Source organism: Dipodomys spectabilis, unplaced genomic scaffold, assembly GCF_019054845.1.
Source record: "Dipodomys spectabilis isolate Male_0828 unplaced genomic scaffold, ASM1905484v1 ptg000006l, whole genome shotgun sequence".
Lineage (NCBI taxonomy): Eukaryota > Metazoa > Chordata > Mammalia > Rodentia > Heteromyidae > Dipodomys > Dipodomys spectabilis.
Window position 1 is genome coordinate 2,934,441 of NW_024870683.1, and position 72,089 is coordinate 3,006,529.

The window sequence follows — 72,089 nt, forward strand, 5'->3', positions numbered from 1 at the left end:
TTGATTATTTTCAAGGTATTCACCAAAATAATTAAGTTTTTTAAATAAAGTACTTATAAGCCTTTTGTTCTAGGGTAGACTGGGATGTATAGAATGGCATCCTTTTTCAAACAGAAATGCTGAATAAAAAAAAAAAACTAAAAAAAAATTATAGCTGGGCGCCATTGGCTCATGCCTGTAATCCTAGCTACTCAGGAGGCTGAGATCTGAGGATCATGGTTCAAAGCCAGCCCAGGCAGGAAAGGCCATGAGACTCTTATCTCTAATAAACCACTAAAAACTGGAAGTGGTGCTGTGGCTCAAGCGGTAGAGCGCTCGCTTTCAGCTGAAGAGCGCACGGACAGTGTCAGGCTCAGAGTTCAAGCCCCATGACCAACAAAAAATAAAAATAAAAAAATAAAATAATTATAAATTGTTGCAGGTGAGTTCAATAAATTAAAACTAAGGATATTACCCAGAATTTAGCTCCAGGACAGATGCAGAGACAACAGTAGCTAATATATCAAAAATATGAGAAGTAATAATATATGGATCCCAGCTGACCTATCTATCAGAAGAGAATGGACAAGGAAAAGGAAAGGCAGCATTCACAGTTGAAGTGAATGAGTCATTCGGAATGAATGAAAGACAGGAGACTTGAAGTCTGAATGTCAAAAATGTTAAATAAAAATGTATATTTACACAATTTAAGAAAATAAGTCCAAATATTCTGATCATGAAAGACAAAAATCCCTAATGATCTCACAAAAAATAATGATTGCTGTATTAACTGTATTCTTAGAATCAAGCAACATGTAGAAAAGAAAAACTTGAAAAAATACTGTCTATGTATTGTGAGACCATATCTGTAAATCTAGGATAATGTTACCTGTTGGGCTTTCTATCAAGAGGTAAGTTAAAATTTTCAGTTAAAGGCATCACCACTAGATCACTATAATATTTCACTGAAATATGCTAATAGAAGTATTTGATGAGAGCAGAATACAATTCAGGAGAAATTAGTGGAGGATAAAATTTTAAAAATACTGCCAAGTAAGAGTGCAGGATAAAATAGATTAATAGATAATTAACTATAAGGAGTACTAATAGTAATGCCTTTTTGAGAACTGGGAATAGTATATATATGTGTATATATGTATATGTGTGTATGTATATATGTATATGTGTATGTATATATATGTATATATGTATATGTGTGTATGTATATATGTATATGTGTATGTATATATATATATATATGGTTGGGAGTTTAAAAAATTCTAAAGTCTTCCTACTTGAGGGAAGACTGTAAAGCTCTTCACCCATGTTGGATATGATTAAGAAAAATATATGTTAGTTGGGCACAAATTACATGCCTGTAATCCTAGCTACTCAGGAGAATGAGAATCAAAAGCTGAAGATTTTTAAAAAATGTTACCAATATCTTTCTTTTATATATATATTTTTTTATTGTAAAGATACTGTACAGAGGGGTTACGGTTACATGAGCAAGGTAATGAGTCCATTTCTTATCCAGTATTGTTACCCCCTCCTCTGTTTTGCCCCTACTATCCCTTCCCTCTCCACCTCCCCAACTCCTCCCCCCCAAACTTATAAAGTTCGCTTTCAACATAGAGTCTTGTACATCTCATTGTTACAATGGATCATCCTTTATCCTTATTTGAGCATTTTGTTATTTCCCTTCCCCTCCTCAAATTAGAAAATTGTATATACAAGATGCAGGACACCGGAATAAAATACAGTGACAACACAGCATTATTCACCATAGCTAAGATACGGAACCAACACAGATGCCCCTCAGTAGATGAATGGATCCAGAGAATGTGGTATATGTACACAATGGAATTCTATGCCTCCATCAGAAAGAATAACATTGCCCCATTTGTTAGGAAACGCAAAGACTTGGAAAAAAAATATATTAAGTGAAGTAAGCCAGATTCAAAGCAACACAGGTCCCATGGTTTCCCTTATTTGCAATAACTAGTATATATGTCTAGTACAAGCAGAAGAGGTCAAAAGCTCTGTACATATGACCATATAACCTGATGCTAAAGGCTGAAGATTTAAAGCCAGCAGGGGCAGAAAATCTGAAGAGACAAAATTTCCAAAATGATAGTAAAAATCAGAGCTCCACGTGATAGAGCAACCACTGAACAAACAGATATCAGGCTCTGAGTTCAAACTTTAGTAATGGCACAAAGGAAAAGAAGGAAAGAGGGAAAAATGACAGGGAGAGGAGAGAGGGAGAGGGAGAAAGAAAAAGAAAGAAGAGAGAGGAAGGAAGGAGGAAGGAAGGAAGGAAAGAACTATGTCAAAAACAAGTAATAGCAAACCAGTACAATTATTAAGACAATCATGAAAAGAAAATAGTGTAAACAATTTAAAATTAATAGAAGGAAGAAGGGACTATAAATAAAATTTGATTAACATCTTAATCCATTTGTGTTCTATAAGAGAATATAATAGTCTGAAGGATTACAAGGGATAGAGATTTAGTTCCCTTATGTCTGGAAGCTGGGAAATATGGATCAGGTGCCAGCATCTGGAGAGGGTTTTCTTGCTTTATCTTCATCTAGCAGAATGGTGACATAGAGAGAACTCACGTCTCTAAGCTTTATTTATTTTTTTAATAGCAGCAATCCATCTGACCGTGAGGGCAGTCCCTTTCTTAGCTATCTGCTCCTAGGCTCCATATTCCATTGGTACTGATTGGACATTAGGTTTCTATCTATATATGTTAGGTACACAAAGGTGAATTTTTGTACTAGTATATCCTATTTTCCTGGAACACTCCCTGGCATGTATTAGAAATGTTTCTTGAGCAAATGCCAAATTAATACCAAGAAAAACCATTACCAGCAAGTTAATATAATTCTGAATGTATCTGTAGTTAACAAATTTTCTTCAGTATGTAACAGTACGCATTCTATTAATATGGCAAGGCATATGCACGCATACAATTGAAATAAGTGAATTATTTACAAAAAGTTGGTGAAACTTGCAATGCAATCCTCACTGCCATCTGCCAGCCTGAGCCAACTGTGTGAGCTAGACACCGTGACTGCTAAATTACAGGTACTGTGACTCATACCAATGACACTGTTGTATAATATTATGCTTGTAGTCCCCTCTTTGCTTATTTAATAATGGCATGGGGTGCATAGATAAATCGGTCATCATGTTTAGCTGAGTTCCCAATGCTAAAAGGACAAGGTGATCTTCAAATTCTGTTTTCAGTGTGATTATGTTGTCATTTCCTCCACATTCTTCAACAGCATCTGGCGAGCACGCAGTGTGAATCATTAATTCAACTCTAGCTGTAGAATTAGTCCAGGTTCAGCAGAGAGTAGAGGAACAGCTGGTAAACAACAAGAGATCCTACAGGCTCTGTTACCTGAATATACTTCAACAGGATGTCTGGCTTATTATTGCTCTTTCTTTTCTCTTTTCTGGTGATGCTGCAAAATTTGGCAAGGATTTCTAGAAGGAAAGCTAATGCAGATAGTGGTGGGGGCCTCTAAATTGAAAATAAAAGCCCATTTCTGTAAAAATAGTTTGTTAGGACTGGAAATAGGTGAGTTTTGCTTTCTTTTGGAGTAGTGATCTTGTGAAGCCACACCTGTCATGTATTCTGCCTTTATACCAGTTTTGGGCCTCTTTTTGCTTATTTTCTCCTGTAAAGTCTTTCAGAAATAATACCATTGCCATTATGACACTCAGTAACAGTCTTGCATATGTTTGTTAAATGAAGAAATGATGTAGGGTACCAGGATATGGGTGATATGAATATACAACTAGCATTATTAAAACAGTAACTGCAAGGTTCAGCAACTGGAATCAATTCACATGTGGATCAGTTTAGGTATGTTCTGCTTTACATCTGTCTTGCCATTGCAATGTTACAGTGTAGAGTCTTTCACATAGGTGGTCACCTACATATTCCATTGGACTAAGGTTTGAATGCTCAGTAAAGTTTGTTTCTTTCATGATTCTATAGACTTTATTTTCCTGCTCAAGGGCGAAGTCCATAGCAATGCACTTGTTATAATAAATTATTCAAACACACTTCTGATAGCATTCAAAAAGGTTAAATAGAAATGACCAATAGACAACGCCAAAGTGAAAATGAATGAGTAAAATAAATGTGCTTTCAGATACTCGTGCAATGAGGTGTGCAGATAAAAAATAACTCAAACATTGAAAAGTTCTCAACAAAAAAGACATCCCATGCAATTTTTAAAGATAATGCCTGGAACAATGCAGAAGAGTTTGATGGTTAATTAACTGGGAATGGTGAAAGAGACTCTGATCTTTCAAGACCGAGAACACTATGGTCTTGGCACTGCGTTTCAAAACAAGGATTTCTCTTGAAGGAGAGAGACACATTTTCTGCCACAGATAGAATGACTTAATCAGAAAATCCACTCTCAGTACAAGCTTCACTGGCAACAGAGCCAATTCTTATGTAAATATCATGAATGGAAAAACAATGGCATTTTTAGAATTGACTGCTTTCCAAAGGAAATAAATTCCATATATGTGCAATCTAGTTTTAGAACGATTAAGAGGTTTGGGCAAGCAGTCTATAATAAATTGAGGCTGATATAGGAGGAGTCTTTTGCAAGAGCAGATTGTTAAGACAGAGTTTGGAAAACAAAATGAATACCTGGGAAAAGAAAGATAAGAAACAGAATTAGGAAGGGGATGAAGAAAGTTACATGTAAATCAATAAAGCTCTGGGCAGAGAAATCTGTAGTGTACATTTCATTTGTCAATGTTGTCTTGAAAGGATTAGAAGTGGTTAGACATTGTCACCCAATCTATACAAGCTACCTAAAGATGAAAAAGCTATCTAAAGATGAAGGACTTGGTAGCTGAGAATTGTCTGCTGATATTTCTCACTGCTAGACAGCAAGACCTTCCTTGACTAATGTAGTCAGCAAATCTTATGTCTACTAGAAAGGTCAAACAGAAAGTGCCCTCTGAAAATGTTGTGTTAAGCAAGAGATAGAAGTATGTGGCATAATGGTTATTGTAGTGCATTGCAGATTTACTACATTAACTAAAGGCATACCCCTTCATTTAAGAGACGTTGAACTCAACTACAACTAGAGACAATACATAGCACATTTTTCATGGATTACCAGAAAATATAAACACAATAAGGCCTATGAATATAATTTTGAGTTTATTTATCATAGTTTATATGGTTGATCCCTTCTTGCAGCATCATAGATTAGCCCACAGGAGTTTTTCTCTCTGGCATGATGAAAAATTATTGATGTAGCTACTGGCTCTTTGTACAGTTTTTTACTTGAAGAGTGTATATTCAATATATTTACCTATCTATTGACTGGGTTATTTGCTCTCTGGATGTTTAATTTTTTTGTTCTTCATGTATTCTAGGTATTAATCACTTCTAAAGCATAGTTAATATAACATATTACATATTTAATTCCTTGGAAAAATGACCATCACATAAGAACAGAAGAGAAATACAAGTTCAAAGTTACCCAATTGCTGTTAGCAGATTTAACAAGCCTCTGAATTTCCCTTATGACCTGATCAGTCCAATAAATGTCTATTTAAACTTATGTTTTATTTAGTTTATAACTCAATTCTTATAAATCTCTTTTATATGTAAATGTAGAGTAGTTTAGCTCTGGAACCAAGACAGAGTTGAAGTGCTACTTCATACTCCTCTTTCAATGTCTTTACAAGATTGTATTCATTATGAGAATGACAGTTCTGGATTATCAAGCGCTAGATCTCTTCATTTATACTCTGTGAATAAATTTGACACATTTATGTGAAGCACTAAATAATTTAGAGAACTAAGGCCACTTGAGACCGAGAAATGCTTATTTTAAGAATGCCTCAGAATCCATATAGATTTTCAGTTTAAACTCAGAAATTCAGTTTAAAGTCAGTGACCAAAAATCTTAACAAAAATGTATATATATGAATGATAAAAATCTTGCTTCTTCCGTATATACCTTGACTGTGTATTTTTTTTTTTTTTTGTCAGTCCTGGGGCTTGAACTCTGGGCCTGGGCACTGTCCCTCAGCTCTTCAGCTCAAGGAGAGCACTCTACCACTTGAGCCACAGCGCCACTTCTGGTTTTCTGAGTGGTTTATTGGAGATAAGAGTCTCATGAAGTTTTTTGCCCCAGCTGGCTTTGAACACTAATTCTCAGATCTCAGCCACCTGTAATCTCAGGATTACAGGCGTGAGCCAACAGCGCCCAGCTTGACTATGTATTTTTATAAAGCAATCTGAAAAAAAATATTAAAATGCTTGAAAGAATCCAGAGCACTCATTTTAAATGAAACGCAATTTTTTGCCTTTAAACAATGAGGTATTAGACTGTGAAAAGGGACATTAGGAGGCACCCAGTGACCCAGTGATGTGCTTATTTGATGTAATCTTGACTCTTCTGCTTATAAACAAACAAGTATGATCCCAACCAAAAAGATTTCAATAATTGGTCACAATGGCAGAAGTTTTTATGGATAAATAGAAGGGTTGCAAAATACATGGGTAAGATGGCAGTAAAAATGTTGGAAATTATATCAGTGTGCATTGAATATAAAAAGTTGGAAATATACAGGAATATAGGGCTATTTAGGCAGAAAATGTCTAAAATATAAAATGGGGAATTCTGTGGATCTCCTATGACCAGAGAGGGTTATTGTCTTAGCCTTGAGTTTAAATTAGAAAACAAATTGCTATCTATAAATTATTTTGAGGGACTGGGAAGATGGCTTAGTGGTAGAATATTTGCCTAGCATGCATGGAGCCCTGAGTTTGATTCCTTAGTACCACATACACAGAAAAAGTGAGAAGTAGCGCTGTGGGTCAAGTGGTAGAGTGCTGGCCTTGAGCAAAAGCAGCTCAAGGACAATGCTCCAGGCCCTGAGTTCAAGCCCCAGGAATGACATATATATATATATATATATATATATATATATATGTATATATATATATATATACATATATATGTATATATATGTCTCATATATATATGTCTCATATATATATATATATGTCTCACATATATATATATATTTTTATATATATAAATATATATATATATTTTTATATATATATATACAGTGGCTTGTGTTAAACTTTATATGTTTTTTTCATAAAAAGAACCCTGAAAGTACTGGTACTTGAATATGAGAAATTTCTTTATTTTTGTATTTTATAGGTAAACCAGGGACTCTTACTAAAATTCACATAACTATTAACTGCATAGATTAGAATCACCATCTTATCCTCAATCTCACTTTTTTGTCTAATGCCTGATTATATAAGAGGGTCTAATAAAGATTTAAATTGAATTGGGGGGAGGAATACATGGTAGTGATTCATTGATATTAGATTTAATTAAGAGAAAGAATTCCAATGACAGACCTAATGGTTTCCAGGGCCAGAGATCTAAATACATGAGGGAGTGGTGATGCTTTCAATGCATTGTGGATTTCTTACCTTACCTGAAGGCACCATTATTGAGTTAAAAGAAATGGACTGGATGAATCAAAATATTTGCCAGAGGGTTACCAATTGCACTTTCTGAAAGGAGGCAAAGGAAATGGATCTGTAAAAATAAGTCCCAAAAGACTAGACTCTGGATGAAGGTGGTATAATATGTGGAAAGGAATGGGAAAAAGAGAAATCATCTGAGTAAAACTCAAGGGACCAGTTTTACTTAATCATATCAAAGAAACATTCATTTACTAAATGTAGCAAACATATAGGAGGAAATGAAAGTGAAGGGCAAGCTAAGATGTAGAAAATATTGGTGGTCCTCATATCCCAGCCTGAGTGTTTCTACGTTGTTGGATTTAGGAATGAGACACAAAGAGATGTGACAAAGATTCACCTTACACCAGTATATTGTTTTCTCCAAGATGTTACAGTTTGGCTAAATTTACTGAGGATAAATAAATATTTGAATTCCATCAGGTAAAAACTGGGAGGCCAAACTTCAGACTATGTGTGTTTTCAGAAAGAAGCCCCAATAACTATGTACATATGACCGTATAAAATGATGGTAATCAAAATGAGCTCCAAGATATGTAAGCGAGAGGTTTTTCATATTTTTCTTTTAGTGAACTCTTTATAGTGATTTTTTTCTTCCATGTTTCTTCCTTTGGTTTTATCCCCTGTTGTCACTGATTTGGATTTCTGTATTCTTTGTCTTGTATATAAGTTTATCTGATTTGGGGAAGGGAAGGGGAAATGCAGAAATGGTGGGACAAAGGACAAAAGGTGACACCAGACACTGTTAGAGATGAGCCTTACAACTTTTGGGGGAGGAGTGTTGGGAGAGGGAAAGCAGGAGAAAACAAGGGAAGGGGTAACACTGTTAGACAAGAATTGTACTCATTTCCTTATTAAGTAACTGTATTCTTCTGTACATCATCTTTAATGTATATATTTGCCAGTCCTGGGGCTTGAACTCAGGGCCTTGAGTTTCTTTGTGCAAAGCTAGCACCCTACTACTTGAGCCACAGTGCCACTTCTGGCTTTTTCTGTTTATCTGGTACTGAGGAATCAAACCCAGTGATTCATGCATGTTAGGCAAGTACTCTACCACTAAGCTACATTCCCAGGCCTACAATAAAACTTTTAAAGAAAAAGATGCCCCATTTATTACTTGGTATAGTTTTCTTAAGGAAATACTAACATTAGACTTACCTTTTTTTTCTTTTTTAAAAAATATTTTACAGAGGAGTTACAGGTACATGAGCAAGGTAATGAGTACATTTCCCATCAAGCATTATTACCTCCTCCTTTGTTTTTCCTCTACTATCTCTTCCCTCTCCACCTTCCCAACTCCTCTCCCTTCCCCAAAGCTGGAAAGTTTGTTTTCAACATAGTGTCTTGTATACCTCATTGTTACAATGGGTCATCCTGTATACTTATTTCAGAATTTTATTTCCCTTCCCCTCCTTAAATTAAAAAAATGTGTATATAAGATGTAGGGCACCGGAATCAAATACAGTGAAAATAGGGATTATACCATGGGGGAAGAACATACAAAAGAAACAAAAAAATCACATAGTACATTAAAAATAACAGTGACAAAGATAAAACCTCCTGTGTCCTTATCTTGGGGTTCATTTTGCTTATCATCATCTTATATGGTCATACATACATAGCTTTTGACTTTTTCTGCTTGTCTGGTAATATTGTCCTAGACATATACCAGTTATTGCAAATAAGGGAAACCATCAGACCTATGTTTCTTTGGGTCTGGCTTACTACACTTAGTAAAATTTGTTATTTTCTATATTATAGGTAGGAATCTTTTTCATGGTTAACCACAGAGAAATAGTGAAAGAAAAATTGTAGTCCATCAAATTGAACCAGCACTCACATACTTTGGCTTAAAAAGCAAGACATATGTATATAAAATCAATATATTATAAACTGTGAAATGATTAAACCAAGCTAATTATCATATCCATCACTGTACATACTTATATTTTTGTGGAAGGATGATTTAAGACCTGTACTCCTAGCATATTTTCAGAACATATTATTATTAGCTATAATCCTAATGCCAATAAAATACATCTCTAGAACTCAAGCACACTCTAAATGAAAGGTTGTGTCCTTTGATCAACATCTTCCCTAATGTAGACAGAAAAAACTAGCAATCCTACTTTTGAGGATATAGCCAAAGGAAACAAAATCAATATTTTTTAGAGATATCCACATTGTTCATTGCAGCATTATTCACAATAGATAAGATACAGAATCATCCTATCAAGTGATAAGTGGGTAAAAATGTCACACACACACACACACACACACACACACACACACACACACACACACACACACACACACACACACACACACACACACACACACACACACACACTGGAATGCTCTTCAGCCTTAAAAAGTAGAAGTGAGGAAAGGAGAAGGGAAAAGAGCAGAGGGACGTGAGAGGAAATTTAAAGGAAAAGGAGAAGGAAATCTGTCATTTGTGACAAAGATGATCCCAGAAGACTTGGTACAAAGTAAGGTAAAACAAAAAACAGGAAGACAAAAAAATCTTATGTATTTGAATATGTATATGAATCTAAAAGTCTCTTAACCCACGAGTAAGATATGCTAAGTTGGTTAAATAAGGGATGTGTGAAAAATGAAAAGATCATCAGACTCATTTCTTTCATATAAATATAGCTCTGACTCTTATTTCAATTAGTTCAATTAGGTAAGTAGAATGACAATGAAATAAAATATCTACATTCAAAAGCTCAAAGACTTATGCCTACACCCTAAGCTGCATTTCATGGCTTAACCTCTACTTCCAATAAATTAAAATTTTAGAAATTTCTGACTGAGAAGTCTTGCTAGAGAAAGCAATTGTGTGATGCTCCAACATTAAACTTTCTGCTGTTTGTAATCTAACAGTATTCTACTGTATGTTGCTAGAATCTGGTGTTAAGGAGTTTACCAATTATTTTATATATGAAATCATATATTTTTCTCAGACACCATGTGACTAATGTGCAAAGAAGGCATTTATCTTTTCTATAACCTTCTGTTCTTTCTCAAGTTTTAGTAGAAAAAGTTACAGAAACATTTAGATGTAAAGATACTTTAGTCATTTCATTTAATGTAAACACTTAAATTTTGGAAGACACCCTTTAGAATTTTACATTTCCACCACTCTTGATATAAAATTCAAAATCAAAGTTCCATCAACAGCAGAGAAAAAAATCTGCCATTAACCAGCAATAGTAACTTTGTTCTTAATGGAAACACTAAATTACTGCTTTCAAGACTAAATGACATAAAACAACTTTAGTTCTTTAAGGAAGAAGGAGAAACATTTTATTTTTAAAAGGAACATATGTTATTTTCGTCTACCTTAAATGACACATGAAAATTAAGCGCTTGCATTAAATAGACAAACAATTGCAAAAAAGAGAAATATAATACCAACAAGAGTTTACACCCAGTTTCAAGACTAGAAAATAGAATATTACTCATAATAAAAAAGGGAAGGGATAAAAAATGAGGCTTAATGGCCAGAAAAAAAATACAAAGAAAATGAAACCTGAAAACAAGAAAGAATAACATGGTATGTACACCCCGAGTAAAAGGTCAAAGAGGCAGACAGCAGTCTTCATTTGCATTACCCTCCACGGAATCTGGGGCAGGTTGGGGACAGGAGGGAAGGAAGGATTCTCATTCTCAGGAGTTTCATAAACCTCAGTAAAAATTACATATTTGTTTGCTATAAGTTTTTTTTTTTGATTGCTCATAGTAAACCAGAACTCTGATTAGCCAAAAAGGAAGTTCTTTAGAAAAAGTTATGTTTAATACCAGAATACAATGGGAAGTCAACCAGGGTTAAATATGGTAGAAAAAGCTGGAGAGCCCAGGGTTCTCACCAGAGCTGTAAACAAAATTGTCTTCAGAGGATCATTTTTAAAACATTTAAGTTTCTTCAAGGCTGTAGGATAAACATCAAAGTGTCCATCCTTTGATCAGTCAGCTGTATCCAGAGGTCAATCATGTAGCACAAGCGAAGCCACCAGAGCCTATTCCTATTTAAAGGGAAATTTCCAGAATAGAAATTATATATTCCTTACACAGTGCAATAATACTACAAATAAAAACCAAAGCAAAATATTAACACCTGAACACTGCATTAAATTTCTGATTGCAAAATTATCTATTACTCTGAAATTAGTAACAAACAGAAAAAAAAAAAAACAACAGTGTGATCATGTAAGTATTAGAGCAAACTATGTGTGGGAATTACTGTAAAAATACAGAGACATTGGAGTTTTTACCACCTTGTTTAACACCTTCACTCTAGGGATATAACTGCATTTTTAATACATTTATTCAGTTTATAAACTTAATTTGTTTAAATTAGGAAATATTCCAAAAGTGTGGCTAAACCCCAGAGGTAATAAATACCTGCTTTGACTATTAAAACATAAACTATCATATATTTCATTATATGAAATATTACCCATTCATTATAGTCATTTCAGATCTCCTTTTTCTGGGCTTCAACTCAGAGCCTACGTGCTATTCCTGACCTTTTTCACATCACGGCTTGAGCACTGCCAGTTGAGCTACAGTTCTCTCTGCTTCTGTCCAGCTTCCTCAGTGATTAATTAGAGATAAGCATCTCACAGACTTTCTTGTGTAGGCTGGCTTTGAACCACCATCCTCAGCTCTCAGCCTCCTCGGTAGCTAGGATTACTGTTGTGAGCAACTGGTGTCTGGCTCAGATATTTTTTAAGAAATCTAAAAAAATCTTAAGATGTAATAAAATCATTTCTTCTTCTCCAGAGGAAGATTCCCCTTCCTTGAAGTTGGTGTTTACTACCCCCATCCATTACTTTGAATCTTTTATATATATTAAAAGCAGAATATATATTTTTATCTGTGTTTTAAATTTATGTAAATGTTACCCTTTCAGCTGTACCAATCACAACTACTTGTTTCTAGCATACCATAGACTAGTTTTGAGATCAAATCATGTTAGCTCAGACAGTTTTATTTCAGTCAGTGCAACCACAATTCTACTTCATGACTCTTAAGATCTACACAGGTAGATCACTGAGATTGTTTCTTCCCTTACTTCCCACCTGACTGTTTGCTCTCCAAAGAAATGATGCAAAAAAACCAAAAACACTTTGGGAGAGTGTTATTTGAGCAAATGCTCAAGAATTCTTGTTGGAAGCGGGGATAAACTTGAAATTGGAATTGTTGAAATGCATCTTTTACTAGGCACTACTTTTTAGAAGTTATAGTTATGATGATTTGCAGTTTTGATAGCAGTGCATCAGAGTTGTTACCATTGGACTACATCTTCACAATGACAAATATCAATCTCAGTATTTCAGTAATGGGGTTCTGGACTATTGTAGGAAATTAACATCTCTTTTTTTGATAGCTCGTAACAGTATTTTTCACTTATTCAATGGTATTTTTTATTTAGTTCATTTTCTATTAAAGTTTTAATAGTTTGCATACAATAAATACATTTACTTACCAACTATAATTTTTTTAAATAGCATGCTTCCAATAAAAGGCTTGTCTGTCTTTTCCTTTCGTTCTTGCTACTTTTTTTTTGTTGGTCATGGGGCTTGAACTCTCAACCTGGGTGCTGTCCCTCAGCTCTTCAGTTCAAGGCCAGCACCCTACCACTTGAGCCATAATGCCAGTCCTGGCTTTTTCTGCTTTTGTGGTGCTGAGGAATCGAAACCAGGGCCTCATGCATGCAAGGCAAGCACTCTACCACTGAGCCACCTTCCCAGCCCCTTTACCCTCTATTTTAAACAACAGTTCAATTGGGTACATATTTATTTTTTTTCTCTCTTTTCCTTTAGCATTTTAGAGATGTGTTTCCTTGATCTTCAGACATTCCTTCAGTAACAGGAACAAAGTTTTTCATTCTAATTATGAATCATTTTTAACAATCCAGTATTTGTTTAAAATATCTCTATCTTTGCATTTAATATTTTCAGTTCAGGCTAGATCTGGATTTATTCTAATTCATCATTCTCAGGAATCAGTGGGCTCCTTAAGAATGCATTAGAGTCTAAAAATTCTCAGTTATTAAAATTCAGTATGACTATTTTCTACTTTTTATTTTTTTACTATTATTATTCTAACATATATGTGGTATCTTTTCAACTACACTTCTCATCTTTTATGTTTCTTAAATTATCATTTTTGTTCTTTTATTATTTCTGTATCCTTTTTAATTTCTCCAGATTTACCTTCTAGCTTACTCATCTTCTCTCTAACTTTTCTAACATACTGGTTTAGTCATTAGCTGGGTTTAATTTCAGTGACTGTATTTCATCGATATTAGTCCTGTTTGATTCTTTCCAAATCCATCATTCTTCTTTGGCTCTTTTTAACTCAATACACTTCTTGCTTTAAGAATTTACTTAAAAGGTGTGTGTGTGTGTGTGTGTGTGTGTGTGTGTGTGTGTGTGTGTGCGTGTGTGTGTGTGTATTGTGTGTTGTGGGTTTAATGGAGTTTGAACTTGTGTCTTACTTTTTCTCAGCACCCTTGCTAGGCTTGCATTCTATTAAGTGAGCCATGCCTTCAGCCTTTCCTTCAGCCTTGCTTCCTTGGCGAAATATAAGAAGTGATGATTTTGAATTTAGGAAACAAAGAATCAAAGATGCAATGATAGTTTTCATTAGAAAACTTCTCCTTGTATAAGTAATATTTAGAACATACCAATTAAAAGTCTATCCACACAGGGATACTTCAAATAGAATGCGAGAAGAGAGCTCATAAATAACTTCACGTATCTAAGGAAAGTTAAATTACTGAAGCTAATAGGGGAAATGGTAGACTATTCAGTGATTCTAAGACAATCATTAGACAAAGTTCCATGTCAATATTTATAATATTAAATAAATGAGTAAAACTAGAAGACTCAAAAAATAGGATCATAATAACTCAGACACTAATACATGAAAAACAGATATTATTAAAGAATACAAGAGTTGATAATTCACGGGATTATAAATGACCACATAGCGATCAAATAATTTATATAATCAATTCTCCTTATAGGAAATATGCACATATATGATCATCTATTCAATTATACACTTGCTTCTAAAATTATATTGGTTTAGCAAGAAACCAAAGGAATTTTTAATTTCTAATATCTTGAAATAACAAATTCTTATTTGTGCTAGTATTGGGGCTTGAATTCACTCAGGGCCTTTTGCTTTTGCTCAGCTTTTTCACTCACAGCTAGCACTCCCCAACTTGAGCCCCTCCCCTACTTCAGTTTTTTGCTCATTAATTAGAGGTAAGAATCTCACAGATTTGTCTGCCTATACTGGCTTCAAACTGTGATCTTCTGATCTCAGCCTTCTAAGTAACTAGAGTTAAGTATGGGCAGCTAGCACTTGGGTCCTCCATCATTTTTGTAAAGAGCATTTCCAGCAGTGTTGTGAAAGTGAGTGCATGGGAAATTAATACATGATAATCTATTCAGCTGTAAGGTGTTACTCACCTTGTGTCATCAGAAGCATGAAGAAAGCTTAGTCTTTTATTTTACATTCACTTTAGAATATTAAAGACCTCCCTATTGCCTACAGGGTACTGATTTTCTTTGCTGTATATTAAGTTGAGAATATTTCCTTCCGTAATACTGGAATATGTGAATCTATTGAGCTGGAAACAGTTTCTTCCATCTGAGAACTCTTCCTGAAAATTTGGTCTTTGTTGATTCCCTAATATCTATTTTCTCCTTCCTCTATAACTACTTTTAAAGTTGTCTTGCATTTTCTTGCATTTTATTTTTCTTCTCCCATTTTTATGTCTTTGAGGTATCATTTTTCTAAGAAAAATATTTTCATTTTTGGTGCTGGTCCTGGGCTTGAACTCAGGTCCCAGGCACTGTCCATGAGCTTCTTTTGTTCAAAGGTAGCTTTGAGCTACAGCTCTACATCTGGCTTTTTTGAGTAGTATATTGGAGATAAGATTGTCATAGACTTTCCTGCCCATGCAGGATTCAAACTATGGTCTTCAGATCTTAGCCTCCTGAATCGCCTCCATTAGGGGGAGTGAGCCACCAGTGTCCAGCAAGATTTCACTTTCTGATTCTGGAATAATTTCTCAACTTTATTTCATAACATAATTACCAGATTGTTTCCTTCAACATATGAAAAATATCTGCATTCTTGTTTTAGGACTGCATTAGCAAGTAGGGTTTTTTAGGAGGAGGGGGAATATTTTTTCCCTAAGTCTTTTTTTAAATACTTTATTTTAGTTCATTGATATGAAATGCTGTCTTCAAATATATTATAATCCCTAACTTTGAGTAATCATGAAAAAGTGAGTCGGTCAACCTTAGTATTTACTGTCATCTATTTGATTTCATTCTAGTTGAGGAAAACATTGACATTTTCAGTAGGAATTTCTCTTGGACTTCATAGATGCCATTGGGGGAAAAATGGTGTTCTCTTGTATTGAAGGAAGTTGCCTAGATGCTGCCAGGGATCTGAGCAGAGGAGAGAGCCAGGCAAACAGAGGTGCTTCAACCTAGAATCTTAGTTCTTCCTCTAGCTTGGTTCTCCAGCCCTGCACCCTAATCACCTCCACATGTAAAAACCAGCATTCCATCCTGTTCTTTTCTGACTAGGGGAATGATGAGTTATAGCCTGACTTTGAAGTAAGTAAGGGAAATAATACGGAAGCTTAACTATTCTAAAAAGACTTAGAACCAACCACTGTGGCTTTACGCCATTGTTTTCTCTTTCTCAACAGAAATGACTATAGACCAATTTCAATTTTTATGAGGAATCATTGTCATGAAAGCTAACGAGGTTTTTTACTTTCTACACCAGTATTTTGGCAGATGAAATAATAGTTGTCTTTCATTGTAGTTTCAAAAGTGTTTTTCCATTGTGATACTCTGTGTTTTTTTTTCTGTAGGTGTGTATGTTTTCAATTATTCTTACTGTCTTTCTGCATCACTAAGAGTTTTCTTCCCTAATGAATAATCCTCATAAATCAATTAAACATTATTGGATGATGATTTTAGTGGAAAGCAGGGTCCCCAGTAGTGAAATACTTCCAGAAATAAGTAATAAAATACTGTTCTTTCATAACTTAATTTTTGGGAAAAAATCAGATTCTTTGTTATATTAAGGACTGATGATATTAACTGGGTTATTTACATTTTAGCATATCTCCATATTCACTTTGCAATGAAACGTAGCCTAAAAGTTGCCATGAAGTAAATATACAGTGTCAGTATTTTATAGGGATGATTACCTATGTTTTCTCTGGAAGTTTACTAATATTTTCCAGAAAGAAGTTCTTTTTTTTTCACTTTTCAATTTGCAACTTTGGCTCTCAAACCTGTACTTTTCCTTTTAATGTCTTCATCTGAAGACTGCTCAGATTTTTCTCTGAAGTATGTACAAATTGCAGCCTTAGTTATGTGTCCCATTTCACCCCAGAAAATGCTCCTCCTGGAATAAGAAACATGTATTTTGCTTTCTTTTGTCTGTTCTCTGCTGGCCCTTCGAATGGAATTACTCACATAATAGGTCTCTGTCCATGTATTTTGTTGTCTGAGTCTTGTAAATTATAATACTTTCTTTCAGTTTCAGGTTCTTATACAGACATGGCCCATGGAGCCATGGCCATTTAATGACCCTACTACAGGGGATGTGTGTGTGGTACAGGACAGTATGGCCAAATAAAGTATTTTCTTGACTAAACACTGTAGAATAACTTCTCTTTGATCCTATCTATCCCTGTAACTTACATAAGAAATAAAACAAAAAAATGCTTTGTTCACTAGCTATAAAATACTAATTAGTCTTTTGTAAGTAGTTTTTGTTGTCTGTAAGATTTTTCTTTTCTGTTTGCTAGTATTTGCTATTTGCTAGTTGTTTGGATGAAATATTTATATCTATAGTTTGGTTTTCATTTTTTAAAAATGGTAGGGCCAGGGCGAGGAAGGTGGCTTAGTGGTAGAGCTCTTGCCTTGCATGCATGAGGCCCTGTGTTCGATTCCTCAGCACCACATAAGCAAAAATAAAAAAGCCAGAAGTGGCGCTGTGGCTTAAGTGGTAGAGTGCTAGCCTTGAGCTGAAGAGCTGAGGGACAGCGCCCAGGCCCAGAGTTCAGGCCCCATGACCGTACCCAAAAAAAAAAAAAAAGTAATGGCCTTTCCATTGACACTGAGGTTAGAGCTTACACATAACCCAGAGATATTATTTTTCCCAATATGAAATCAGTATAAAAATCATCCTCTATATTCTAACCTTTTATAGAGAGAAACTGGAGAAAACACAAAGACTAGGAAAACGTGGTAGTCACCTGTAACATCTTTCTCAAAGTTTTGTTTGTTGTCTCAAGTATATATGGCATATATTTAGTGGTAAAAAAAAAATGGAGTAGGTGTAGTAGAAGTAAAGAAATGCTCGTAACAAAGTAAAGTTAGGAAAATCATGTTACAAGGCCTTCCCAGGCAAATATTAGGAAGACTTTACTTCAAGCTACAAAAGAAGCACTGTGGTACATGCCTGAAATCTAAGCACCTGGCAAGCAGAGGTAGGAACATCACAGTCCAAGGTCAGCCAGGAAAAATCCTATTCAGATTTTTTTTTTCTGAAAAACAAACTAAAGTCAAAGTACTAAGGTTATTCTTGCCTACCTAGCAATCATGGGCCCCAAATCTACTCCCTAGTACCACTAAAACAAAAAAGTTCACCACTACTGACAAACTTACCTTCCCCTTTACTTTTCCTGCATTTTCATTATCTTTTGTGTTCCCAGATAGTTAATTCTATGTATGAATGTGGTTGTTCCAAGCAAGTAGACATACATTACTCACATGTTTTTGTGGAGGTGTTTTAGTTTGTACTTTGAATAAATCAGCAGGTAAATCATAAATAAACAATAATAAATTCGGTAAAAAATATTTACCATCCACAGTATAGGTAGAACTCATGGGATTTGTTCAAGGTTGGAATAAAACAAAACAAATGAAAACAAAAAAAGACCTATCTCAGGAAAAAAACATCCTCCCTGACAAACTTTACATTTGAATCCTGCACCAGTTTTCTCCTGGTCTCCAGCAGCCAGCCCACTTTGCAGATTGTAGACAGGTTACATTCTGTAATTATATGAGCCAATCTTTACACACAAAGGCATGCATACACATACATACAACCTCAACCTTGTTTAATTACTAATATAATACATCATGTAATATGATTTTTGCATATATGTGCCGGTTCTGTGGCTTGAACTCAGAGCCTGGTTGCTGTCCCTGAGCTTTTGTGCTCAAGGCGAGCAGTGGATAATTGGAAATGAGTCTCACAGACTTTGTTGTTTCACCTGGCTGTGAACTGAGAGCCACAGATCTCAGCCTCCTGAGTAGCTAGGATTACAGGCGTGAGCTACCAATGCCTGGCAACATTTTTTGAGTGTAATAATTACAAAATTGCAAGTTGAGACCCAGTGTCACACTTTCTGTAGAATTCATTTTCTTACACACAAGTTTTCGATGCGAAATTATCCAACTGATGAGGATGATAAGATGTTCCAACCTTTCACCAAAAAGTACAGCACTATGCTCTCCCAAAAGAAATTTTAAGTTTGTAAAATGACAAGCAAACAGGGAAAGGAGGTGGTATACATACTCTGTTGTGTATAAGAACTTCCCTCTTATCCTAACTCCTGTAGGGGGCTATCTGTAACACTCTCCCTGTTTCACCCATGTTTCTGCAATAAGTTTATAGAAAAATACATATATATATATAATATATATATATATATATATATAAACATACATATGTAAACAGTTTAATAGATAGAGGAAAACTAAGCTATTGGGGGTGTAGCAAGAAACCAAATGGGAGGCCGAGGAGGTGGGCTTGGTATTTTCATGGCATTGCAGCCTGATCTTCACATTTCCTGGGGAGGATGAAGCCCTGAACTGAAATCTATAACAGGTGATTACAACCTAAGACACATTCCATGAGACTTTTCAATTTGCACACATTGCTTTTACTTCCTGACTACAAACTAATTAAGACACTCTCATCCTTTCTCCTTGAAGTATCTGCAATGGCTACTTTGAACTTTTCCTGCTACATTAGCAAGTGACCCCATCCAGTGGGCCAGTCTCTCCAGATTGCAGGAGAAATACAAGAAGGATACACATGAAATGGTGTGTTAAACGCTTAACCTAAAATGCTTTAATAATAAAACCATACCATGTTCATTGGCTTTTTGTTGGTTCAACTTTGACATTTTTCTTTCTTTAGAAAAAAATACATTAAATGATTACAGAAGTCTTAACTGTAGCAGAGTGCTGGTGGCTCATGCCTATAACCTTAGCTATTCAGAAGGTTGAGACCTGGAAGATCTCAATTTCTGCAACAAAAACAAACAAAAATGACTGGTGTAGAAAAACATAACAATACAGGTATGCACCGGGCATTGTTTATTCGATTCAAAGCACATTTATATTCTTAGATACTTGTCACTTCTTATTTTTTGTTTGTTTCTTTGTTTTGCAGTGCTGGAATTGATATTTGGAGAATCAAGATTGAAGGCCAGCCTAGGAAAATAATAATAATAAAGTTCAACCAATAAGTTAACTGTGGTTATGTGAGCTTTTTATTCCAGCTCCATGGAGAGAGTGTGCATAGGGGATAATGGTCCAGATGGCTTGGGGAAAAAGTGAGGCTCTATTCAAAAAATAATGAAAAGCACAAAGGGCTGAGAGGTTATCCACGTTTCTGAGAGAACACATGCCTAGCAAATGCTAAACCCGGAGTTCAAACTCCAGTACTATCAAATAAGCTTTTCCATTTTTAAGGCAAGAGTCACCTTTCAGAAGGCATAAGGAAGTACTATGATTTAAATGTCACCTTCCAAACTCACATTGCAATTGTGATTATAATGGTATTATTTGGTCCTTCAAAGGTAAATAATCCAGGAAGTTTCTGTTCTCACAAATGAATGATTCCTTTCCTTGTAGGATGAGGTTGGTTAATGAGAGTTTTGACTCCCTTTCACTTTGATCTGTGTATATTCACTTGCCTTTCAACTATATTACACTATAGAAGGAGGCTCCACCAAGTATAGTCCCGCCATCTTGGTTTCCCAGCTTCCAGAACTGTTAACCAAATACATTTCTACAGTTCATAATTTGTCTAGACTAAGGCACTCCATTTTAGCAGCAGAAAATGAACTGATGTAAATATTGAGTATTAATTATAAGAGATCAGAAGATATGCTCTCAATTCCTTCCTTCCTTTTGGCAAATTATTCTGTGAGCTAAAGCTTGCCTGTATAACCTCATAACACATCCAACTATCCATCTCTGATATACTACCTATAATCTCAAGATGAATGCTCTCTCAAGATTTTAACATTCCACAAGAGGAAATGAACAATCTGCACTGACTTTTTAACAAGAAGGAAACTGACTCCCATTAATCACATTTCAGCTTTCTTTCATAGATATATGGAAAGATAAATTCCCACAAAGCTTTCCCGTGTCATGCTAAAAGTGTTACTGAAGAAGTTATAGAGTTTACAATGTAAAAATTGCAAGGAAATGTGCAATAATAGTGAGGTGAGCTCTATGTCATGCCATAATGTTGATTTCTCATTGCTCTCCTTTGGTCTTGCTAAGAAATCTGCCAGTTAATAATGACATGTTCTCTGTTTGTCACCATGTACCAATATGAGTTCAAAGTAGATCAAAGACCTCAACATCAGACCTGAAACTTTGAAACTATTGCAAGATGATGTAGGAGAAACATTGGAACTTTTAGGCATAGGCAAGAGCTTTTTGAAAAGAGTCCCAGGCACACATCAAATAGAAGAGAGACTTGACAAATAGGTTTGCATAAAAATAAAAAGATTCGGCACAGCAAAGACCATAGGTACTAAACTAGAAAGAAAGCAAGCAGACTGAGAGAAGATCAATATATCTGACAAAGGCTAAATATCTAAAATGTACAAAGAGCTGAAAAAATAACCTCTGCCTAAACAAACAAATAAAAAAAACTAATGAAGCAATCAATACATGGGCTAAAGAAAGACTTCTTGGAAGAAGAATGGCAAATGTCCAACATCTCTGGCTATAAAGAAAACACAAATCAAAACACCTTTGAGATTTCATCTCATCACATGTATATTGGCCAATATCATGCATTCAAGCAACAAATGCTGGTGGGGTTGTGGGGGGGAAAGGAACCACACTATTTGGTTGGAATGCAAACTAGTCAACCACTCTGGAAGGTGGTTTGGAAGTTTCCCCAAAAATAAACATGGAACTTCCCCATGATCCAACCATACCACTATTGGGCATCTACCCAGACCATTATGAGTCAGAATACAGAATACACTTGCATATTCTTGTTCAATGCTGCACTAATCATCACATTAGACAAGTTATGGAAACAGCCCTGATGTCCTACAGTAGATGAGTGGATCAAAAATGTGGTATGTGTACAGGATGAAATTTTACTTATCCATTAGAAGGAATAAGATTAAGTCATTTTGTTATTTGTTATTTGTCTTATGTCATATGTTATTTTGGTGGTTGTTGGTGGTATCCTTCTTTGTTTTGCTTCTTTTTGTCTTTGGAGGGAAGGGTGGGCAAAGAAGAAATGAAGAAAAGAAGGAAAGAAAGGTGAATAAATTCAATCATATTATTTAGTAAATACTATGTGGAAAATGAACTATGCAACTTGTGTGAAGGGATAGGAGGGAGAAATTGGGGAAAGAGAATGAAGGGGTGATATCCTCCAAAAAAGAAATGCACTCATTACCTGATTTATGAAATGGTAACCCCTCTGAACAATTCCCTAATAATAAAAATAAAATTATATTAAAAAAGAATAACATGTAAATTCTTAAGGCAGGTCACCTTCACACTGACAATAGAAAGCTTTTACTGTATTTTGTGTCTGATCATATTTAATCATTATAATAGCTTTGTGAGTAAAACTCTTAATTTTATTGTCTAGATGAAGAAACTAAGTTTCAATGAGAAGGATTATTTTGACTAAGATACCCTTAGTAAAAGGAGAAGAGCTAGTAATTAATTAGATATATCACTGTTTACTTTTGTATATTTTCTCCACTCTGGGAATATTAGCAATTTAAAATAGGATGCTTAAAGCATTCTCAATTAGAAACAACATATCTAGAACATACCGTTTTCCCATACTTAGTGACCAGAAATGATAAAGCTTTCTATTTATGCCTAAGTCCAAAGGATATTCTAAGCAAAAAAAAAATCATCTCTAAAGACACATTTTGGCAGGAACTATGCTACAATTTGCTTGCATCACAAAAACTAGAAGCACATGTAATCTCAAACTAACTGTCTTTGTTTTCTCTGGTTCTATGTATATTCAAATATACAAACTAACAAGAGCAAAAAATTTGTCCATGTTGGCAATTGGTTGGCCTCTTTTTAAAAATTTTAATTGGCAAGCACTGTTTCTCTTGGAATTCTTAAGACTGCTTATATTCTCTGGAATTACTCCTCATGAAGTACCAGTTGATGATCTTTGTGGAGATTAGGCTGCTTGATGCTCAATCAATATTTTGGCTAGCATCTTAGGCTGCTGAATTGACATTCAGTGCCCAGAAGCACTGTTGTTGTAAAGCCAAGTAAATAGCCTCCCAAGGTGTTTCCTGTACAATTTGTTCGATCTCTGCCAATGGGTTTTCTAAGCCTCGCTACCTGAGGAGCACAATGAGTCAAACATTCTAACAAAGCTTCAAGTGCTATGAACATTGTGACATATCTTATAGATGAGTCACTAATGATCCTAACCAATATCTCTACTTGAATGCCCAAATCAACTACAAGGACAAATACTTTTATTATAAGGGAATATCTATTTAGAACTTCATTTCAGTCACTTAACACATGGTAACACAATGTCCAATAGAGAAGCAATAAGGAACAATTGAAAGTAAAGTAATAAAATAATTATTAGTTTTATTAAAGTAATACAGTAATTATTTTGTGTCTTTTCATGTGCAGCCACAGTCTTTGCTCAGGTAGAGGAAATATAATTATGTTACTGAAGCATCATGCAGATTAAACTTACAAACAGGAATTTGTAGACATATTCCAGCTCTGCAAAATAGATGGAGGAAGAGTTGGGAGTGATGGTTAATGCTTGTAATTCCAGCACTTGCAAAGCTGATGCTTGAGATTTCAAAGCAGCCTGGGTTATGTTTCAAGACTTTGTCCCATAAATCAAGAAAAAAATAAAAGAAGAAAATCAAAGTAAAATCAAAGATAAACCAAGGGCAAGATTATTCTAAATAATTGCATTAAAGTTTCTTAATAGAAAAAAATCATCTAGCATATGAAACCTCACCAGGATAGCCATCATCTGCCCAAACTCTCCCCAAGAGTAAAACTACCAACTTCTAACAAGTTCCTACTTCTTTCAGCTCTCCTCCAATCTTCCATTCATACCCCATCCAGAGAAATCCATTTAAAGCACCAGCATATTTGCATCATTACTCCATTTTGAAACATTCACGTACCTTTTAACTCTACTGCCAGTAAAAACACATATCCAGTTTTTTTTGCCTATACATTACCAACATGAATTTCTATTTTTTCCTGATCCCAATGTAAGTGCTATGGTCCCACCAATAAACATGAATTACCTACTACTATAGTTGTCACTAGCCCTGTGTACATACTTAAACAAAATTGAAAAAAAAACTAATTTTCCTTTTGCACTATATTTCCAGTCCTTAGAAGCTATGTGTCTCTAGTGGCTATTGTATTGGACAATGGCAACTGTCCATCACTGAAGAGTCACATTACACAGCAGGTTTTCAGTGGTCTACAATCCTATTGTAAAGCGTCTGCAAACCCTGACACATAAGATTTCCACCAAGTACAAATCTGTCTGTCTGTCTATCTATCTATCTACCTATCTATCTTTAGATACAGCAACTTGTCTTCAGAAATACTTTCTGACTGTTCTTAACTCATTTTTTAGTTTTGCATAATACTCTCACAGTGTTGCTTTAAACTAAAGAAATCTAGGTAAAACATTTCCTTATTAACCAGGTGTTAGTGTATGGTCTAAATTTATTTTCTTCTCAGAGTATCTTGGACATTATATAAATCCAATACCTTTTTTTGTGCCAGTATGGGTGTATGAATTCATGGTTTGGATGTTGTTGATTAACTTTTCTTCTCAAGACTAGTATCTTACCACTTGAGCAATAGGTTTTCTTCAGGGTTTTGAGGGGTTTTTTTTGGTGGGGAATTGGAGATTAAGAGGCTATTAGACTTTCTTGCCCTGCCTGGCTTTAATCCAAGATGCCCAGATATTAGCTTCCTGAGTAGCTAGGATTACAGGTGTGAGCCACCATCACCCAGGGTTAATAATACTTTTTTTTTATTGTCATGGGGCTCTGAGACTGAGCACTGTCCCTGAGCTCTTCCGCTAAATGCTGGCATTCTACCACTTGAGCTACAGTGACACTTTGGTTTTGGCTAATTGGAGATAAGAGTCTCACAGACTTTACGGCTGGGCTGGTATTGAACAGTGATCCTCAGATCTCAGCCTACTGAGTAGTTAGGGTTATAGACATGAGGTACCAGTGCCTGGCCAAGTACACATTTTTGAGTAAGAAAAATATCATTCTCATTTTAACTCCCTCTAAAATACTATATTGCAAAGCTTTTCAAATTTACCAGGAGAAAACTGGAAACTACAGCACTGGTAATCAGAAGTGTTGTTCAAACTAAATAGGAAGCAGTTTGGTATCAGTTTAGCATAATAGACACTGGCTTTATAACATAATAGGCTTCAGAATTGGGTCATAAAGCCCCCTGCACCATATTTTCCTTGCAAAGATCCATGGACATTTATAAGAAACAGAGATAACCAGGAATATGTTGGTGGAGGAGGTACTAGGTGCTCCTAACTATGGCTACTTCCACTAGAATGACAGCATTTCAGTATTTTTATCTGTGATTATACTTATGTTTACTGTACAGTTCTCATGCTATAATTGCTCTAGGGTCACTGTTAGTAAAATTTGCCATATATCATTTTAAAAACAACTTTTCAGGAACATAGCTGTCACGCAAGAGATTCCTGTCTTCTGGGACATTGAAACAAAAGCTTTCACCCACTTAGTGAGCACACAATATTTGTACCATCGGTATAATTCCATGTGCATTTTGGTGAAGATTGTAACATTCCAGGAAATGGCTCCCTCAGATGTTGAATTTGGGATAATTGATGCTTTAGGCCAAGAAAATCTTAATAAGCTGACACTTTTGTTTTCATAAGTGGCTGCTAGGGGTACAATTGTAAAAAAATATACATTACAACCTGGCTGATTGGCTAATAAAATGAAAGTTCATTTATAACAAATAAACAAGTAAAGAATATGGCAAGCCTCACACAGCTTTTTAACATAATGGGTAAAATAATTTCATTGCTTTCAGTAAGAACATCTTGGATTTAAAACAAAATGCTTGATGTTTATACAGAACTGACATAGCCTTATATAAAAACATTGTTACAAAAACTTACTATTAAATTTTTAAAGTTATTAAATTTTTAAGGACAACCACAGTGACAAAAAAATACAGTAGCTGATATTTAGCTCCAATGCTACAGTTGTAAATAATGTTGAGTTTCTAAATAAGTGAACCATTACTTCCTTATTGTTTTTTGTTCCCTCCAACAGAAAGCAATAAATATAATTGGTTTGTAAAGTTGTCTACATTCCTGTGGTAACTTTACAGTCAATATGTTTCCCACTTACAAAGAGTACTATTGAGTACTTGTAGATTAGAAGCATGGGAGGCAACTGGCTTTTTTTATTTTTAGTTTTCTCTTCTTGCTGTGAATCCACTCACTGATTTTAGGAACTTCTTAGTAGTAAACAGGCCTCATGAACAGTATTTACAAGCCTTTGTATAGAGCTCAAGATTTCACACAGTGAATTGTGACTGCAGAATTGGGAATACGGGGGCGGGGGGGGGGGGGGGGAGAACACAGAACACACACAAAAAAAGCATAACAAAAACTTGTGTAATTAAGGCACAACCTCAAGGAAAACAAACAGAAAACAGCATTCAGCATGGCTTTGTGTGTTCAGGGAAGACACACAAATGCTCAGAGAAGACACAGAATCTTAAGAATTCAAGGTAAATGAGAGAAAAAGAAAAGTGGAACATGAATATGTAAGAAATGGTCTATAGGAGACTCAGAATCCATAGTGTTCTTGGCTCATTAAGAATTTGTTTTTTTTAACTTTTTTCTTTTCTTTTTTAAAAAATTATTTTATTGTGAAGATGCTGTGCAGAGGGGTTACAGTTACATGACTGAGGCAATGAGCACATTTCTTGTTGAGCATTGTCACCCCTTCTCTTGTTTGTCCCACTGTCCCTTCCCTCCCCCATCTCCCTCATTCCTCCCCTCCCCTCCAAGTTGTACAGTTCATTTCCACCACATTGTGAGTATCACTGCTGCATAGATTCACCCTTTGTCCTTTGTCTCACAACAAAAAGGAGAGAGACTTTCAAATACATGAATCTCAAAATGTTTCAGATAGGTTCATTTTAATGAAATTATCACAAATCAAAGATAAAAAAGAATTTTATTGCAAATGAGGGAGACCATGCAGCCTATGTTTCTTTGGGTCTGGCTTACCTTTTTTTTTTTTAATATAATTGTTTTCCAAGTATTTCCATTTTCTTATAAGTAGGGCAATATCATTCTTTCTGATGGAAGTATAGAATTCCATTGTGTGTATGTACCACATTTTCTTGATTCATTTATCTACTGAGGAGCATCTGGGTTGATTCCATATCTTAACTATAGTAGGTAATGCTGAAATGCACATGGTTGTGTTGGTAGCTTTAGTGTGGCCTTGCTTGTGGTCATTTGGGTAAATGTCCAGGTGTTCAGTCATTTGAGAAACCTCCATACTGCTTTCCTAGCCCTCATGTTATTTTTAACTTTTTTGTCTAGTGCAAGTGAGATAGGATTCAGTGCATGATGGGAGGGTTTGACCAGCAGGGCTGTCATAATCATAATGGTCTCCACTCATGACTTGAAAATTACATCAGGAATGTATAAACCAGGTTGACTCTACAACATGATGTTATCTTAGCATATGGCCTCTCCTTTGATCCTCCAATGTCTCTAGAATTTCTGTTTTCTTCTATGATTTATGAGTTACACCTGATGCAATAATTAAACTTGTCTCCAAAGATAAATAAGTATACTACCTTCATTTAAGAGACACCAGACACTCACTAGAACACTGCCCTTTAGAATTCCTTTATTGGGAAAGTCTTAAAAGTAAGATTACTTGATAGAGATATCATTTTACTAACTAAACAAGTAAATGTGTTGCCTCATGATCCAAGACAATCATGGTTGATCTTACTCTGCATATTTCACCATTTTCAGATATTCTATAGCATCATTTCAATATTTACTACCAAAACATTTCATAAGTCAAATATCACTATTCCTAATAACAGAATCAATTCTGTTTCCAGTGAAAGAGCAATGATACAATCAAAGCTGAAAAATATTAGGAAACCTTGAATTTGAAATTGTTTCTAATTCTCAAATATGACTTGAAAGTAAAATGTTTCAGAAATTATTTATTAAATTGCAGTGATTCATAAAAGAATCCAGGTTACATCCGAAGACATATAAATGGAGTTTCTTTCATCTTTACTGATTTTCCACACAGTGAAATTCCTTAATGTGTATATCAACTCCAGATATAATTATATTTTCACTTTAACCTGGCATTTTCCAATTAAAAGGCACAGAGACCACATTTTCTTCAAGACTCCAGAGTGAGCTAAAGGTATTATAGACATTATTTCTAAATGTTCACACAACTAAAGCATAAATTATTTTTCTACTTGGAGCTAAAATGGTGTTTGAGGTAGTTCTATACCCAGAAATAATCATAACTGAAGTGTCTTGTTAGATATCTTACCATTGACTATTTTGACTATTATTTTCAAGAGTAATAACCAATTCCTATGTGAAATGCAAGAGTCATAGAATGGGTAACCAATAAACGATTTGAACACGAACAAAAAGATCCAAGCTACAAATCTTTTAAGGATTTGTCTTTTGATATTGAAACATTTAAATTAATAATCTAAAAATTTCATGAATAGAAACAAGAAATAAATTTCATTTGAAAGAAAGTAGCTCTTCTTAAAATGTTAGTGTTTAATGATGATAAAAATTGCATTAATAGTATCTCCCTCAATTCACTAACAGACACATGAAAATCCAATTTTTAGATGTAATTCATAGAATGTTACTCAGCTTTCTAAGTCTTAACTTAGGTCATGAATATGTGTTATACATAGGTGTTTATGTATGTATGTAAGAAATAAGAGGAGACAGAGACAGAGACCAAGAGAGACTGTTTAGACTCACTGTAGATATATCATATGGACTAGATACATACCCCCAAATTATATATGAAATATAGCTTATAAAGCAATATAATTTCAATAAAACCTACATGCATGCCCTAATTCATGATACTTTGACTGTCAATGGGCCATACAATGTTTATCTCATAAACTTCCTTAGAGATAAAGAATTTCTGTGGTCTAGTGACATTACATGTTTGTGGACATGCTCGCATAAACCTGATATGTATGTAGCCAGTCATATGATACTAGAACACATACAGCTATGTGTAGTATGGAGTACTTGACATTGATAGCAAACTGTGCTTGTAGGTTTACTTTTATTGCTGTTTTACTATTACTGTTTAACATATCATTTCAAATGAGACAAAATGTAGGGGTGGAAGGCAGTTATACTGATGAGCTTTACTTTGGAGTCTGAAGCTAATGTATGTGTCTTTGTCTTTAAATACTTAAATATTTTTTTAAAAAAATCCAGAGGCTAGCCACATAAACTAGTTGTGAACTAGGTTAGAACAGTTAGTGGTACAGGTAAGAAAAAGTGGATTTTCAGAAATCCCTCATGGAGTATATCTAATACCTTTCCATGTTCTTATAATTTGGTTGAATATTTCACCACTTGTGAGTTTTAGGAGACTATAGCATGGATTTCCAGAACATTTCTTTTTGTAATCAGGTTCTCTGGCACTCCCTTAGTTCTGTTTGGAATGAGGTCTTTCCTGTATTTGGCAGTCCAAGCTACTAGGTGCCTACTTAGGATGTAGCTCAGATGACAGGCTGACACACTACATCTAACTCTTAGGTGAGATGGGGGGGTGGATTTCTCATTTTATGCCTGGACTGGCCTCAGGCCATATTCCTTCTAATCTCAACCTCTAACATAGCTGGGATAACAGGTGACTGCCACCACAGTCAGTGTTGATTAATACAAGCATCTCATATCTCTGTCCAGGATGGCCTCACATCATGATCCTCCTTATTTTGGCCTTCTGATTAAAAATCACAGGATCTTAATTCTGGGCCAAGGACACTTCTTAAGAAAAGTCCAAAATAGCTCTGAATAAGACTGATCCATCTAGATTCAAATTCCAACTCCGTCTATATCTAGTTGAGGGACATAAGGAAACTCACATAATAACCTGTTTTCCAGTCTCTGTTTGTTTGTTTTTTTTGAGACTGGGTCTCTCTATGCAGCGCAGGCTGATCTCTAGTTTATCATCTTCCTGTCTGGTCTCCTGAGTGCTAGGACTATAAGTGGGTACCACCATACTTGGCTCCATCCTAATTTTCAAAAGAAAATTATTTTATTAGAGCCTATTAAAAACCTGTATCTAAGTAAAATAAACATAATTCTCAAGTTTTTATATGGATCTTTTTGTGACAGATTTATCTCAGTATTATCTCCTTCAATCTTTAAATAGTACAGTGTGCAGGTTTACCATACTTCTAGATCATGTCAATTCTGGTAAAATTTTACAAATATAATGACTACCACTGAAATAATTAGTGGGTACAAAATCATCCTACTAACCTTGCAATATATATATTTATATATATATATGTATTTATATATCTGTACACATAACATAAATGTTTACATAGAAACAAAATTATGATTAAAGATTGCATACAAAACAGACCAATGTAAGTTTTTTCCCCTCACATAAACATTGCAGAATTACTAAATAGCAGGCTTGAAATGAAAGTCTATTTTGAGAATGATACATAGGATAATTAATATTTGTCATATATCTACATATGTTTTAGGGTTTTAAAGAATTCTTTCATATTTATAAAACATAATAACAATATTTGAAGTAGATCTGGCTTTTTGATAGATAATAAAAAATGAAGCATAAAGCCTGGTCACCCAATGCAGTGGAGTCTAAATAAGTCAAATCTCATTATCTTTGCCCAGAATTTAGTAACTGGTCAAAATATTTTTGTGCTTAGATGATCTCACACAGTCACATTTTATGCAGAGGTAAAAATAGGTGGTAGTGTTCATTCTTTCATTCAAAGTAAAATGAAATCAATAAATGCCAAATGCAAAACAAGGCAATGTGGAGACCATGATTATCAGGTTTCTCTTCTTGAGGAATTCACAGTCTAATTGAGAAGACAGATTTGTGAACAGATTTTTGCCCAGCTGCTGTGGGAACACAAAGAAAATAGCAGCTAATTCTGAATGGAGACGCTGATTAAGGCTTCACAGAGAAGGTGACAGTCTATGGGAGAAACAAAGACTTCCTTCTGGGGAAAGAGAGAAAAGAATTCCCAGCAGTGGAAATGGCAGGAAGACATCTTCCTGCTAGAGGAAAAGTACATTTTAGGAGATGAAAACTTTGATGTACTTGAAGTAGGACATGATGAGGGATAATGGAGGGTTATGGGATAAAAAGGTAGCATACACATGGCTGGCCAGGCCTTGCTACTAGGCTTAAGCATTTTGAATGATACAGAAGAAAAGTGTCAAAAGCAGAAATGTTCAAATACTTAGCTATTGGTGCCCAAGGTGGTAATGTGTGTGTGCATATGGCTATATGTATGTGAAGGCGGTATAGGGTGTAATCAGGGACGTTAAGTGAAAATAACCCAAACATTTCAGTACTCTCATTCATTCTGTAGTAAAATCTGGGCCTCAGATTACTTTTATTCTATTGTTCTTTACACATAGGTAATTCTTTAATTTCAGAGTATGGAGTATTTTCACTGGCTTTATAGTTCATGATTAAAAGTCACCTCATATTTCAGATATGAGACCCTTGTCCGTTGTATGGTTAGTGAAGATCTCCTCCCAATCCATGGGATTTCTATTGATCTTGCTAGCTATGTCCTTTGTCATGCAGAAGCTCTACAACTTCATGCAATCCCATTTGCCCAACCTTTCTTTGATTTTTTGTGTTTCTGGGTCTTTATTAAGAAAATTTCGATGGGCTGGGTAGGTGGCTCAGTGGTAGAGTGCTTGCCTTGCATGCTTGAGGTCTTGGGTTCAATTCCTCAGCACCACATAAGCAGAAAAAAAAGCCGGAATTGGGGCTGTGGCTCAAGTGGTAGAGCGCTAGCCTTGAGCTGAAGAGCTGAGAGACAACACCCAGGCCCAGAGTTCAGGCCCCACGACCGGACACCCTCCTCCCCCCAAAAAAAGAAAAAAGAAAATTTCAGCCTGTGCCAAGGAGACCTAGGGTTTCTCCTATTCCGTCCTGTAATGTTTTCAGGGTGTCAGCTTTGACTCCAAGGTCTTTGATCCATTTGGAGTTGATTCTGGTGCAGGGTGATATATAAGGATCTAGCTTTAGTTTTCTACAAGTGATTAACCAATTTTGCCAGCACCATTTACTGAAGGGGCTGTCTTTATTCCATTCATTTTTTTTTTTTTGGTCGATCGTGGGACTTGAACTCTGGGCATGGGTGCTGTCCTTCAGCTGTTCAACTTAAGGCAAGCAAGCTACTGCTTGAGCCACAGCGCCACTTCCAGTTTTCTGAGTGGTTTACTAGAGATAGGAGTCTCATGGACTTTTCTTGCTCTGTCTGGCTTTGAACCGTGATTCTCAGATCTCAGACTACTGAGTAGCTAGGATTATAAGCGTTAGCCACCAGAGCCCGGCTCCATTCTATTTTTTTAGCTCCCTTATTGAAGATTAGATGGCTATAGGTCTGTAGGTTCATTTCTGGGTTTTCAATTCTATTCCATTGGTTCTGAGGTCTGTTCTTGTGCCAGTACCAAGCTGTTTTGATTACTATGACTTTGTAGTAGAGTCTGAAATTTGGTATTGATATTCCTCCAGCACTGTTCTTTCTGTTAAGGATTGTTTTTGCTATTTAGGGTCTTTTATTGTTCCATATGAAATTTTAGATTGCCTCTTCTATTTCCTTAAGAATGAGGTTGGAATATCAATAAATATCACATTGAATTTGTAGATAGCCTTGGGAAGTATTGCCATTTTCACGATGTTGATCCTTCTAATCCAGGAGCATTGGAGACTTTTCTACTTTCTAAGTTCTGCTTTGATTTCCTTTTTCAGGTTTTTAAAATTTTCATCATAGAGGTCCTTCACTTCTTTGATTAAGTTAATTCCTAGGTATTTTGCTCAACCTCTCTAGCCATAAAAGAAATGCAAATCAAAACAACATTGAGATACCACCTTACCCCAGTTAGAATGGCTATAATCAAGAACTCTAATAACAACAGATGCTGGAGAGGATGTGGACAGAAGGGTACATGCTGCATTGTTGGTAGGAGTTTCAACTTGTTCAACCACTTTGGAAAGTAGTATGGAGATTCTTCAAAAGACTCCACATGGAGCTCCCCTATGACCCAGCAATCCCACTTTTGGGCATTTACCCAAATGATCACCAACAAGACCACACTAAAGCTACCAGCACAACTACGTTTATTGCAGCATTATTTACCATAGCTAAGAGCTGGAACCAACCCAGATGCCCCTCAGTAGATGAATGGATCAAGAAAATGTGGTACATATACACAATGGAATTCTATGCCTCCATCAGAAACAATGACATTGCCCATTTGTTAGGAATGGAAAGACTTGGAAAAATTATATTAAGTGAAGTAGGTATATTAAGTAAAGTAGGTCTCATGGTTTCCCCTATTTGCAATAACCAGTAAATATCTGAGACAAGCAGAAAAGGTCAGATAAGATGATTTTTGGCCGGGTGCCGGTGCTGGTGTCTCATCCTGTAATCCTTGCTACTCAGGAGGCTGAGATCTGAGGAGTATGGTTCAAAGCCAGCCCGGTCAGGAAAGTCTGTGAGACTCCTAAATAAACCACTAGAAAACCGGAAGTGGCTTGCCTTGAGTTGAAGAGCTGAAGGACAGTGCCCAAGCCCAGAGTTCAAGCCCCATGAACAATCAAAACAAACAAACAAAAAGAGATGATGTTAGGAAAAATGAACCCCAACATAAAGACACAAGAGGTTTTTTTCTTTCTTGCTATTGTTTCTAACATATTTATAAGATGATTGTTTTGTTGCTTTGTACGTCCCTCCCCCACGGTACAACCCCTGCTTTCACTGTATTTGATCCTGGTATGATTTGGGGAGGGGAAGGGGAAAAAAAACCAAATTGTTTAAATAGGGATACAGGTTAGATGTATAAAATGCTATGTTGAAAAGGAACTTTACAACTTTGGCGGGGGAGAGGGGGAGGAGGGAGGGGGCGTGGAATGTAGTCATGGAGATGGAGGGCAGGGTAGGGGAAAAACAAAGGAGGAGGCAACAATGATCGATAAGAAATGCACTTATTACCTTGCTCACGTAATCGTAACCCCTCTGTACGCTATTTTCACAATAAAAAAAAAACATTAAAAAAAGAAAGAAAAAAAGAAGTCACCTCATAGTATTATAGAAATTTCAATTATACTTTCTTTCCGTATTTTTCTGGATGTTTTGTCCTATATACTTATCGATCAGACATAAGACTTTCCTTACAAGGATCGATTTATAACATGGCAATATTTGTGACCAGAGAAAACAATTTCCTTGCTTTTAAAGAGCACATGTTTTCTGTGCAAAGGCAACAGTCTTAACATAAATAAGAAAAATGTCCTTGTTATTGGACATTATAGTTATAAATTCTGTTAAAAGAAGCTTGTCTATGGTAAGTAGGAAGATCAGTCTTTGTCTTCTGAAGGATTCTTGGTGAATGCTAATTAGCATTCTTCAGTCCAACCTCCACTGGGATGCAGGGGTCCTCTCTGAAGGTCAACAATGCTATTTAAAGAAACATATGCATGCTTCCTGGGTTGGCTTAAGGAAGACATAGCCTATTTTAGAAAGGTGAATCAAATAATTTCAGCAAAAGACTCCCTTATGGCTTGAAAATGGTGGAGTGAGTTGTTACCTTCTCAGTGGAATCACAGCTAAACAACCTGAGATGTAGCCCACTAACGCACAGGTGAAAGAATAATTGAAAGTAAGGTGGAATAAAGATAGCAGGATTTTTTTGATTAGATGTATTTATTTTTAAATTGATATTTGACCATAGAATCTACTATTTGATGCTAATGCATTAGTAGCTACAGGGATTTATGGACTTCAATATAACTATCTTCTATGTTATATGTTATGTCAAAGGCATACAAAAGGGGAAAACCCTGAGAATTAACACCATCAACTGTGTGTCTCTTTAAAATCAACTTTGTTCTTAGTCTGTGCTGGATGCTTTCATTATTAACCCTATGTCTCTATTCCCTGAGGAAAACATAAGCATAATTGGAATGGTTTAAAAGATGTATTTTTCTAATAATATTAATTAAACCATACCGGCCATTCATCATTGACAAAAATAACATTTTAGCGACGGCTAGCTAAAATACTAGATTGTGAACCCATGAAGAATATTTTAGGAAAATATGTTACAGATAACATTTTAAAGTGTATGCAGTCAGCCGGGCACCGGTGGCTCACACCTGTAATCCTAGCTACTCAGGAGGCTGAGATCTGAGGATTGCGGTTCAAAGCCAGCACGGACAGGAAAGTCTGTGAAACTCTTATCTCCAATATACCACGAGAAAACCGGAAGTGGTGCTGTAGCTCAAGTGGTAGCATACTAGCCTTGAACTGAAGAGCTGAGGGACAGTGGCCAGGCCCGTTCAAGCCCCATGACCGACAAAAAAAAAAAAAAAAAAGTGTATGCAGTAAGGGAAGTAATAGGAAGTTGGAAGTAAAGTTTGAGAATACTTTGAACGTTGTGTGTGTGTGTGTGTGTGTGTGTGTGTGTGTATGCCAGTCCTGAGGCTTGAATTCAGAGCCTAGATGCTTGAATTCAGGGCCACTGAGAGTTTTTGCACAAGGTTAGTATTCTACCATAGCTCTACTTCTGGCTTCTTGGTGGTTAATTGTAGAAGAGTCTCATGAGCTTTCCTGCCTGGGCTGGCTTTGAACCACAAATCTCAGTTCTCTGTCTCCTTAAGTAGATAGGGTTACAGGCAGGAGCCACCAGTACCTGAACTGAACATTTTTAATAATTTTTGTTATTTTGCACAAAATGTTATGTAATCTTTCCCAAGCCACTGGATATATGTATATGTGTGTGCATGTATATGCACGCATGTTTTCTTTATTAATACTTGTTTATCATAGTGCTTCATTGGAATATACAGGAAAATTTACCTTTGTTCTCTATGTGCTTGTATAGAAACATGCACATGTGCACACACATTTGTATACAATGTGGGACTTGTGATTGAACATGGAGTCTTTACACTTGTCAAGTATGTAGAGCCTTGCCTCATTCCTTTTTGCTTGCGTTTATTATTTAGATCTTCTAGCAGGGGAGGACAGCTACTTGTACATCCTTGATGGAAGACGATGGAAGGAGTGATCTTAATCACCATGCATTGTACTAATATGCTGACATGTTGAACTGACACCTTTTTGTATTCTACCTAAAGATACCAAAAAATTAAATTAAAAAACTCACGAATTCAATCAATATTGCTTATTGAGAAGACACATATATCCATATAAATGCATATGTTTGTGTTTATACATGAACGTATGTGTACATACATAAACACAGACATTATATATAGGGAGATACCTAGCTCTTTTGCATTTGATTATAGTCTAGGCCTATTCCAAATCAGTCTGCCAAGCTAGGAAGGGAAAAACAAGAACATATTACCAAGGTGATCATTGGTCCCTCAAAATCCCTCACTTCTCTGGTACTAGGCAGGTTCTCCACACTGCTCAGATTCCCCTGGATTTTGTAAACTGGCCTTGATTTCCATAGGATTGGGGGGACGAATGAAAGTTCATGGCCTACATGACGTGCAAAACTAAATAGTACAGACTGTATGTATGTCTTTGTGTCAAAGGGAATAAAGATATTCTCAAATCATGAGGCACTGGGGTCTTGAGTTAAGTAAAATATCATGAACTAATGCAGAACTGTATTATTCAAATACTTTAAACTAGTTAAGGTTAAATTCTAAATGTCTGTCCATTACTATTGTGTTAATAACTGTCAAAAATAGCCTCTCTTGTTTGAATTGTCTTCTAAAAAACAATTACAAGTCCATAAAACTAGGTTTTATCACAATGTGGCAATTTTTTCCATTTTGTAAAATTTGTACAAGTCTGAGGCCAATCCTCCTTCTCTTTCAGTGAATGGATATCCTACAAATCAGAGATCTCTATAGAAGGTCCATGCTGAGTTATCTATTTTATTTCTTGACCACTTGCTGGTTTTGGTATAAAAATCACCACTACCAAGGGAAAAAATCTGAAACATTAACTGAAGAAACAGAATATTGTATGGTTCTACTGACTGTTAAATCCACTGTTAAATCTACTGGGATGCACAGCATGTTTCAGGTCAAGAATGCCCAGTTCTTTGGCATTCAAACAGTCCTTTATCAGAGGATATAGGGAAAGATATCTTTGTTAGAGTTTGATTATCAGCATTCAGCAAGCTCTGGGAAGCAAGAAAGGAAAACAATTTCAGAGTTCAGGAAGCAAACTGAGCCATGACTCCCTTTGACACTCCAAACACTGGCATTTTCCCCTCAGCCACAGTGGGTAAAGGTTCTCCTAGAGTGACACCCCAACCTTTAGTAAAAGTAAACACTCCTTTCTTTTTACACAAAATAGATTCCTACTGCCCCTTTGACATTTTAAATAGGTGGGTAAATCAATTCAGTGGCTGGATGGGGAGGGAGAAATGGTAGCAACACATATCTTTTGTTCTTAAAATTTGGGATTCAATGGCAATGAGGTGATACCAAGTAATTAAGAGAAGGAGAAGAAAGGAAGCAAACAGCTGATACTGATGATGTATCCTGACATTTTAGTTGCTTTACCACTTAGACTCTGCCATTTTAACAGGTAAATGCAGCTGGCTACCTCCACCTCTGTCTCTCTTCTTTGTGTGTAGTGACCAGTACATTTATCTTTTATAACTTGAGTTTGCTTTTTCTAATTATGTCTGAAACTAAGAACATATCACCCAACATGTACAAATTCACAAGTCTAAACCCATGATTCATGTACAAAGTACAGTAAAGGTAATAAACATGTTGAGATTCACAGACAGAAAGAGGTAGAAAAGAGGGAAGTGAAAGAATGAAAGGCTGAAACTTGTAGCATAATAGAACCAAGTAAAAACTCTCACAAAGGAGGGAGAGAAAGGAGAAAGGTTACGATTAATAAAGTCAGGATAAATTTAATGAAAGTACATTATCTTCATGTTGTGAATATTACTATGAAGTTCCTTTGTACAATCAAATTTGCTAATATATTTATAAACGGTAATAGATAAAAGGGAAATTACCTACAATACATCTAATGATGTCAATTATGAGTTATGTTAATTTTCATATAAATGCCTCCTTTATTTAAAAAAGACTCTTGTGGCTGAGTACTTGTGTCTCATGCTGGCAGTCTGAGCTACTTAGAAGGCTGAGATCAGACCATCATTGTTTAAAGAAAGTCTGGGCATAAAGTCTAAGAGACTTTACCCAGCAAAATACTAGAGCAGAGATGTGGCTCAAGTGGTAGAGCACCAACCATGAACGAGTAAACAACAAAAGAATGATGCCATGAGTTTAACTTCCACTGTACCAGCAAACACACACACACATTCATTCCTGTGAGTATAGATCCCAATTATGATGCAAACATATATATGAACAATTGTTACATCTATTTTATCACTTAAAGCCTAAAGCTTTTCTGTAACTAAGTGAATAAAAGTTTTTCTTCTGATAAAAATTCATTTGTATAAGTGACTTTTAAAACAAGTTTTCGTAATAGTTTTTCGTTGTTTAATTTTATTGTAAAGGTGATGTACAGAGGGGTTACAACTGCATGAGTCAGGTAATGAGTGTTTTCTTTTTGAACAATGTCATTCTCTCCTTCGTTCTCTCCCAGTTTTTCCCCTTCCAACTTCCCTTCCCCAAAGTTGTATAGTTCATTTCCAACATAGTATCTAGAGGGTTTCACTGCTGGGTTGAACGGATTTTTTAAAAATTTTTTTTTCTTTAAGAGGTACTCATAAATGCAGTGTCATCACTGTGTTAATTTTTGTTGTTATTGTTTGCTTACCAACTTTCAGTAACACAGTAAAAAAAGGGTGGGGTGGGGAACGCCTGAACATTAGCTTCATGTTGGCCTTATTACTAAGATTGTCCGATGTCTGATATTCATAAGGCCTGTCTACATATAATGATTATGGTCTATACTTTGTGGTAAAATTGTTTGATCACCCTAAATGTCCTCTATTTCCAATACTTTATCTTCGAAAGGGCTGTCTTTTGAGATGTTCACATGGCTAATCTGATCAAAGCAGCATTACATTCATGAAATTATTTGTTGAATGGCAACTTCTTTGTACAACTACTTAAACATTTAAAATATATAATAAAAATAAAAGAAAAAAGAAAAAACATATCTCTGTTAGTAAAGAGCAGGACAATTTCTTATGCTCTCGTTTACAATTTGAGTGGGAAAGCACAAAAACAAAGGAACTGAGAATCGAAAGTATTAACTTTTCCTACTCAAAAATAAGTAAGTGTCATTCGATGCAAGCCTGGAGTTAAGTGCAGAGGTAAGTTCAGATCAGTTCTGGTGGTGTGAAAGTCAGCCAACAGAACACAGTCACTCCAGCCCCATGCCCCTGAAAGTTAGTAAAGCAGTAAGAGCCTCAGGCCTTTGAAAGTCCACCTTATCAGTCAGTCACATGTTTCAGACTCCAGCTAATCAAGGAGGGCCACACTCCAATAACTCCTCTGAAAGTCAGCCACGGACTGAGCCTTACTTCAGTCACGGCACTAACACATCTTAAGTGTATCAATCCCTGAATACTTCTGCTTCTGGATGTTCACCCACCTGTAAACATCAAGTTTCCCCAAACTTTACATAAGTTCAGTGTTGACTTGTGTAGGGGAGAAGGTACTCGATAAGCAATTCTCCTTTGAATTTAGATGTAGAATTCTTAGTATAAAATGTAAAGGCTTATTAGGGCTCAACCCTATTTCTGGCTACTTTTGAATTGGATTTGTAAAACCTTGACAGTATAACACAAACATTCTGACTTGAGATTGCCACACTCAAATGTTTTCAGTCCTTACAGAAGTTGATGTAATCTATCCTTATCCGTGTGTATATTCATATGAAAGAGGCTTTGCCAAAACGCAAGTAAAATTTGCGATGAAACCTTAAATTGTGGAGAAATATTAAATGAGGCAACAGTGTTTTTGAAATCTCTCTCTATATGACATGCAATATTGCTAGTATGTATGATGGTATATACATATGTATATAATAATCATATGTATCCATTAGTATTTACATATATACTAATATAACATAATCATGTATCCCATTAGTATATACATACATAGAGATAATAGAAAGTAAATATTATATAAACCATTCTATATATGACATATAGTTACGTATCTTATGATTATGATTATTGTGTATATATGATATATGTCTGATGGCATGTGATTATATATGCCATGATATAATATTATAAATGATTTTCTTAAATAGTAAAATGATTAATATCAAAGTGCAGAAGACATAATAATTATAGCAGAATTTTAAAGGCTGTGCATTATGTGTCTCACCACTTGCATGTCTTAACTGAGTATGTTTCAACCAGAAGCATTTTCTGATTCCAAGAGTGCAAGAACATTTTCAAGTGACAAAATGAGCTCTACTGTAAATGTGAAAAGTGCCACAGCTCCATTTAGTACCACAATGATTATCAACGATCTAAATGCAATCCCTTTTTACAGGAGCCACAAATGCAGGTTTTCACAGTGAAGAGAAATATTCTGCCTTTACTTGTGTAACATTTTTCTCATTAAAAATCATGGCTATAAGGCTACTGCCAGATATGACTTCAGAAACAATAGAAACATTGAAGAAGGACTCCTTTATTCAAATTGGAGTTAGTAAAGGGAAAAATGTAACCTCTTTTTGGTGGACGTAACAGAAAATTGATGGTTATCTATGTAAAGATGAAGACACTCCTAACTCCAAGGTGAAAGGGCATGTGGAGGATTCTGAGAAGATGCTGCCTGTTCTGTATGCATTTTGCATCCTACAGCTGAAACACTGCTTGTCTACCCTAAGACTTAAAGTAATTACAACAAAATTGCTCTCCTCATCATTTACCCTGTCCAAATTAAACACTCAAGAATTTTTTGTGATTTTATTTATATTCACTATTCAGATCTCTCACATTCAAAAAGCTATTGTATCTCTTTAACAAATGTACTTAGGAGCAACTCAATTTACTCAAAGTACTAAAAATCAACTTTATCCTAAAAAAACACCCCACTTAAAAATTATTACTTCATCTTCATGGCTCTAAATATCTCTTCAGCAAAGTAAAAAGAGGAAAGTAATGCTGAAGTATTGTGTTACCTGAATGAACTTGTTGAATATGTTAACGAAGGGGCTGACAGCATGCCTTTGTTTAATGTAAAATGGACAGCATTGTTGATGAACAGGAAAAGAATTCCAACTTGCTATAACTACTATGGCTTTTGTCCACAATATCAATGACATTAGATTTTTACCCTGTGACTATTTCTTTATGGGTGTTACTAAATTATCTCTAGCCTGAGAACATGATGATTGGATAATGGAAAGTTTTGAACAGGAAGGAAATTAAATTTCATCCCAATGTTAATTTTTCTCTTAATAGGCATCATTTTTAAGGCTACAGGTTACTAGCTTCAAAATAATATAGAATATTTGGAAAAGCAAGTTGTACAGTCAGAATGATTAAACTTTCTTGGAAAAAAATCAAAAGTAAAGAACAGCTCTCCCCTATGTTAATGTGATGCCAGTGTATGTTCAATATCCTGGCTCATAACTGTGATGTTCATCATGTTTTCTCACTCATGAATCAAATTACCTACATCAGCCCTGTAGTACCAACATAGAGCTATGGTACATGTAAACGGACACGTGTGCCACAGTAGTTGATTGACTTTCTAAATTTCTGGGGTCTTATCATTTCCTAATAAGAGGTCTAAAATTACTATGCAATTTCATAACTTTTCTTTCAGATGCTTACTATAAAGCAAACTCTCAAAGAAATATATATCATTCAATGAAAAGCTGAACTTGACTTTAAAAATCACATAACCCACAATGAGCAGGGTCAGGATATAAACCTATTTCTCATCCAAAGCTGATATTTTATCTATATAAGATGCTGCAAGTGGAATCATCATCACTGATATTTTGACACATATTTTGGAAGCCCCTCTCCCCAAAAATTTCAGTAGAATGAAAAAGATATCTGACTACTACCATAACTCTCAGATTGCTAGGGAAAAACTATAATCCTAGATAACTTAAATCTATATGAATATTTAAATATCAATGAGCAGAACTAGAGCACGTAAATGAGACCTGGGGTTTAGCATTTAACATGAACAAACAGACAAATAAACTGACATCATTTAGCATGCATGATTGATGTTAATGGGGAAGTCCACACATTTGCTGTTAAAAATAGCTAATAAAAATCATCAAGTTGAATATTTCAACTTAAAAAGCATGAAAGCACTGGTCCTACAAAGATGTGATCTATAGTTAGAAGTGTGATAGTGTTTTGGTTGTATATAAACAAGAAAGATTCATTTCACAGTTTCAACTACAAAAATACACATGGAGAAGACACATATGGAAAAGACATTCAAGATGCTCTTTAGAGAGAAATAGATTATTTTATTCACTCTTTTTGTTAAATAATGAGTTATTTTTAATTAGTGAACTCACATTTAACATGATTTGCTAAATGAGTAACATATATATTCTTTTGGCAAAAGTAACATTAATCATGGACTTGTGCATTCAAATCTTCATATGTGGTTTATAGATTCTGTCTTGCTAAAATCCCCAACTAAGTAAAAATTCTTGAAAGCATATTTTCCATCAAATCCACAGTAGGAAAATCTCTACTTGAACATTGTATTTGTGCTTAAACTTAAGCCTACTTTGTTTTGAAACTGATATTTTAAAGTAAATGTTATGTGTTGTTTTTTAATAGTGTGATTTTGTTTACTGAGTAAAATAAACCTGCATACATAAAAAGAAATATATTGTGTATATATAATGAGTGATATGCTCTTTCACAATTGCTTAATTAAGCAACAAAGGCTTTATTTAATGAGTTTCCTAAATGGCTTTGAAAAGGAGAGCTCAAGATTAAAAGTATGGTGAGAAAGAATCTGGAATATCATCTAGTCCATCCAACCTCTTCCTCAACTCTTGCAGAAAAATACTTTTATATCCAATTTTCAAAAACTACTCAAGAAAAGATTCCCAGTTAAAATCTGTATGAAATAATAATCTCCCAAATGATTCTATTACTGATTTTTCATGTGTGAAATGACACTGGAGACGTGGTTTATAAATTTAAAATGACATTTGAACGAGTTATTTTCTTCAAAATATATAGTGTTATTTGAAGAGGCTTTATTAAGCGATTCTATGGGTATATTCACATAGTCTTTGTTCTAAAAACTTGCTTAACCCCTTAATACTAGAATGACTATCTGTAAACCTACATAGTCAATATTGACTGTAGAAAATAAAATCAATTCCTTGATTGAAACCGGACCTCTAGCATTCACACTGTACAAAAAATAACTCCAACTGGCGAAAGAAAAGTAGAAGTAAGATTGGAAACTTTAAATTTACTACAGACAAACGTATGGAAAATATTGGAAGACAGATAGGCAGGTGAATGATTTTTCCTGCATAGGATTTCAGATGCACAGAAGATAAGAACAAGAGTTGACAAATGGCACTATATCAAATTAAATATCTTCTGCACAGCAAAAGAATCAAACACCAGAACCAAGTAACAATGCACAGAATGAGAGAAAAATCTTTGCTAGCTGTTCAACAAAGGACTTATGGCTAGAGTATACAAAAAAATCATGAAATTAAACAGCAACAGAACAAGCAATCTTATCAACAACTGACAATTCTCACAAGAAAAAAACAATTCTCAAAAGAAAAAAAAACGTCTAATAGGTGAAAAAAAAAGAGTTCAATAAGCTTAGCCATAAGGGGAATGAAAATCCGAATTACACAGAGATTCCCTTTCATTCCAATCACATTGTAAGCTATCAACTAAGACAAAAAATAATAACCAATGCTAGAGAAGATTTGGGGAGAGAGGAGCCTTCATACACTGTTGATGAAAATGTAAACTACTGTGGCCATTGTGGAAAATCCTTCCTCAAATGCCTAAAGACATATCTTCCATAAGACCCTGCTATATCACTATCAGGCATATATCTGAAGGAGATATGTACCAGAAAAACACCTGAAAAATCCATGTTTATCATAACACTGCTCACAGTTGCCTAACAGTAGAATCAACTGAGGTGCCTAAGAACAGATAAAAGATAAAGAAGTTGTAATATATATATGATACATATAAATACACACTACAGGGTATTACACAAACCTAAAGAAAAATTAAATCATGTCACTTCCAGGAAAAAAAATGATGCAATGAGGAGTGGGACAAACCAATCTCAATAAACAAAATATTGAATGTTTTCACTTCTATGTGGAAGCTAGATCTAAAAGACATTCACAGTCATGGATATGCACGTAAGTATACATACCTATTTAAATAATCACTTAGATACATAACCAAATAATATGAAACTTAGAGTCTACTCAGGAGAAGGAAGAGGAAAATGGTTAAAAGAAAGAAGATGAATACTTGTATAAGCTATTCCAAGTATATATGAGAACAACCACAACAGGTACTAATTGATAATGGGATAGGAAAGCAGAGAAATAGTCTGGGTGGACAGGTGGAGACTAGAAGGAAGTAGTATGCTTGGGGAGAAGATAAAGGAGATTAAGTACTGTTGAAATAGACTATTTTTAACTATGAAAATAGCAAGGAGATCTGCTAGTTATGTTATTTCTTAGAGGAAAGGGTTCAGGGAGTGGTACAGGGGATGAAATTAATTGAAGTATAAACATGTGTAGATGCAACAATAAAATCTCCCCCCCCCCCCGTATAATTGAGATAAACCAATAATAAAAGAAATATCAATAATGCCTCTACTTTTATCTACCATCAGTTTTCTTGGCCCTGGGCTTCAAACTCATCACTGAACACAGGCAAGGAAAAGCTTCTTTCAACAGTATTGAAAAATGTCCAAAACAACTATCAGAAGCAAGTGGATGTCACCCAATATTTAACAGACAGATCAATTTTGAGGAAGAAATACAGAAAATCGTTTTCACTGTTTTTCTGCAGTTTGTGTTTAGTCTTTTCGGATCATACATCCCACAGCCACATGATAGGTGCTTCATCACTTTTCTAAGTAATTTGCTTCATGAGAATGATGATATTCTCCCCCATCCTGCCATTGTGTTTTTCACAAAAAAAATCTTTTTGGGGGGCTGGAAATTAATTTCTCAAGTTTTAAAGCATCAGTTTTAGTGCATAACCTCTACATAGCCCTATACTAGCTAACATTGCTAGAATTAGTCAGACTACAATAACAAAGAGGGTTGCTCCCTTTAGGCAAAAATAATCAAAGGGAGCAAGTTATCTTTCCGTATAAAGAAGCAATCTCTAATGTAATGTGAAAAGAATTGATCTATAGTTCATCAGTATAACTTCACCAATAAATTGCATTGCATGGACCGTTGCAAGCTTCAGTGGTAAATAATAAATAATGCAACTCAGCTATACTATGAACTACACAGAACACCCAGATTGTAAAACTACTTCAAAATTAGCATTTTCCTTGGTCAACTGCAGCCATAATGTTTGATATGCACCTATTTGCACACAGTATATCCCCAACCACTTGTTAATTACAACTTTCAGTAGGAAAAGTGAAATTCTGGTCCTTCCAGGACAGAGGGCGAAGCAGGAGATTGAGCACATGTGGTTCCCATTCTCAAGTACCTAACAGTCGAACCAGGCTCACACTAGTCACTTGCACCCTATCAGCAACTCTTCCTTCCACACAGACACAATGTCCCTTTTACCTTTTTCCTCCTTTTTGATGGGATGAGGGCTTGAACTCAGCTTGCACTTGCTCAGCTTGCTTACTCCACTTGTATTTTACCTCTTATGCCATGTCCCCAGCCTTGCTGTTTCTTTCTCTTTATTTTAGAGCTGGACTATTCTGCCCAGGTTGGCTTCGACACACCATCCTTCATTTATTAGCCTCTTGAATAGCTGGGTGTGAGCTGCCAGAACCTAGCGTTCTTACAGTTTTTAAATGACAAATATGACCAATCGTAGTACATGGATGAAATGCTAATTATTCATACTTATTAGTTAACAACAAGGCATCCATTTAATTATAAAATATGTAGGAGAAAAGCACAAATAAAACATGCATACAGGAATTGTATTTATAGAAGGGAAGTTGATATAGATAGATACTATTCTTTGATGTGAGTGTGAATACTGTCCTGTGGCTATGGAGGAGACCACACCTGGGGACAAATTTAATGATTGAGCAAGGGAAAGAGCATATACTAGCTTTGGTAAGAATACTTGAATAGAGAAAAAGGCAGACAAACAACGGTATGGCTGGTGTAAGGTAGCAGAATTTGAATTTCTAGTCAATCACACTTCTGGAATGAAGTTTGTTAACTGAGAAAGGTATCAGGATGACTAGGAGTTGAACAAGTCACAGTGGTATACATCTGGAATCCCATGCATGCAGGTGACTGTGGTTAAAAGATCACAAGTTCAATGCCAGCCTGGTTCACAAAGTTAGCAGGAAAGCTGAATATATATATCAAACTTTACAGTTGTGATACCAATATCATTAATAAAGTGACACTTCAAACTGGACAGCATGATCTCTACATATCACACTAACAAGTGTGATAAACCAGACATTACCCACATCTTAACCCATGCCGTGCATCAAAACTAAACTAGTAATAGCATTTTCAAGTCACAAAGCAATTTTGGCCATGTATCTTTACAGAGTAGAAATGCAGATATTTATCCAGATGGTTTAAGTAATAGAGAAAAATTTTTGGCCACAGAAATGACATAGGGACCAAAATCTAGTTGTTTGGGTTTGACAATTACAAAACTGTCTATTGTACCTGAAATCCTCTCCATTTTGATGATTAGAATGGTAGGCCTCTAATAGTATCCATAGCATCTGATTTCTCTAGGAGTTATCACACTGAATTCCACTGGAATTCACACACACACACACACAAACATACACACACACACACACACACACAATTCTGCAAATATAGATCTCATCTATTCACATATTCCTCCACTGAGGACTAATATCTTGGCTAGAAATAGTATTAATTCGGAGAAGTGGAAGGAATCAGAATGGTTGATATATCAATTAAGGAGTGTGTTTGAATGATGAAAGACAGAACTAATTCACAAAGTCAAAAATAACAAAATAATAAGCTGGCTTATTTTCAAAGATGATTTTTGGACTCAATGGAAAGGAGAAGGTGGCCAGGTGCCCACCATGCAAGCCTGCTGGGAACACAGCAGGGAGGCTGGGCAGTACACAAGACAGATCAGGTTGTTTTGCCAGATGAGTGGTGGCGATTTGCCCAATGGCCAGCTGTATGATGTGGACAAGCCACTCTTGTCCCCATCCTTTTCCAGATGGTGGAGTCTTTGGCTTCCCCATCTGTGGTCTTCAAAACTGTGTAAATTCCTGACTATCTGAGACTTCATTCAGGAAATTATTTAGTCTCTTCCTCCAAATCCAGACATTATAAAATTCTACCTTTGTCTGTTTCTTCCAAAGTGGTGGTAGATAAGGGAGATCTAAAATCTAGCAGTCTGAGACTTCGATCCTACACCAATGAAAGACACTATTTGTCCTCAATGGTATTCATTAAAAATAAAACTCATTGGCCATGGTGGCTCCCAATAGTAATTATAGCTACTCACAAGGCTGAGATCTGAGGATTGTGATTTGGGGCCAGCACAACTAGGAAAGTCCATGAGACTCTTTATCTCTAATTAGACAATAGATATATTAAAAGGGTAGCTGTAGCTCCAGTGGCGGAGTGCCAGACTGGAGCAAAACGGCAAGGAATAGTATACAGACCCTGAGTTTAGGCCCCATTACTAGCACTAAATAAATAAATACTATGACTCTCAGAAAACAAACAAACAAACAAACAAAACTCTAGGACCATAAGTCAGCTACAAAAATTTCAACAAACTGTTGTCAACTGCATTGCCAGATTGGATATTGTTACATACATCTTGTACACAGAAAGTATCTAGCATATTTTAACTAGCTTCAACACTTTGTTCTTCTTTGGAACAGATGATAACAATCTTTCAGCAAAGCTCAAGAGTATGCTTGCTTTGTAGGTTTACAGGCATTTGTATATGAGACCCCCACAATTTAACCACTGACTGGCTCTTCCTTTCCCAATGACTGCCATAAATTTGGACTCTTCTGTCACTATGGCAGTGCCTCAGTGACTCCTACTTCATTTCATTTACACTACAGAACATACTGTTTTTCAGTATTAAAGCATAATTTATATATAGTACTCAATAGCAGTATTGCAACCTGCACAACACTGTGTCCATCCATGGTCCATTCAATATTAAATAATTAGGTAATTGGTGTTTAAAATGCTTTGTATTGTTGAAAATCCTTAAATAGGTGCTATGTAAGTGTTAGAAAATGTTTCAAAAATTTAAAATAAAATCAGTTGGTGTTTTGTGTGAATGGAGAACAAATTCTCATGTGATTTTTTTCCACTATTACAATGAAATATCCATCATGTGTTCACTCAATGCCAACTATTCAATCAGATTCTTTTCTTGTAAAGAGAATAATTTTTCTTTTCTTTTTTAACTAACAGGCTATGATTCCAAAGGTATTTACTTTTTGTTACATTATTAATTCCCTAAGTATTTTCTTTAATTATAAATTTAGACTAAAGTAGGCCATCCAAAGACTAAGTGATTTACAGAAATGAGTCTTGTCAGATGAGAATCATTTCAGTGAGAATGTGCAGGATTAGTTCTGAGGTTCTTAATAGCTATGGCAACAAGGAAAATAATATGTGCTTGATGATATTAACTATTTGTAGATTTGAAGCATACAAGTAAAATATAGAGCTGGAGTAAACTTATTTCCTGACCTAAAGCCCATTCACATTAATATGAAGTGATTTTCAAATTGTAGCATAAAATACAACAATGACATATCCATGGATTCTATTTGAAAAGGCTACTCAATCTCACTTTTGCTATTTTTAAAGATATCATTGGATGAGAAGAATCATATTGATATTTAAATTTCTAAGGAAATTATGGAATAAAGAGAACTAGTTAACAGTGAAACAGTGACTAATTTCAGCCTAGCAGATTTCTTCAAAATATATCACAAGAGAGAGAATGGCTAAAGGGGCTTGATGGTTGTTTGTGTTCTTTCTATTAATGAGAACAGTCAGCCAAGAATGAATTTATTGTTGCCTCTGTGACTTTGCATGGCAAGATTGCACCTAGGATTAGATATAGTTCTAGTTGTGTCATTACTATCTGTTTACATCCATCTACCACATTCCTTACAGATACATACTGCTTTCCTAAAACCTAAACAAAGCAGTGTGTTTATGATATTAAAAATGTCTCAGTGCTATTTTAACAAGTAGGTACCTTCTTTCTAGTCTCATAGATGCTCTGAAGTACAAAATCAACCTTTGCAGGAAGTTCATCCAAATTTACGAATAAAGGGAGGCAAATAGTACTTCTGAGAAATGCCATTTGATTCCATTTGAGAACAAAGAGTAGGTCAAAGTGGGCCACAATAGAAAGAGATGTCTAGTGAAGTTCTCTAGGGACAAAAGTTTAATGACCTAAATACTAGCATGCTGTAATTAGCATACTAGCTATTTGTGGATAAGAACATGCTTTGGAAGTGCTTAAGGGCATTGGAGCAGTCTCTTCACTTGCCTAGTTTAAAAGATACTCTCTCTAAATCTAATGTAGATCATTGATTTTTTACCCTTTATTTAGAAAGAATTTTTTATGTTCAGATAGTATGACAATTGGTCCAACATTCCTCACAATGGATCTAAATACATAGATATCATGGTGCAAACAGAATGTTCAAAAGAAAAAAAAAGTCAGGATGTGTATGTTTTTCTTTAAAGTAGTATGTGTGTGTATGTGTGTGTGTGTTCTTTCTGCAAACAGATCCCATTAAACTCAGCTGGACTTTCTAGAAAAGAGAATTAATATATAGTATTCTCCATGACACATCTAACAGGGCATATTTGAGAATATTTTATTTAAATGGTAATAGCAGATCCTAGCCGGGCACATACAGTCCTATTTCCTTGTACTACATTGAATCACATGTTTTGTAATAGACCTTAGAGACCTCAATGCATAAATATCCAGGGTTTTCTGGAGAATCACAATCTAGGACCTCACCAAGTAAAATGGTATCCACAGAGACATTGCCAATCACACTCTCTATAGTTAGGCTGAGTTCCAGATGACAAGGGCTTCTCAACCCAGGGGGTAGTGAGGTACCCAGGAATCCTGAGATCTTAAAACCCTGACCACATTGATTCTATTCTGTGGTCTCTTGTTGGAAAGTGTGTTGATTCACGTTATCAGCTTGATGATGGGGGACCGGAGGAGGAGCGACTGTCAGGGTGAATAGGGCTTGATATGTTTGCTCTCTAATCAGTGTCACTCAATCAGAGTGTGTGGCACAATTAGCATCTGATTATGGTGTTTGCTTTCTTTTCTCTTTGTATCACATAATTTGGTTCTTTATTATACCATTTCATGCACTTTAGTTGCTTCATGTAGCACTCATTTCTTTGGAAGTCATTTCTCAGAAGAAAAAAAAAAACTATGAAAGAGAAAGCTCCAGCTGAGAAAGAGAAAATACCTTAAAAAAGACACCCCAAGTTCTCACTCACAGCTACAAATTTTATACATAAGTGTGTCAAGTTTACTTTGTTTACAATAAGTCAGAAACAGCAAAATAATAGATCATAGAACTTGTTCCAGGCTAGTGGAAAAAGGCAAATTCAGAGTATTGAAAAATAAGAGTGGATAGCTAGAGAAGAGAAAAATAACCTACAAAACTGAGGTAGAAGAATGTCAAAGGGATAACATTTTTCTTAGGTCCCATTCTCAAAAGATAGATGCTATGGCATGGATTCAAGTGCAAATAATTTATTAAGAAAGTTCTCCTCAGAGAAATGAGCAAAAGAGAAGTACAAGAAAAAATGTATGATTTCAGATGCAATCTTAGCCTCAGCCTCACCCTGCATATTGGGTTTATTGTACCTGAAGGGAAGGCATATGGATTGTTTTTGTGTTCCTTTCTCAGTCATTCATTGATTTAGGAACATGGGGGAAGGATGCATGAAATGGAAGGACCAGGAATCTGGCAAGCAAGAAATACTAAATAAATAAAACAGAAAAAAAATATATAAATGAAATTAGCTAAATAATACATTTAACTCTTAATTATAAGGGACACAAAGGGCTAAAGAGGCACGTATCAATAACCTAATATATTTTCATGAATATTATAATGTATTTTCCTTAGATTTTTGAGGTTATAAAGGAACACATCTCTGCAAGAATGAATTATTATCCTCTATCTAATAGTTTAAGGATACTTTAAATATATGTATATATTATATATATTTAATATATATACATGTACCTATTAAATATATAAGATTATATTAAATTAAGTAATTATTTTAATAGCCTATTTAAATGTTATCAGTACTTAGAAGCTATATTTTTCAGAGAATAGTAAATAAATCTAGTAAAGATATGTTTTCTTCTCCTACCACAGAACCTTTTCACATGTATTGTTAATATTTTTAGAAAGATTCATATTTAGATTTTTGAAAGCAAGCTTGTATCTACACCCAGACAACTGGAAAAATGATTTCAAAACAAGTCCTAATCTCTAGTGACTGTACATCTGTGTCAAAAAACAATCACATAATCTGGCATGATTAAAAAGGTTTACTGATCAGAGCATTAGAGCTGAGAGCCAAACACAGGAAAGTCTGAAGTAGTTTTCTGCTTCATAAATGCAAATAAAGACTGGCACATAGACTACAGAAAGCAGTTGTTCTTAGGCAATTTAGATCCAGTAAAATTTGGGACAAAGAAAAATTTCAATAGCAAACAAATCCTTGGAAAACAAAGCTAGACAACAGAATGTTCTGGCCTTGTATAAGTCAGAGTTTTGAATTTTACAGCTATGCATTTGAAATGAATGTAAAGGATGATATAATTTGGATAATCTTATGAAATGATTTTAAATACCATAATTCAAGTTCACAATGAACTAGTTCAAGTTTATACTGAAAGTCTACATGAAATTAGGAGAAAGGATGATCAGTATTTTAAATAGCCTTACAAGGATAATGTAAAGATATTAGCCTATTTGTAAATATTTTTTTCAGATAGAACCCTGTTTTCATATCTCTAGAATGTGGTAGAAATTAATTAGGCATCTTTGAATAAATAAGTCGATTGAATAGATCAAGACAAATGAACATGTAACAATTAAAAAAATAGAAGTTGTAGTGATGTGATAGAAATACTATCTGCAAAATACTATAATCTCTGACCTTATTCCTATGAAAAATCTTCATTGGACCAAGATGGGAGTATGTATTAGCATCTCAATCTAAGATAAAATTCATATGGTCATTTATGAAGTGCCTGACTATAAATCTTCCATTTTTCTTAAAACTCTCTCCTTTGGGGATAAATTGAAGGTCAAAATAGTTGAAAGAATCATAGCACTACAAGATAAACACTCTTTTTTCCTACTTGATGCAGATACACCAATGAATTGGGATCAGACTCAAAGAGTTCAAGAAGATGTTTAATTTTTTTTTATCATTATTTTTGATACTTTTGGTGAAAACAGCAAGGCCCTCAACCAAAACAGGAAAATCTCCATGTCTCTAATATTTTTTGTGTGTGCAGGTCCCAGGGCTTGAACTCAGGGCATGGGCACTGTCCCTGAGCTTTTGTGCTCAAGGCTAGAGCTCTATCATTTGAGCCACAGATCCATTTTCAGCTTTTTTTCATGGTTAATTTGAGATAAGAATCTCACAGACTTTCTTGCCCCGGCTGACTTTGAACCTTGATTTTCAGATTTCAGCTTCTTGAATAGATATAGAAGTACAGGTGTGAGCCACCAGCATCCAACTCATTGCCTCTACTTTTATTAAAGTATTTAATGTTCTGACTGATTCACACATAATAGAGGTGTGAGCTTGAAGAACTATTCTTTCTTCTTTATATTTTCTCCATTCATTCATTAATTCTTTTTAATCTTTAATTTTTAACCATGGAGATTTCATGCTGAGAATGCTCATTTCTTAGTATTAAACTATGTGAGTTGTGTGAAGCTTTTTACAAAATGAATTCTTATGTGCACCTAACTAAATTCCAGATGAAAACATGCTTTGTAGAGAGACTCCCAAACTCCCATGGCTAGTATAAAGTTTATAGTTCAAAATGCAGGTGTAGAGAAAACAGTGATAGGCAATAGTAAAAAATGAAATACCCAAATGAAAAGAATAATTAAATATGTCCCAACTATGTCTCATCTTTGTTTCTGGAGGAAATTTGTTCTAACTTTCAGGAGGATGATTCTCCTGAAGAAAGTCAAAATAATACTCTATTTTTTTTTTTTTTGTCGGTCGTGGGGCTTGAACTCTGGGCCTGGGCGCTGTCCCTCAGCTCTTCAGCTCAAGGTAAGCGCTCTACCACTTGAGCTACAGCGCCACTTCCGGTTTTCTGGTGGTTTATTGGAGATAAGAGTCTCACAGTCTCTCTTGCCCAGGCTGGCTTTGAATCGTGATCCTCAGATCTCAGCCTCCTGAGTAGCTAGGATTACAGGCGTGAGCCGCCAGCGCCCGGCTTCTATTTTTAAAATTAGAAACAATGACATTTTACGCAATACATCGTATGTTTTTCATAGATAATTAAAATGAACAGTAGTGAAATATTTAGCTTGCTTTCCAAAAAACTGAAAAAGGGTGGGAAGCATTTTTATTTAGTATTGGTTGGAGTTAGAAGCAAAGAATATCTGAACTGTATAGAAGTTGTAATTTTTGCTATAAATTAATCTGTACTAAGCATCCATAGTTAAAATGTCTCTGCAAAATAAGCATTTCTAAACTTTTGCCATGTTTGATACCAAGAGTATTTGTGTAAAAATTAATCCCTCACAACAACAAATCCTCAAAGAAACAACCACCCGATTAATAAGTAGGCTAAAGGGTTAAAGAGAGACTTCTCTGAAGAGGAAAGGATGGCCAATAGATTCATGAAGAAATGTTCAACTTCTCTAGCCATAAAAGAAATGCAAATCAAAACAACATTGAGATTCCACCACACCCCAGTTAGAATAGCTATAATCAAGAAATCTAATAACAACAGATGCTGGAGGGGATGTGGACAGAAGGGAACCTTACTACATTGTTGGTGGGAGTGTAAACTTGTTCAACCACTTTGGAAAGTAGTATGGAGGTTCCTCAAAAGACTCCACATAGAGCTCCCCTATGACCCAGCAATCACACTTTTGGGCATTTATCCAAATGTTCACAAACAAGGCCATACTAAAGCTACCAGCATAATTATTTTTATTGCGGCATTATTTATTATAGGTAAGATATGGAACCAACCCAGATGCCCCTCAGTAGATGAATGGATCAAGAAAATGTGGTATATATACATATATAATATAAAATAAAATATAATTATATATTATAAATCATATAATATAAATATATATGAAATATATAATATATAAAATTATAAAATATAATTGTATAATATATAATCATATGTAACATATAATATATTATAGAATATATTATATGTAATATATTATAATATATTAAAATATATTACATATCATTATATTTATATATATTATATATTATAACATATGTTATATATTATATACTATATATAACATACATTGTATATAATATATAATATATTATGTTAAATATAATATATCCTATAATTATAATATGTAATATGTCATATATTATATTATACATATTTTTATTGTAAAGCTACTGTATAATATATATTATACATAATATAGTATAATACATTATACTATATATTGTGTATTATATTATATATTATATTATATATATTATGCAACATATATTATATAATTTATAATCTATAATATACAATATATTTTACATATAATTATATTATATAAGTATAATATATTTTATATATAATTATATTACATAAAACTTAATATATTTTATATATAATTATATGTGTAATATATAATATAATATATATTATACATTATGTATTATATATTATACATATAATGGAATTCTATGTTTCTGTCAGAAAGAACAACACTGCTCCATTTGTTAAGAGATGGAAAGACTTGGAAAAAATTATATTAAATGAAGAAAGCCAGACTCAAAGTAACATCATTCTCATAATTTCCCTTATCTGCAATAACTAGTATATACCTAAGACAAGCAGAAGAGATTAAAAGCTATGTACATATGACCATATAACCTGATGCTAAGCAAAATGAACGCCAAGATAGGGACACAAGGGATTTTATCTTTCTGTTGTTTTTTATAATGTACTTGTAATATGTATTTTTTTGTTTCTTTGTATGTTCTCCCCCCATGGTATAACCCCTGTTATCACTGTATTTGATTCTGGTGTCCTGCATCCTGTATACACATTTTTCTAGTTTGGGGAAGGGAAGGGAAATAACAAAATGCTGAAGTAAGGATACAGGATGACCCATTGTAACAAGACACTATGTTGAAAATGAACTTTACAATTTCAGGTGCGGGGGAGGGGGTGGGGGTGGAGGGGAGGAACTGAGGAGGTGGGGAGGGAAGGGATGGTAGGTGAAAAATAAAGAAGGGGGTAACAATGCTCCATAGGAAATGGACTCATTACCTTATTCATATAACTGTAACCCTTCTGTACAGTATCTTTACAATAAAAATATATTTTAAAAAAGAATATTTGTGTATATCCTATGTTCCATTCACAATTGAAATCACACTTCAATATTCACATAGAGACAGGTCTAACACATGAGAATGATGAAGGGATTATCTGTTAAGGTAGCTTGAACACTTTTCAATCTTTACTCAGCATTTTCAGAAACATATAAGTAAGCATTATTTTATCCACATTTGCATATCAGAGAACTAGAAATAACCATGCAAATAAGTAGTGGACTTAGAGACATATACTGAGTGATATCTGAATCCAAATCCATGTGTTCAGATTTGAAACTTTGCTATATGTTATTGTAGATACACATGATTATTTAGAAACAAAAATGTTGCTAATTCAAATTCAGATGAGTTGCAAGTGTAAAATAGGCATTGGCTTTTATTACTGCAAGAAAAATAACCAGGTCCCCAATATTTGTATTGAGCATATGTTTAAATGATAACATTTGGGCTATAGTCATTTAAATAGATTATATTATTAACATTAATTTCAGTTGTTTCTTTTTCCCCTCTCTTTCCAGCATTGTTCTTAAAATTTTGAATTAGAGCTGAGGTTTTCTAAATATGTTTTTTATTGTAAAAATACTGTACAGAGGGGTTACAGTTACATGAGTAAGGTAATGAGTACATTTCCTATCTAGCATTGTTACCTCCTCCTTTGATTTTCCCCTACCATCCCTTCCTGCCCCACTTCCCCAACTCCTCACTCCCTCCTTCCCCACACAAGTTGTAAAGTTCGTTTTCAACATAGTGTCTTGTACATCTCGTTGTTACAATGGGTCAACCTGTATCATTATTTAAACATTTTGTTATTTCTCTTCCCCTCCCCAAATTAGAAAAATGTATATACAAGATGCAGGACACTGGAATCAAATATAGTGAAACAGGGGTTTTTCTGTGGGGGAAGAACATACAAAAGAAACAAAAAAAATCACATAGTGCATTATAAATACTTTAAAAACAATATCAAGAAAGATAAAAACACTTGTGTCCCTGTCTTGGAGTTCATTTTGCTTAACATCATCTTATATGGTCATATGAACATAGCTTTTCTGCTTGTCCTACATATACTAGTTATTGCAAATAAGGGAAACCATGGGACCTATGTCTTTGGACCTGGCTTACTTCACTTAATATAAGTTTTTCCAAGTCTTAGATCTGAGTTCTTATAGGGTGATTTACTTTATTCATACTGGACCACTATAGAGCTTCCATCTTTTTTGTAAAATTATAGGAGGGACTGCTGAATACTAAAATGTTTTGTATGCATTTGGCAATTACTCATTTTTATCTGTTTCATGACAGATTTTCTTTCCTTCATTCAAATGTAGTTATTTATGTAAAACATTTCTTACTAGAGTACATTTTTTTTGGAAGTCAGGCCTTTGAGTATTTATCTCTATTCCAAGAAATAAGGAAAGGGAAATTTTAAAGTAATAATTTTCTAAGCTTTTCAACCTGTCAGCTTCTTGCTTCCTAAAGGCCTCCATTAATATTGCTTGCAGCTTCTAGCCAAATCCAACCAACTACTATTTCATAAATAATATTTTATTAGAACACACCCATGATCATTCATTTATGTGTTCCTTAATGGCTATCTGGATTATAGCACACAGATTAGTAGTTTATACCCATGGCCCCCAAATCCTAAAATATTTTATACTTGGCTTTTCATAGGAAACATTTGCTAATCCTGAGGGGGATTATGTCACAATTTAGAATGGATCCTTTAATTCTGCACCTTTCAGCTAAACTGAAAGTGACAAGTGAATTATGTCCTAACCTGATGAAATAACAAATCCTTTTTTAGGCCACCCTTGCCAGTGTTTCAAAGATACTTATATTGCCAAAAGTAAACATTCTAGAATGAGAGTCTGGGAAACTTTTGTGTCTGTTTATCTAAATTAAGATACCTGTGCTTAGAAGAAATTGTGATTGTGTCTTCTACTTGACAATCTGAAATAGGGGCCATCTCTTCAAGTTCATTTTCAAGCAATGTCTCCAGCGTTCAAGATTTTAATAGATAGGCCTAAAACCCCTGCTGAGATATTTCTAATATCCAAAATATCCCAGTAGACAAAATGAAAGTAGGTGAGTAGGAAGGCAGCAGGAAGTAGATACTAGATTCTAGTAAGCATTTTATAACCCTTTACTATGGAAATCAAGGCGAGAAAAACCAATGCAGATAAACGCCATTACCAATGTGTTCTGTCAGACCAAAGTTGGTTTTGCATTTCTTATTTTATATTATACTTTGAACATAATTTAAATGTCAAAGAAAGGAAAGGGCATTCTCCTTTTTATAGCATTTGTTTGAGTTCATGTCTGGTTTTTAGATAAGTTTGATGCTGACTTCATAGAATGAATTTGGTAGTTATCCCCCCTTTATATTTTATAGATGAGTTTCAGGAGTATTTGTGTAAATTCTTCTCTTAAGTTCTAATAGAATTCAGTGTGAAACAATCAAGGCCCAGAAGTTTTTTAGTTGGGAAGTTTATTTTCTGTCATTTCAATTTTGTTACTTGTTATAGATCTGCTTAAGTGGTTTGTATTCTTTTGGCTCAGATTTGGTACCTCGATAACATCTAAGAAAGCATTCTTTATTTGATCACTGAAATGCAGACTGTAAAATACATAAACAAGGGCTGGGAAGGTGGCTCAGTGGTAGAGTGCTTGCCTTGCATGCATGAGACCCTGGGTTCGATTCCTCAGCACCACATAAGCAGAAAAAAAAAGCTGGAACTGGCGCTGGGGCTCAAGTGGTAGAGTGCTAGACTTGAGCTGAAGAGCTAAGGGACAGCGCCTAGGCCCAGAGCTCAGGCCCCAAGACTGTACCCTTTCCCAAAAAAATACATAAACAAGCAAAGGAAATGTATACTCCCATGTATGCATACATATAGAGATGCTATCCAATAATTTCAGAATGGATTTCCATTCAATGTCAGCCCCTCAGGCCTTGAGCTATATCTGACCTAAATCAGTTGTCATCAAAATGGATTGAAGTGATGTATTTCAAGGTGGTTGAGGTCACCACTCCACAAAGGCCCTTAAGTAATCACGCATCAGCCCTGCCACAAAGTATTACTGACATTGCAAGGCGTTTCTGCTAGGGAAAGTGGTATAGAAGGGCATACAGAAATGAAATCCTTCTGATAGTAAACATCCTTTGCACACGTACAACAGTGCCTCCGATAAGTGACTTAAATAAAAACAGACAGACCTGAACTCCAATGCATCATTTTTAGCTGTGAAGTGTGCAATAATCTGGGCTGTATAGTTCATTCAACAGTTTGTCATCCAAGACAGAAAGAAATGGCAAAAGAGGGAGCCAAATAACATCTGCTTACCTGAAAGATGTCTCCCAATTTGGCAGAGAAATTTGGAATTGTTTAACTGCATGGGCTTTGGCCTGCGATTGTAAAATTATTCATTTCAGAAACTGCTTAAAAAAACTCATCATAATTATAAATGCAAACATGGGCATGGCTAACATATGGTGATTTTTCTTTTTAAAGCTTAAACAACAAAATACCTCTACTTTAGAGTTATTTTCCATCCAAAATGTTGTGAGAATATGGTATTTATGAGCCTTTTCTTGTTTTAATAGTAAATTAGCTATAATATAAAATTTAAGTGAAAATTAAGTTCTCTTAATTATAAAGATAGGGTTATAAGATTCAGCATACTAAATGTGTTCTTGCATACTTCTATTAATGAGTAAAATGAGAGGGGATGATTTTATAATAGCATTAAAAAGGCTCTCTAACATTCGAAATTTTCTCCTTTTCAGAATAGTTTTTTTCTAGAAAATCTTTCTAACATTTATAAGCCAAAGTTATTTATATGTTTCCTCAACACAAAGTTCATCCTATAATTTGACCCTCAGAGGACACCTATGCATTCACTTTTGCATTGTCCTCATTTCCATAATTACAACCTTACATGAAACTTTGATTAGAACAAGGAATGTTATCTTAATAGAATACTTACAGTTTATATTAATAATGTTAGATGATACTAAAATTCTATTTATCTTTTCTCCCTTGTACTCTTTCAATTGCTTTTTGAATAATCTTCACACATGAAAAAAAATCTGTGACATAAGATTTTATTATTGCCAAATACATCACCATTTGGGAACTGTTCAAAATGGTCAACAATAAATAAGGTTAATAGATTTACCAGCAGAACTTTTCAAATAGTAACTGGATGCCAGTGACAATCTCATGTATCAGTGTAAGACTCAGGCTTTGCCTGTGCAATACAACCAGCTTTACATGCTTAGAGTAACTATTTGCTGGACTTTGGGCAGTATTTTCCAAATGCAAGGTCTAAGATAATTTCTGTCCCTGTACTTACAATGTGCTCCCTTTCTAAACTCTAGCAGGTACATTAGAGACTCACATGTCAGTAATCAAACCAAAAATCCAGAAATTATCTTGGATTTTGTTTCTAACACCCAACACACATTTTTGTATATATATATATATATATATTAGTGTAAAGATATTTTAGTGTACAGAGGGGTTACAGTTACATGAGTAAGGTAGTGAATACATTTCCTATGAAGTATTGCTACCACCTCCTTTCCCCCCCTACAATCCCTTTCTTCCCCACCTCTCCTACTCCTCCCCCCTCAAAGTGATAAATTTCATTTTCAACATAGTGGTTTATACATCTCATTGTTACAATGGGTCAACCTGTATCCTTATTTCAGCATTTTGTTATTTCCTTTCCCCTCCCTAAATTAGAAAAAAAATGTATATACAAGAAGCATGGCACCAGAATCAAATACAGTGAAAACAGGGATCATACGACTATATAAGATGATGCTAAGTGAAATGAACCCCAAAATAGAGACACAAGTGGTTTTATCTTTCTTGCTGTTGTTTTCAGTGTATTTATAATGTACTATGTGATTTTTTGTTTCTTTTGTATGTTCTTCCAACACACATTTTGACAGCATCCCCAAATGTATCTTCCTCTCTCTTTACCTTTCTGCTGTCACTATCCACATCAAACCAATCCAAATATTGGTTGATGCTCAAAAAATTGCAAGAACACCGTGACTTTCCCTAATACAAGAGTTCCACATAATGTATCCAGTATGTTCTTTCATAGACTTTAAATGAAGTTATTCTCTCCTTTGCTTATCTTCTCTAATGACTCTCCATCATAAATACTTAAATCCCTTGAGCATGTTCACATACCATCCTTACCCCTGAATCCAGACTCTTAACATTTCTTCTTTTTGTCTATTATAACTCAGCCACTTTAGTTGTATCTATCATGGTCTCCAATTTTGCAAATAATTTCAACTTAAATGTCAATATTTCCTTGACCACTGTAGGAGATATGCAGAAATATGTCACCTAATATTATTACTGTTTTATTCACTTCTATATTTTGTATACCCAGCATATAAAATGTGTCCATTGAGTTGTTCGTTGAATGAATTAACTTGAGAAATCAAGCCTTTCTACCTAGCTGTCAGGGTTGGACTGGAAGTGAAATGGAACGAGACATGTGAGGTGATTAACACAGGACTTTCAAATTCATAACTACTCGCGTCTGTGGAAAGCCTTTGTCATTGCCATTTTGTTAAAATAAAGACTATACTTGATACTTGTGAAAGATTTTCACTTGAACATTGTAAATTTCTTAAGCATAAGCTTTTCTCTTTGCAATGTTAACTTGTTCAAACATTTTTACAAAATGGCCTTAAATAAGCAACTTTTAGAATCTGAAACTAAGTTGAACTCCTGTATGTAAAAGCTGCTAATTTTTTGTTCTTTTTTAGTAAACCGTCCTGAGATTCTAGAGACTACCAGATTTGATTGCCTCTGTAGTGCAAGGGACCTGAGGAATGTGAATTATGAGAATTTGAGAAAATGAAGACTCAGGTTGAGACTGAAAGCAGCCTAAATTCACACATGGCCTCTAACACTGGCTGCTGTGTTTCATATAACCACTTACCTACGCTGCACCTCATACACTGTCCTCATGCTGTTCCTTCCCAGAATTATTCCAAAGTCTGAAGAAGATAATGATATGATTCTCCCAGCACAAGCTTTTACCATGTGACGATGTTCAGTTAATGTACTTCTCCTTAAAGTGTGATACTCTAAAAGAACCCTGGGAACCCATTATGAACTTCTGTTCCTTAGCTAACATGAGCTTAGGCTAATTTCATTTTTGGTTAGGGTACCTTTTATTCCTGTTTCTGGGGTTGCCAATGTGCCTATAATGTCAATTATATATATATATATATACATATATATATATGTATATATATATGTGTGTGTGTGTGTGTGTGCGCATGTATGTATATATGTATATATATATATGTGTATGTATATATATATGCACACATATGCTATTTGCAACTAGACAACCTTTCTAAGCAGTAGTTCTTAATGTGCAAGCCAAAATGAGACAAGGAAATCATTAAAAAGAATTAGTCACACCAGCAGTTTGGCTTCCTGTGTGTGTGTGTGTGTGTGTGTGTGTGTGTGTGTGTGTGTGTGTGTGTGTGCGCGTGCGTGCATGCTGGTCCTGGGGCTTGAACTCAGGACCTGGGTACTGTGCTTGAGCTTATTTGTTCAAGGATACCACTTGAGTTACAGCTCAATTTTCAGCTTTTCGATGGTTAATTGGAAATAAAGAGTCTCATGGGTTAGAACAGTGATCCCTAGATCTCAGCCTCCACAGGTGCTAGGATTAGAGCCATGTGTAAATGGTGTAAATGGTACCCAGCTTGGCTTCATAAATAAAAAGTTCACCTGCAACATTTTAACAAGAATTGAAAATGTGAATACTGTCTAGAATACTAAAGATTTTGAACAGGACTTGTTCCTACGGTTCATTAAACTCAGTGTAAAAACCTTATAATTTGGTTCTGCTTCAAAGAGTTGCCCATATACCAGCCTATATTATTACAGAACCACGGAGTGAGTTGCTTGGTTCAGCTGCGGCCGTGGTCTTTTCATGTGTGCAGCGTTCTCAGCAGCTCCCACAGCAAGGAACGGGGATGCTGTCCTTGCATTGTTTCCCTCTCAAGTGATTCAGGCTGCACTGTACAAGACTAAGGATCAACTATTGGAAAATAGAAGGAAGGAAATGGTGTCATTTCTCTAAGTTTTAGTCAAAATGTGTCTCTTAGAAGCAAAGTTAAAATAATAGTCCAAGCAATAACTTGAAAAATCATTCAGCTTTCTCAGCAACTCTGTCCAGAATCCGGTTGCTTTATCCTTATTCTTCCTTTCAATGTGATGCCCTTGTATCCTCAGATCTAATGCAAAAGGACAAGCGACTATATCAGAAATGACATGCACAGTACTTAGCTCCTAGAGAGGACCTATGGAACCAGTTACAAGTTATAATTTACAATCAGTGACTATTATTGATTATAACAAGCAGAGATGGGCAAGATATCTATCTATCTTTTGTATATGTATATATATGTTATATATGTGTGTATGTGTGTATGCATGTGGGGATACCTATACAAATTCTAGATATTCTTAGTAAAAATATAAGACAAGGGAATATAAAAGAGAATTCTTGATATATATTCCTGTTTATTTATATTCTAAATATTTAGAAATAAGTATCAAGAAATTTAGAACTTTAGATTGGCTTTCTAGAATCAATGGGAATTGCTGCTTGGAGAACTGCATACTCCAGACCATGAAAGGGAACCATTGATTTCCTTTCCATCAATACAGATCAGCTCTGTATTTTCCAGAAATTTTTATTAATGTAATATTCTTGTATATGGTGATTTCTTTATACAAAATCTTTTTGGGATGTATCAATCATGTGGGGATTTATTTAGGGGGTTTTGTGTGTGTGTGTGTGTGTGTGTGTGTGTGTGTGTGTGTGTGAGTGTATGTGTTTTATTAGGTTTGAGCAAAGAGGTTCACATTTGTGTCACTTTTGCTATATCCTCAGGCACTAAAATTTTTTGTGGTACTTAAATTTGAACATAATTCTGGCTTTATTTTTGTGAATCATTTATGAGATAGTATCTTCACGACTGCCCAGTCAGGTATCTGGAAGCAGGATCCTCCCAATCTCAGGCTCTTGTGTATTTTACAATGACAGGAAGGGACCATTGCATTCAACTATTGGTTGAGAAGCAGTATTTTGAGCTTTTCATCCAATGCTGCCCAAGATATATGATTCATGCAATCTTAGTCTACCAAGTTCTAGATTTATAGACATCTTGTTCTTGTGATAGGATCTTGGTAACTTTTTCCACATTAGTTTCAAACTTGTGATCTTTCTCCTTCACCTTCCAGGAAGCAATTACAACCATTCATCATGCTCAGCTGAATATGATTTTTTCCCACTCACTGTGTCTTTAGGATTTAACAATATTGTGCACATACTAATCACCCTTTTTTCTTTTAATGACAGAGTACTATTTCATTGTTCTTCTTTAATATATATTTTTATTGTAAAGACACTGTACAGAGGGGCTACAGTTACATGTGCAAGGTAATGTGTCTGTTTCCTATCGAGCATTGTTACACCCGCCTTTGCTTTTCCTCTACCATCCCTTTCCTCCTGACCACCCCAACTCCTCCCCACCGCCAAGTTGTAAAGTTTGTTTTCAACATAGTGTCTTGGACATCTCATTGTTACAATAGGTCATCCTGTATCCTTACTTCAGCATTTTGTTATTTACCTTCCCCTCTCCAAATTAGAAAAATGTATACACAAGATGCAGGACATCAGAATCAAATACAGTGACAACAGAGGATGCACCTTGGGGACAGAACATATAAAGAAACAAAAAAATCACATAGTAAATTATAAGTACATTAAAAAGAACAACAAGAAAGATAAAATCTCTTGTTTTCCTATTTTGGGGATCATTTCACTTAGCATCAGGTTATATGGTCATATATAGGATTTGGTAGTTAATTGAACATTTGATTTTCTTCCAGTTTTTGAAAATTATGGAGAAAACATTAAAAAAATTACATGCAACTTTTTGAGTGGATGCATGTTTCCATTTTCTTGACAAATAGAAGATAAATTCTTTATAAATATGCATTACTGACACGTTTAAAAAATTGACAATTGTCTTTAAAATGGTAGTAATTGTTGAGGTTTTTAGTTGTTCTAAACACATAGAATTACCAGCCTTTTCAATTGTAACCATTCTAGTTATTTTACACTGATATTTACTTATACACAAGTCTCATTTCTCCTCAAGAATCTGGATGACAGGTGGAGATCTTTAAGATGCCCTAGTTCTGAGCACACATAGTGATCATACATGGTACAACTAATAAGATTAAAAACTTTTACTTATCATGTACAATTTTATTATATCATATGCATGTGTATGTTTGTATGTGTCTCCTCCAACTCTCTGTGTTGTGTCTGAATGCATGTGTGTGCATGCCTTGTGTAGGAGCATGTGTGTGCTTACCTCCTGCTATAAAAATCCAATCTGCTTGATTCCCCTGAAACCCAGTTTGTCTTCTGAACTGATAGATTTTTTCTCTTGTCTTCCCCTTCCTGAATAAAGTCTGAAAAATGTCTCCAAACTGAGCACAATGTGATTACAGGTCTTATGCCCATTTCTTCTTATTCAGAGTCTTGTATTACCTATGTTTAAAATGTTGGATGATACTTTTTTGTTGCTTTGTATGTCCCTCCCCCACGATATAACCCCTGCTTTCACTGTATTTGATGTTGGTATAATTTGGGGAGGGGAAGAGAAAAAAACAAATTGTTTAAATAGTGATACAGGTGGACCCATTGCAACAATGAAATGTACAAGATGCTATGTTGAAAAACGAACTTTACAACTTTGGCTGGGGAGGTGGGGGGTTGGGGGGTGGGGGGGAGGGCAGATGGGAGGGCAGGGATGGTAAGGGGAAACAAAGGAGGAGGCAACAATGCTTGATAAGAAATGTACTCATTAACTCGCTCAGGTAATTGTAACCCCTCTGTACAGTATTTTCACGGCAAAAAACTTATTAATAAAACAAAACAAAAACAAAAACATTATGTCGAAAACGAACTTTACAACTTTGGTGGGTGGGCGGGGAGGATTGGGGGGGCGGGGGGAGATGGGAAGGGATGGGAAGGGGAAACAAAGGAGGAGGCTACAATGCTTGGTAAGAAATGTACTCATCTTGCCCATGTAATTGTAACTCCTCTGTACAGTATTTTCACAATAAAAAGATATTTTACATTAAAAAATTGTCATAACTAGAATTTGCCTATAAATGTACAATCCAATACAATGGATGGTATAAGATAAAAAATTATATTTGGACATGATAAACTAAACAGGATTCTAAACATGCACACAGCGAGACCAAAGGAGGATAATTTTTGGAGAGGATAACGAAGGTTCAACAGCTATTTGCATATGATCACATATAATGATGTTTATCAAAATGGATTTTATTACATTTAATTTTTTGTTATTTTGTTTTGTTTTGTTTTTCCTCCTTTGAGTTCTGTACTTTTGTTTTGTATGTAAATTATGTGTTGGGGGGGGGATAAAGGAAGCACAGAAATGTTTGGACAAAGGGTGAACTAATACGGCAGTGATACTCACTAGACACTATTTTGAAAGTAAACTATAATTTGGGAAGGGGCTTGGGAGGGAAAATTTGGAGAAAAGGGAAGGAGTGACACTGTTCAATAAGAAATATACTCATTACCTGAATATGTACTTGTAAACAATTGTACAATGCCTTCACAATAAAAATAAAATTTAAGAAATCCTATTGTCTATCTTTTGCCCTTATCTCAATCATGCTATACTTCATGGCAAGAGTACAAGTTTTTATTTGTGGACTTGTGGAAATGTAAGCGGGGCACCCAAGCAGAAAAGGAATGTTTTCTTTGAAGTCAAATCCCCAGTGTGCAGAAGAATCATCTGCAAACCATGCATCAGGTTTCAAAACAATTCACAGCTACTGTCCTATTATAAACCAGGAAGATCCAAGCTTAACTAGCATAGAAACTGTGATGCATTTCCTTTCTTTTGTAGAGAGCTACATATAATATATCTCTGAAGACAGTGTTGAGATTATCACCATGTGCTTCTTTGGATAAATATGAGAGTTCAGTTTCTGAGGCTGTGGCATAGTTTCTAGGCAATAAATTCACTCAATAGTTTTTTTTTAAAGCTACCTGTAGAGAAAAAAATATTCTATGTGTTACAGTATATGGATTTACAAAGGTGGTTTATCTATACCTTATATTACACAGAATCTTCTATACTATTCTATAATTGGTTGAGTCTCCAAAGGCTTTAAGAGACAGGGATGCAAAACACTTGTGTTCATTTGAAGTAGTAGTGGTATGTAAGGAAAGAAGGATGACAAATGAATGCATCAGGTCTTAATTTTATCTACCCTATCCCTGGGGTACCCAGTCTACTGATTTCTGCCTTCATAAACTCAGCTCAATATTTTATTTCTGCACAATGAAGTTTGTCTTGATAAAATTAGTTCCTGCAATTAGCTTCCTCAGCAATGATGAGCCAGCGGTAAAGTGGTAATGCTGTACTAATAGTTCAAAGTGTAGTATCAGCTAATACCTTCTTTCAAAGTTGCTAGCATGTGGTTCTTTAACTAGTTCCTTGGGTTAGTGGATAAATCTCTGCAGAATCCCATGGTCCAAATGATTTACTACTCATAAATAAATGACTAGTTCTTTATTTCATAGAATAGGGCTATTTACACATATGCTATTTGTATTTACTATATGTATTATAAAATTAAACATTCTCTAGGCAGGTGACATTACCCCAATTATTTACATATATTGCATCCCACTGTTGTAAGATCTTTTATGCAATCAGAAAATTAAGCTAGTATGAGACCGTGAAAGGCCAGTGTGTGTTCATTTGGAGTGAATATGGGCAGCTCTGTTGCTATCAAGAAATAATGGTGAGGACAAATTAAGAGCAGGCAGGGCACATGGCTCTTTCTCAAATTCCAATCAATTCTGAAATCCACTGGTAAAACAGCGAGGGCAACTAGTTTCCAGGCTACAGAAAATGCTTTATAAATTGACTATTCTTTGGTAAATATCTAGTATTCCTGTTTTTTTACTTCTTGTTTTAAAGTTTATAATCCCCTCCCTCCCTAATGTTTGGTCTAACCTTGAACTCAGGGCCTGGGCACTGTCCCTGAGCTTCTTTTTGCTCAAGGCCAGCACTCTTCCACTTGAGCCACAGGGCCACTTCCAGCTTTTTCTGTGTATGTGATACTGAGAAATCGAACCCAGGGCTTCATGCATGCTAGGCAAGCACTCTACCTGTGAGCCACCTACCCAGCTCTTTTGCCTTCTTTTTTACTGCCTTCTTCACTCCACACCTAATTCATTGCATATGTAAATGATTTTCTTTCTTTTTATATTATAGAGGTGATAGAGGGGATACAGTCACTTAGTAAGGAAATAAGTACAATTCTTGTTGAACATTGTTAACCCCACCTCCTTTTCTCCCACTTTTCCTAATCCCCAGACTCCCCCCTTTTCCAAGTTGTATGGTTCATTTCCAACATAGTGTCTTGTGAGTATCACTATTGCATTCGTTCCCCCTTTGTCCTTTCTCACCATTTCTGTGACTCCCCTTCCTATTCCCAAATCAGCTTAAATTATATAAAAGTCAAAGGTTACCAAAAAAAATCTGTGACAGCAAGAGATAAAACAAAGAAAATAGTGAAAGAAAAAGAAATAACTGCAAATAGTACTCTACACACACACACACACACACACACACACACACACACACACACACACACACACACACACACACACACACACACACATACACACCCCTCTTATTTCCATATCTTGGAGTTCATTTTGGTTATCATCATTTCATATGGTCCTAGTCATTGAGCTATTGTGATCTTCTGCTAAAACTATCCTAGACATATACTAATTATTACACATGAGGGAAACCATGGATCCTATGTTTCTTTGGGTCTGGCTTACTTCATTTAAAATGTTATTTTTTCAAGTCTTTCCATTTCCTTATGAATGGAATGATGTCATTTTTTTCTGATGGAAGCATGGAATTGCATTGTGTATATATACCACATTTTCTTGATCCTGAGGGAGGGACACCTGAGCTGATTCTATATCTTACCTATGGTAAGTAATACTGCAATGAACATAGGTGTACTGGTAGCTTTAGTGTGGCCTTGTTTAGGATAAAGGAAGTAACTCTCTTGGTTGTTCACATAGGGTATGCTCATGTTAGAATCTGCACTATGAGCTCTTTTATGCTATCGCTATTATAGCCAAATTCTTAATTAAAATGAAATTAAATTCAGTGTTATTTATCAATCACAGAAGTTTAGTTTAATAGGTTGGAACATAGTAATAAATTATATATACATATATATTCTCAATTTGTGGGTAGTCTTAGAGTAGATGTAATATAAAACTAAGTTGTTTAATAAAAAATGAAAAAATTTATATTAATGGCTTTACCAAAGAGAAATAAAAATATAAACCTTCTCATTGGTGAATTTGGGAGATCTTCAGAATTTTATTTGAATGAACTTTACGGTGGAAAAAGAGTGTGACATAATATGAATACCAGAAAATGAATACCTGTGGACAGGAAACTGGAAAACATTTTAACTGATATGTAAAATTTCTAAGCATTTTGTATTCAAATGAATGCATCACCACTCAATCATTTGCCAGATTTATATGCTTCAATTCGATTCTATGGATTCTTCTTGCTGCCTATTATTAATACTATTAATTAGTCAAAATGAATTAATCCTAATTTGATATATGCACTCAACAAATTGATCATCTTGGGAAAAAATTTCATTATCATTGTGGAATTTTTCTTCATAATGTTCTATATGCAAGGACTACATTTGCAGTATTTTTGAAAATGACCATATCTGAATCAGGAAATTCCCAGTAAATATAATCAGGATCTATTAAGCTATTGACTCTCATTTTTCTGGTCCACTGTTATATGTGGTGAGGTTTCTAATGCATTCAAATCCAGTCCTAAGGCAGATAATGTCAATGAGGCCTGCTAAGGTACTTGAAAGGTATTAATCAGACGCAGTAGTCACCAAAACTTTACTTTGAAGCATTGCGTTTATATCTATAAAATCTACAAACTATGTTTGATCTAGGTGATACTGAGAATGTATACACCTTTTAAAAATGCCTCAGAACCAAGGAAGACTCTATTCATAAATATGGCACACATAAAGGAGAGAAAAAACAACCCATCATGGAGAATGTAAAATATTGGCCTTTATAATGCCTTATTGGTTTTTATATCATACAGACATTAGAAAGAAAGAAAGACAGATAGTCAGAAAGAAAGAAAGAAAGAAAGAAAGAAAGAAAGAAAGAAAGAAAGAAAGAAAGAAAGAAAGAAAGAAAGATGATGCCTGAAGAAAAAAATGAAAGCCTATAGCAGTGTTCTCCCTTTTTCTCCATAAAAAATAGTAGGTTCTGAAAGCAGTATCCAGTTGTGACAGGGGACAGAATACTGATGCCTTTCATTCCCTGTGGTTGAGTATATTATTTGAACTTCTTACTGCACATCCCGGGAGAGAGTTATTTCTTGCTAGCTTTATTCCTTTAGCTGAATCCTGAGAACATTGCTTACTTTGCTCCTCCATGAGAGTGCTCTAGCTATTTTCTGAAGAGATTACCCTCAATGGCTAGGGCAAAGTGATTGGCAAAAGGTAAGCTTATAGCTGACTGCAGAGCAAAGATGGAAAAACAATCTAACATCTTTAAAATGGGTAAATGAGTTCCCTGACATAGACCTTTATTGTTTCAAAATCCCAGGGTATATTACCCCCACTTGATTAGCCAGCCCAGGTCCTGGAAAATGCTAGCTTACGTCTTATTTAGATTTCCACCATGCATGATTTACATATTGCTTTTTAGCACTTGATCCCCATGTGTCAGAATTATGGAGGCTCTGGGACTGGAAAACACTTTGGAGTCTTTCTCATGTTTATCTGTTTTGTAGCAATGCTCTTTCAAGCAGACCATCTCTATCTTTTTTTCCTGAGTATCTCTGGGAATTTGATCAAGCTAATTACCAGTGCATGTCCTCATTCTAAGAGTGTAACAGTTTTGTAGCAAGTACTGTTAGGGACTACAATACATAAATCAAGTTGTGCTTCACAGATCAGATAGGACTTGCTTATATCTTTTCTTCTCTTTCCATGGCCAAGAAATACAGCTGCCACGATGCTATCTCAAGTCAGGGAGAGGTTGAAACATGAGGACTCTGGCTTCTTCTCTTTGCCCTCTAGTTGTTTTTTTGTTGTTGTTGTTTGTTTGTTTGTTTCTATCTACCCTTACCTCAGCCTACTACTGAAATTAATATGCAGTTGCATGGCAAATGAATAATGCATACTTGGATGACAGAATGTTTATACTCACCATTCTATAATTATTATGCACTTTCTGAATGACAAGGGCACAATGCAGCCATAGTTCTGGAGAAGTCAGATAAGGAGGGGAAAGAAAGAAGCATAATAAACTGAAAATCACAGTCCCAAATTGCAAATCGTAAAGCACATGCTTCGTAATGTTCCAGTAGAAGCGTTTCTCAGCATTGGAAGCCATAAAAACAATGATTTCTTCTGATACAAGCAAGAAATTATAACATTCTTAGTAAAGGTCAAGATATGGATACCAACATTTCTTCCAAGAAATGTTCATTTCTGCTTCCATTCCAAGTGTGTGTGTGTGTGTGTGTGCGTGCACGCGTGTGTGTATACCACCACCTCTATTCATTTCCTTTGTTAAAACTCCAAATTATCTTCTAACATTAGGCAATATACATATGTACATATATATAATTAATGTTAAATTTGCAGATACATATACATTTGCATACATTTTAAATCATAAAGTACATTTAGGCTCTACTTCAAGAAACAGAAAAAAAACTGACATAGATAACACACTCAAACTCTGTACTTAGGTTTTATATGATGTTCATAATAAAGTTGTTTAAAAGCTGCATTCAGTCTGCTACAAAG